The sequence below is a fragment of the Equus przewalskii genome, chromosome 2 (assembly GCF_037783145.1).
Source record: "Equus przewalskii isolate Varuska chromosome 2, EquPr2, whole genome shotgun sequence".
NCBI lineage: Eukaryota > Metazoa > Chordata > Mammalia > Perissodactyla > Equidae > Equus > Equus przewalskii.
Genome location: NC_091832.1, coordinates 119,998,179 through 120,070,267, shown reverse-complemented (window position 1 = coordinate 120,070,267; position 72,089 = coordinate 119,998,179). Strand labels below are relative to the sequence as shown.

The 72,089-nt window shown below is 43.0% G+C and overlaps 1 protein-coding gene across 4 annotated transcripts; it reads right to left on the bottom strand.

Annotated features, from left to right (window-relative positions):
- Window positions 1-29,693: 29,693 nt before the first annotated feature.
- On the bottom strand, window positions 29,694-55,647 carry CXXC4 (CXXC finger protein 4). 4 transcript variants are annotated; one of them, XM_070609396.1, is made up of 4 exons: window positions 55,199-55,632; window positions 55,007-55,082; window positions 51,325-52,588; window positions 29,694-33,628 (listed from the first exon to the last, which is right to left on the bottom strand). In XM_070609396.1, the coding sequence occupies exons 3-4, from the start codon at window positions 52,354-52,356 to the stop codon at window positions 33,584-33,586; spliced, it is 1,077 nt and encodes a 358-aa protein (XP_070465497.1). In that variant the 5' UTR covers window positions 52,357-52,588; window positions 55,007-55,082; window positions 55,199-55,632; the 3' UTR covers window positions 29,694-33,583. The 4 variants fall into 4 exon arrangements, with proteins under 4 accessions (XP_070465497.1, XP_070465498.1, XP_070465499.1 ...); XM_070609399.1 differs by lacking the exon at window positions 29,694-33,628 and adding an exon at window positions 33,741-36,899 and having other exon boundaries at window positions 55,199-55,647; XM_070609397.1 differs by lacking the exon at window positions 55,007-55,082.
- Between the last annotated feature and the right edge of the window lie 16,442 nt (window positions 55,648-72,089).

Below are 72,089 nucleotides of genomic sequence, written 5' to 3'. Positions count from 1 at the left end.
GTCACCCCCCAGAGGTTGAAGAACTGGCATATAAGTCTGTTTTTTTCTTCTCTTCTTCTCCTGCACACTTCACTTAGCAAAGCGCAATCCTGCTGACAACTCTCGGAACCTCCCTCACTGCCATTGGGCCTCCTTGGGCTGCGTGTGAGGCCGTAGCTGCAGCCAGGGGCTTGAGGCTCAGCCTGGGAGCATCAGAAAGGGAAGCAGGCTGGCAACGTCAGGTCTTCAGGACGCTGCCTTTAAAAATACCCCAGGCTGCTCAGGATTTATGATGGGCATATTGATACAATTGTTTGAGGAAAAATAAAAGGACATACTCTTTAGAAAACACTCATTTTTGTACTTTTTTACTGAACTTTTAAAAATTTTAGTAGGAATTGAACTTACTAAGCCATGAGTATTAGCCCTCATCCCAGGTTTCCCAGACAATTTAGAGGATGACTCCCTTTGAGACCATGTCTCCTGCAGCCTCAGTCTGTTGAGAGATGCTAACCCATGAGTATATTTTTATGTGGTCTGTAACTGAATTTCAGAGTTATTAGAAGGAAAAAAATGCTAAAAATCACAAGAAACTAAACCAGTGTCTGACTTCTTTGTTGAGGAGATGGAGTTCCACGTTCTAACCTTATTTAAAGTACCTCCAGAGCCCTCAGCAGCAGGTAAACGTGTATAAGGCGCTGTGCCCCAGAGCCACCGCTTTTTCTCATCTTCAGTCTGGAGAAAACAAGCCAGCCAGCTCAATTCTCACCTGGGTGTGTAAATAGTTATGGTCGAACATGAGAAACCCCAGCAATTTAATCGGTCTAGAAGTGCCCCCCCCCGCCCCCCGCCATGCCCCTCAATTAGAGGTTTGTGAAAACAAACAATCTATGCGTCTTCTGCATCTCCCAGGGAGGTGCGAGCTGTGAAGCAGTGGCCATCAGCTTTCAGCCATAGGAAGGTGGATTAAGATGGAGCCTTATCAAGGAGGACTTCTAGCAAATTTGTTAAAAGGTGAGAGAGGGGGAATGACACAGCGATGTAGGCAGCTGTATTGAACCAACTGCTTCCCACTTGGTGAAGGAGAGTAACTGCCCTTAGGAGACACCACCAAAGGTGAAGTCAGTGGGAGAAGGAATAACTTTTGAAGGTGACTTCTGATCAATATATTGGCTTCTAAGCCTAAGCCAAGCAAAACACTTAGTAACATAAACCACAACAGCAATAACAAAACATATGGTGAAAATGAGCATAGGCATGAGAATGTCTATGACAAAAAGAAAAATGAAGATGTTTTTGTCTAATATTCTTGCCCCCATAGTTGGAAAAAATACCTTGTTGATGAATTTGCACCATTGTTTTTGGTATCTCCTTCTTTATAGCATCACTATAATTGTACCTAACATGGAATATCTGAAGAATTATGCTGTGTGACATACTGATCCTCCTTAAATGACAATTACTTCTATGATAGCTAGAACACAGTGAGAAATAACTATGGGAATTTCTCATGGATCTGTATATCCAGCCAAGAAAACTGATACTTTTTCCTTTGTTAATAGATTCTCCAGCGTCTATTAAAATAATCAGATCTCTATTTTGCAGTCAACATCATTGATGTAACTTCTACCACCCAGCCAAATAGAGACAACACACATTCAACCATGTCTGCTTCTCCTGGGATTAGAGATCATTCAAAACAAAGCATCAAACCATGACATAGGAAGAGTCTGAGCTCACGTCACAAAAGGGCATCTTCATAGTTTGACATTTTGTGCAAAACTAGAAGAAAAAGTCTTGGTTCCACAGGTTCTGTGCTCTTTCTTCCAAAGAGGTAGAAATAAATACCTTACCTAGAAATCTAAAATCCAATGTTCTTTATTTCTGTCTCAATTAATTCTCTTCTTTTCCATTGATTTCCTTTCCCTTTATCTCAGTATTTGGCCCATAAGAATACCATGTTTGACTGAATAGATCACAAATATGAGGAAGAAGAAAGAGAAGGAGAAGGTAATGGGTTTCCCTCCCTCTGGAATTACGAACTTGGTGAGGACACCGAGCCCTCCACCTTCCTCAGCTTCCCTGCGTCCAACTGGAACCCTATCGGGTGTCTTTAAGTCTCAGGCAGCGTGACCGGCTCCACAAGTAAAAAGACTAATGGGGTCGGTGTCCACAGAGAATTTATAGTCTAACAGAGGAAAATGCAATATTTAAAGTTCTATGCGGGAAGTTCAATGTGTCCTCTGGTTCTGTGACGTCTGGTTTTCAGTGCAGCTGATGCACCAACGGCCTAATGCACAGTCTCGCTCTGAGACACAAGTCCATCAGTCAAGGTCCAAAAAGAAAAAAGAAGCCACTCAAGATATTTCCAGGAGAGAGGAATTTAATGTCCGGAACTCATTACAAGGGAGTTAAAAGAGCTGTAGGAGGTAAAAGAAGAAAGTTGCGGCTAATGAACCAACATGAGAAGAAGAGGAGGATTACCCAGAGACCAGGTCGCTGCCACCGCCCCAGGCTGAGCCCAGAGCCTGCACCCACTGCTGCCCCAACACTGTTGGAAGTGCAGCACGTCTGAAGAAAGAGAGCCCGGAGCTACACTCCCGCTAACCCTCTGGAGGTGCGGCTGCCTCTGCTGTTCGAATGGTGATGCTGAGCAGGAGCTGGTCTCCCTGCTGCTGCACCACCAGCCGCCCCACCGGGGAGGCCTCTCCTGCAGCTGGGAATAGGGAGCGGCAGCCTGCTTTTTTCACTTTTCTCTTCCAAACTTCTACTACTGGCTCCGGTTGGCAGAACCTAACGAGGAGCCAGCTCACAAGGGGGTCTAGAAAAGTGGTTTGCAGGCTTTCAGCCTGCTGGGATACAAAGAACAGTGAAGGTGCAAATGGAGCCAAGAGAATAGGCCAATAGCCAGCACAGTATCTTTTCACATAGGATTTGTCGAATGAACAACAGAGGTACGAAAGCCTATAACGTAACAGAGAAAGAACTGGTAGCTCAGCCTAGAGTCATGCTCAACTCCAGCAATTTACGAATGTTTTTGGCAGCAATGCCAATATTTTTTCAAATGAAATTTTAATAAGCAGCACGAATATACATTAAGTGACAAAGGCAGGCATGTAAATTATAAGTTCATATGTATTATAATTCAAGTTACAAGTTACTAAGAAGTTGTTGAGAATAAATAAATCTGTTCTGATAAGTGAAAGCTTTTCATATTAAGGATTCTAGACGAGACTTGCAGTCAGGAACCGTAAAATTCCAATTGAATCTTAGGAGATTTCCTGAAGCACCTATGCAGGAGCCTAGAGTTTCAAAGACCATTTAAAAATTTCTGTCTAATCAAAATAGTACATTTGATAGATATTCCCAAATTATAACAGTTATCAAAAAGTCCATAGCATTAACAGTGTTTCACTACAGCGTCTTAATTTTAATGTAATTCATCATAACAGAGATGCATATGGGTGATATTTGGTTTATAAAATCTTAATGACTGCATTCAGTAAAAGCTTTCAAATGCAAAGTCCTGTAATAGGCGGTCAATAAATTGTGTTCATCTACAGCATTTGGGATACTTCATCACCTTAATAGGACCTGATGAGATGAGAGTCTGGTTTTGCCCACATCACTCCTCTGCTCGAATAAGTCAACTATTTCTCCACAGCCCAGAAGATAAAGCAATAAATGACCAGCTGGAAAGTCAAGGATGTCCGAAGTCTGAAATGTAACTATTATTCCAATTCTATCTTTCAAGATTTATTTACGTGACTCCTCTGCTCCAATTCATTGTTCATTATTCACATTTTTCTTCCCTTTTTACCTTCAATCAAGTCATTACTTCTATTAAATTGTTCTCATTCTACCCAGAACACCCCAAATATCCACACCTAAACATCCTGCAGCAGCCTTCCCTGGAACTCGCCAGCCAGTCTGAGCGTGAGTGTGAGAGTGTGTGTGTGAGTGTGTGTGAGCGAGTGTGTGTGAGTGTGAGGGTGTTTTGAAAAATGTTGAATTGGGTTTGAGAGCACCCTTTACCAAAGTTCAAATTCAAGTCAACGTTAGAAAAACACACACACAAAAGATGAGGAGCTGAGAAGCCATGAAGGCGATTATGGTGCACATTCTACTCACAAGCACCTGTGGCATAGCTTAGTGCTCAGTATCTGAATCAGCAAAAGGAAAAAACATTTTCTTCAGTTCCAGACATTCTGAGATTTGTAACTCGTAGTTTCTGTACGTGGGTAGGCCTCCAGCTCTCTCCCTCATGGTAGACAGACATCAAAAACTAATCAGGGCACTTTTTTTACTGAATTCAAGATGGCTTTCATAACCCTTCTCCACACAGTGCTCCCAGCAGCCTTCTCCACCATCAGAGTGGGGTCGGAGACAGTTGTTTGCTGTCTGCTGACGCTGGACTGGTCTTTAGAGTGTGGCCATTAGTGTTCTCATTTAGCATTTGATGTTAGTTAACATTTTGCCCACCAAGTGCACTACAATTCCTGTGAAGACAGGGACTAAATATTCCTCCCCAGCTTACGCAGGACTCCACAGAAACCAGGCGATAAATAAGTATTTGCTTAAAATGATGACATCCATGAAGAAGCAGAAAGCTGCGGTTTTGGAGTGAGTGTGCTCAGGAGAGGCTGAAAAATTACAGGAAAGCATCTTCCCATTTCTGAATGTTTGCCTTCTACAGAGCATGCTCAGTTGAAATTCCTGACACAAATCTCCTGAGGACAGCAGTCAAATATAAGCCCATTTGAAACGGTCGTAAACTCTCCTGCCGCCTCTGCCCCTTTACCTCTGAGTTTTTCTATAATTTGAGATTTCTTTCCACGTGCTTAAAATACAGCAGAGAAAAACAGTTACAGCCTTCTTTTTGTGCTGTCGTCACACACACACTGTCGGGTGTTGCAAACGATGATGTGATCAGCTCTTCTTTAAATGCCGTATGAAAACAAGCCTTTGGTGACTGAAGCTGTAACTAAATCCTAATGTAATCAGTGAGGAGGGGAGAGTACCATGGACTTTTACCGTCTTTTACTCACGAAGGTCAGTCGGAGGGTTGGGTGTGAGCAGCACAAACCCAACCATGTTATCATCAAACAATACACTGTCATCTAGCTCTGCAGAGAGGACCCCTCATTTTTCCAGGAGCCACAAGACAATAGCAGCTGCACTGTGACTGAAGAACTCTTCCCATGTGGACTGGAAATGCCACAGCTCTCTTAAAAGAAAAATCTGTCTTTTTAATCATCTTTTCAGTCTGCCTCTAAAGAAAACCTGGAGGAAAGGGGTTGACTTACAAAGAGCGGAGCAGCCTGTCTGTCCTGTGTTGCTCCCTTCACAGGAATCCTGAGCTTGATAGCAGTTGAGTTGTGGGGATGGATCCAGCCAGGTCGCTCACGGCACACTCACGCTCAGCGGGGCTGGCTCCCCATCGCATCTCCTTGTAGCGAGGTTATCTCTTCCCCATTTTGGTTCATAGCTTCACACATAATTCCTCACTAACTTCACAAAGGGCCGGGGGGCTGGGAGAGGGCAAGTAACCCAACGCAAGACCCAGGAGCAGGATGCCAAGTGTCAACCTCTTACGGGGTGGAGCTCATGAACCAGGATTTCTGATTCTTCTTTTACTCTTACCCTGTTAATGAGTTCCTGGGCCCGCATATAAATGTGTTGTCGACAGTCGAAATTAAACAAAAAGTGGATTAATTCTCCAGGAATGCTCTTTAGTACATACACCATCAACCAGAATAATTCCAGCAAAACTCATTTGAATTAACTAGCTATTCTGGACCAGCTTTGTACCAGATAAAGTGAGACTAGTAGCAACGAGCAAACATTATCTAAACTGGCTACTTGCCTATGTGAATTTACCAGGTAACCACTCAGTTCTCGGGATGATTTCTGTTGGGTGAACCTAACCTTTTTAGACATATTTGCATTTATAATTACTCTTCATATTATGTTTCCATTGTTTCATATATAGAGATATGGAAAACACTGGAAACATATTGTAAGGAGGAATCCCAAGCAGCCCCCCACAGCTGTTTCTCAGCTCACTTCCTATATTGGATACGACACAACCACAAAATGGGAGCGGTGGACATTAACCAAATTCCTGCAGCATGTGCATTAATTTCCTTGTAGCAAAACCTTTTCTAGATATTCCCTAGCACACTCCTTTTTCTTTTCACTTCGCTGAGATTTTAATTCCAAATAGGCAATCAGATCCGACTAAATGAGTCTCTCCATTTGGATTAATAATGAATGTGTGTCAACCGTTCTCTGTTGTAGGTGCCACGTGGGAACCAGAAACTGAGGAAGGAGATGAATCACAGTCATCCAAGACTCGACTTCTCCTTGAGTTCATCATCTCTATCTCCACTTCTCAAACTCCCTCTGTTTGCTCCGTGTCTCAACAAATATCATTGTCATCATCTATTCACCTGGCTCAAGCTGGAAACTAGAGACTCCTCCTTCTTCCTCATGGTCCCCCACACGCCTGGGAAACCCTATTTCTAATGCCCCTAAACCATTCTGGACTCAACCTCACTACCATGAACCATGTCCAGGCCACCATTGTCTACACTGGAATTACCACTACCCACATCCGGGCCACCACTGTCTAGACTGGAATCTGAATTATTCCCCAGCTTTAAGCTGCCTCTATCCAATCCATTCTCAACAGTTGCACACAAAGTGGTGTACACAAAGTGCAATGTGTATTGCCACGCTTCAACTCAGATTTTTCTCCAGTACTGCATTTTCTTCAAGGTAAAGTCTAAACATGGAAAAAGCGTCAGTCATAAACTAGTCCTAGTATGACTCTCCACCATTGTCGTTTCCAATTCCACTACTCCCGTGTGCAGCAGAGGCTGCCGTATGTTCTTTAGCACTCACTTATTTTCCAGCGCTGTACTTTGTCTTTGATAGCAGTTAGTATCCCCTTCATTTCTATGACCCGGTAGCCTGACCCCAGCTGCCTACTCCTCCTGGGACGTCGCAGGCGTTTACTGGGCTCCAGGTTTGGCACATCTGTTGAGTGTCTAGAATTCTCTGCCCTCCCCATTCCTTTAATTTCTCTCTCCTGATCGTCTGTCGGATTTCAGATTAAACTCCTCTTCTGCGGAAAGCTGCCCTTCCCCAAGACCAAATCTGTACTCCTCTCGTGTGCCTTCACAACACCTTAGTCCTTCCTTATTTAAGGCCTTATCACATGCACTGGATTGTAATTGCCTGTTTATCCATCAACCCCACTAGATCTAGCTAGCTCCCTTCTCAAAAGTGGGCTGTGACTTTTCAGTGTTGTATGTGCAGCAGCTTATGCAGGGACTGCCATATAGTAAGCTTTTCTCTCTGAATCAATAAATGATTATGCTGCTTATTCATTCAATTCACAATTATTTATTGATGCCTTCTATGCCAGGCACTATCCTAGACAAAGTGGACATCATGGTAAACAAAATAATTAGTCTCTGCTCTGGTAAAATGTAGTGTAGGCGGGAAAAAGATCCACATTGTGATAACTGCCAAGAAAGAACATTATATAGCATAATAAAGAGGTTGAGGGATGGGAGGACTCACCTGGATATGGGGTGGACCTTCCATGGCTTTGAATTCTGAAATACACTTGGTTTTAATTCTGTGGGCAAATTGCCCTGATTGTGATGTGTAGATAAGAAAGCAACATCAGTGTAACATGGAAGTCACACTGGTTCACGTGGTTTTTCCTAGTGTGTTCATCTTCTGTTCCTCCCGTTCTCCTGCATCTGGACACAGCAGGAGCCCTGGGCAGCACGCGGAATGATGCTCATTGCCCACGTTCTTGCTCTGGCGCAGTCTGGCCACCTGCTCTGTCCTGGAAATGGCACTGCAGGGGCCCCTGATGGTCCTGAGCGATCTCCTCATCTCCATAACTCAGCAACCTCAACCTTCAGTTAAGCCCTTTCATAAATCCACCTTCACCCATTTTCTCAATGGGAAAATTTCTAGTATTTACTCCAGTAGTTCCTCATGTCTAAGGGGTTTAACATGTCTTTTACACTGTTAGTATTTTATTAGGATTGTCACTGGTTTTTGTCAGTACACTGATCACAAACTTTCAAAGGTTCTTAGTTCCCCAAATCTCGCCTCCGCCATGCTTGCTATTCTCCTGTGCGTGTCGTGGAACACGAGGCTTCCCAGGAAACTCTACACTGTGGTATGGCAGACACCCCTCTGCCTTCGTGTCCCACTGTCCTCTTCATTCTCAGATGGCTTCTGTGGTGTGTCCTCTGGAAGCTAACAGGTGCCCCGCTCTTCGTCCCATATACCAAACTTTGGGCATGTCCTTTGGTTCCACGTGTGTACAGAAAACCTGTCCATATCTACTTGTCTGTGAACTTGGCCTCTCCACCCAACTTGGCGAGAGTTTTTGTACACAGTGTTTCAAACTGTACGTCCTCTCGCTGATGGGAACGAGAGTGGGCAAGACAATGAGCTGATCATCTTGGCTGACACAGCTCTGTGCCTGGTCTCTCTGTCACTCTGGGTAATGCCTCTCCATCAGCAGCCAGCCACGCAGGAATCTCGGAGTGACTGTCAACTCCTCACTGTCCTTTGTTCTCTGGATCCATTTTCTCCAGCTCTCGCTGAAATTGTACTTAACTTCCCAAATACAGCCCTTCTTCACTTTATCCTCTTCTTAATATTCACGTTAGCATCCTCTCATCGTGAGACTAGTGTGTCCAATTACAGTGAAACGTAGGAAAATGAAGGAATCCGGGGACCAGACAGACCTGTATCTAGACTTTGCTGTGTGGGACCTGGACAGATCCTTCATCCTGTCTGAATCTCTATTTTCTCATGTGCAAAATAGGAATAATAATGCTTCTTGTGCTCAGCTGTGAGGACATTTGAATGACTGCATATAAATTAAAATGCATCTATTGAAAACCCTGAATAATCAGATTAAAAACAAACACTTGGACAAATATTTGCCAAAAAATTAAAAGGATTAATATTATATTTAAAAAGATTTTATAATCTGTTAAGAAATAGACTGAAAGCCCAGTGGAAAAAACAGACAAAAATTATGAATTGATGCCTAAAAAAACTAAGTATAAGAGACTGAAATTAGGGGAAGATTTTAATCATACTTGTAACCGAACAAACGCCAATTAAAATATCTATGGGATATTGTTTTATCATAAAATTAGTGAATAATAAAATAATAAAGCCCAATATTGAGATGAAGATGTTTTAAACAGAGACACTAATTATTTAGGGGTTTAATTGGTATGCTGTCTTGAAATCATTTTCACAAAATTTATGAGACTTTGTTTTTAAAATGCTGATTTAGTAAAGTACCTGCCTTTCCAGAGAGCCTATACCATGGCGCCCTCAGAACCTCCTTTCCTAGGAGGAAATATAAAGTGAAATATGGGCAGTCTTTCCAGAAATTATGACACATGGGATCATAGAGCTCAAATGATTTCATCGCTGGTGCCCTTCGGAAAGAAGAGCTCTTTGAATCGACACTTAGCATGCGCTGGTCCCTCTGCACATGGTAGGTTTACTATGTACAGATCAATTAGGATCCAACTGTGGGAGGTTCATGCATTTACATGCGTGAAACAAACTCACTTTGTTTAGCAGGTAATCAAGAGAATACTGTTCAAATATGTACTTTACACTGGGTTACGAGCTGTCTAGCAAGAGGAGGAAATGTTCCTTATGTCTGTCCTTAGACCTTTTAGCTGAAATATTCTCAAACTTTTAACATCTAGAGTATTTGCTATTTTTTTTGCCTTTTTAATGATTTCTCAGTCAGTAATTTTAAAATTTAAGATAATTATTTTTTCTAATCCACTTCATTCCCTAGGGTAGTCTCATTCCAATAATTTTCTGAATCCACCACCAATTCAGGCTATTGAATGTCCTCATTTTTACTCCCCAGGACCCCTCATAACTGGCTTAGATTCCACGCTATGTCATCGCAATCACCGCCTCACGTGAGCTCAGACCCCGGGTACCTCCCTCTCTTCACAGCTCTTTCCTGCTGAGTCTAATTCTGTTTACAGGAGGCTACACACCCCTGGTAAACTTGGAGGGAGGAAAACGCACAGTCATCCCGGCAGGTTTTACTCTTGACCAGTGACCACGAACTTCAAGGGAGGCTCCCCCAGGCGGATAACTGGCTCCATTCCTGCGTTCCTCAACTTTGGCTTATCTGCATCTCCCCTCCTTTCTCTTCCCATCACCCACACCTTCTCACTCCCTGACTCTCAGGTTATGACTTTGTTTCCTATTTCACTGAGAAAATAGAAGCAACTCGAAAGAGCTCCCTTATCCTCTGCATCTACCCGGCTGATGGAGGCATCCTGCCGGATTCACTGTTCTCATCTGCAGAGTGAAGCAGGCCCACATGACGAGTCTACTTTTATTCAACCTGTTCTTTAGAGCTGACTGTAAGGCTTCAGCAAATGACTCTGAAATTTGCATTAAGATATGTATAAGGGCTTTTCTGATTAACTCTTTTCCTTTAGTAAATAATGAATCTATCCAACGGTTCCTGTGAAAGTCAGCCATAAATTATTATATCATGGCGTCACCGGTCTAATAAGAATGTTCCAGTTTATGGGTCACGTTGCATAGTGCATGGCATTAACATCAATCTAAGGATGCCTATCTTTGCACTTCCCTACACAAGGCATTTCCAACTCACAGCCTCAGAGTGCGATTCACGGAACTGCCAGGAAGTGTGAAGCAAGAACCTGTACAAATGCCCTTTTTCTGTTTCCAAATTAGTTTCAAGATCTATGCCCCTGTGTAGTGCTGAACTCTAAGTTCCAAAAGTAAGATACGCCAGTGCTTTGAACCCTGTTCCTTTAACTCAGCCACAATGTGCCACACGTGTGATACAGTCAAACAATAGTGGCAAATGCCACGATGCAGTCAGGGTGAGAGGAGTAAGGAAAAGGCAGGCTCAGGTTAAGAAAATAAAAGCACAAAAAAGTTAAACAAATGGAACTTGAAGCTCAGTTTCCAAACATGTAAAACAAATAAGGTTGGATTCCTCAAAATAAAATGTTTTGAACAATGGCACATTCTAGACCACAGGCAGACATTTCTCCCAGTAAAGCCATTTTTATGGATCCCAAGAGTCCCTTGTCTATATCTTTCCCTACTCTTTATTCCTTGCCCTATGATCATAAATATTGCTCAAATAAAGTAGTAAGGAAGCCGTATGATGTACTGGAAAAGAGTTAAAAGTTTTGAATTCTAGCCTCATTTTTACTAGTTTGTGGTAGTGTGACCTTAGCTTAACTCTCTAAGCCAGAGTTTCTTTATTTGTGAAATTAGGAAAATAAGATGTCTATAACCCCACTTTGTGGTAAAGGTTTAATAAGATATATGAAAAACTATTGAAATGCCTAGCATACTCTGAATACTCAATGACTGTTTATTCTTTTTTAATCACGACTTCAGTTCGGCATGTAGTGTCCTCATCCTTCTCCTCTTGTGCAGTGGAATTCTTTCCTGGGCATCTTAGCCACTTCACAGCAGCAGCTACATTTATCTAGTGGTGATGCTCAACCCTAATCACTGGTCCGTGCTCTCATCTGAACTCCAGTTTCCACACGTGAGTGTCCCACAAAAAACTCAGCCCCAGAGTGAACTCTCTTCCCTTATTATTTTACCCCAGAATGTGTCCTTCCCTTGCACTGCAAGTCACGTGAAGTGGTGCCACCAGCCACCACCCCAGAGCCGGGCGCGCCTAGAGCTCTTCCTCCTCCACCTCCGGTTCCACAGGAGGGCAGGTCTCATCAGTTCCGCCTTTCAGCGTCTCTCATACCATCATCGTTGTAATCAGTCTCTTGCCTCTTGCCCAGTTTCTTTGTTCTTCTCCGTGTCTCCAGGCTTGTTCTCCTTCTAATGAGTGTCACTGTCACCAAAGCGCTCTGTCTAAAGACAAAGCTTATTTTTCCCTCTTTTAGGGTACCAGCTTCTGTGGCTCCCTTGACATACAGATACGGTCCACATTCCTTGGGATGGTGTTGTAGACCCTGTAAGATCCACAGAGTGTTCTGGACTCATGCTCCTCCTCCCACTGTGAGCTCTGGCTGTCGTGAGTCTGCAGTTGTCTACTCACGACAATGTCCCAGGCTTCCTTGCTTTACCAGCTCTGTTCTCTCATCTGAGAGTGGTCTTCCTGCAGCAGCCCTGCCCAGTCATTTCATCAACCCATCGATAACCAGTTCTTCTTTCCAGGCATCACCCAGGCATTACCCCAAGCGGTCCTCTCTGATGCCCTCTTCCCACACAGAACAAACCACTTGCTCTTTTGTGACCTCTCTGTACTTTATATCTGCTTCTATCACATGTCCTATAATTCATAATTCATTTATGCATTTACATGGTTGACTATTTCTACAGTTCAAGTTCCTTAAAGGCACAACTGTATTGGATTCTTCACAGGGTACTCAAAATCTGTATCTGTGAGCTCATAAGACAGATGCTACACTCAGAGCTTGCTATCTGGGGAGTGTTCAGTAATGAGACTTATTTCAACGGGTGTGGACAGGAATTTGGGAGACCAATAAGGGATAAGTCAGAACTAGGAAGCTAACATAGAGGGGAGCCATACTGAAGGACAAGGGGAGGGGGTAATTATAGGACCCAGAAAGGGTGGTTATAGGGAGAGGGCCTCCTATGGCCCATGAGCTGTGACCTTTTCCTGCAGGGAAGCCACCAGCTGGAAGCAAACCCCATGGGGAGAGAACCAGAACAGTAAATACTCCTGCTTCAGTCTCCTCCCTCCCTGCTAGCGTCTCCCATATTCCAAACTCAACCCAGAAGCCAGAGGGAAATGCAGCCCACTGATGCAGTCCATATGGTTAGCTGGGGGGAGGGGAGAGCACACTGGAACAACAAAGGAAACTATACAGAGCAGGGTCTAAAGGGAATGGCAGATGCTAATTCCTTAAAAAGTGTATATTGAGTGAAAATTCCTCGAATGATTATTCAATTGCCTTTGCAACTTGTACAAAATGGACAGAGAAGAGTTAAACACAAATGCTCTGAAATAGCATTTCTGCCAGCTTTATACAGGATTATGTTGTGCAGCCACTTAGCTGCTTCAGCAGAGAAATGCTTTAAAGGGAAAGAACAGGAAGCACTAGAGAGAAAGGTTTTGTCATATTTCTTGGGGGAGAAATGCATTCCTGGTGGTGTTACCCAGAAGGTGGTCCTTTCTGACAAAACGATAATGTTTATGGAGGATAGAGGCAAAAAATTAGGAAGGCCTTCATACAACCAGAAATAAACAAATAGACATAACCAGAGTGATTTCTCAAGGAGAAAGCCAGCAGCACAGGATGAAGAGAAGTGAGTTTTAGTGAGAGGAGGGGAGAAGCAGCAGCGTGACTATGAAGGAAGGAGAAAACGCAGAAATAAAGTAGATAATAAGGTTGCCTGCGAGGGAAGCAGGCAGGAGAGTTGGCAGGAAAATGAGATATCTGCAGAAAGAATCTGTAAATCTCCCACAAAACTCATAACGACTGTGAGAGCCTGGGAATAGCACGCGTGCAGCTTGGAAAGATTGTCCAGGAAATGACAGCCTGCTCCGCCAGCAGGCTCTGCAAGGACAATGCCAGCTCTTAAGGAAGACAAGGAAATGGGGCCAAAGGATGCAAAGTGGCTTCAGACCCAGACCGCCCAGATGTAAACGACCGCACTCCTGACAATCAATCAGAGGCATCTCTCATTAACTGTACATGCGCAAATCAATTCTTTGCCAGACTGATTATCCTTTCTACCTTCTGTGTACATGGAGCTAGTTTTAAATCAAACAGTTGATTAAGGCTCTTATCATGTGGTGTCAAAATATCCTAACCGGTTATTGTCTATGAAAGAAGTGCATGACTTCATCGATGCTAGCAAGGAAAAATTCGATGAGGCAGAGTGACAGAGCGCTTAAGAACGAGGACTTCACACCTGACAAACCTTTATGTCAATTCCTGCTCTACCAATGAGCAGTTAGTTCACGTGGTTTCAGCCCTTGTTCCTTCTTCTGTAGAGCGACGATAATGCTAGTCCCTCCTTCAGAGATTTCTTATGAGGACTGGAAAAGTTGAGACGTTTTAAATTATTCATCGTTAATGCATGTTGACACAATGCCTGGCACATAGTATGTGTCCAAATTCTAAACTATTATTATTTCTAATAGAGCCTACTTTTTGCTTCATTTGAATAAGACTGAAAGGAAACATAAAAATTGTTACGTTTTGAAGATTCCAAAATATTACACAAATTTAAGATACTGTCATTACATATAATTAGTCACAGTATAGAATTGATCTACAAAGTAGTTTGAAAGAGGCAATTTGTAGCACATCAAAATGCCACACCTATGTTGGATTGTTGGATTATAATTATAGTGACAGATTAATGCAGAATATTATTTTATGAATTAACTATATGTCAGTTACTAAAATATAATGTCGTGAAGTGTCCCAATTTTTAAAATATTTTTCTTGAGTTATATGATTTAAAAAAATAAAACAGAAAGGATGGTGCCATATTTGTATCATCTAAATCTCAGTTTCAAGAGTTACTCCACTTTACAAATAAAGCAACTACCAGTGTATAACACTTAGTGGGGGCTTAAAGAATATTGAGATTTTCTGGCTAAATAGGTGAGACTTGTTTTGATAAAAATTATGCTGTAAGTCAGAAGTCAAACACATGGAAATAGAATCTTAGTGATTAACCACTTTTAGCTAAATGAAAGTATTTATAAATATAACTGGTGCACCTAGCTGAAAAATGAACAGGTTTTAAATATTTAATTAATGAGTTTGAGCCAAGAAAAACATTTTAACACACTCCACATTCCCACATCACACTTCCCAACTATTCCTTCCATCAAATGAAAACTACAGGTAAGCCAAAATCCGTTCTTGCCAAAAGTAATATTCATCACTGTGGAATTTCTTTGCCACAATTTAAAAATTACGATTTTTTGAGTTGAAGCATTAGATTTTTTTCTGTTCTTTATTTCTATTTTCTCTAGATTCATTGTAGAAAAATGTTCAAAAAATGCCACCTTTTTCATTAGAAAACAGCAAAGGAGTGGCTTCATTATGGGGCGCTTAACTAGCAGTCCTGGAGACTGCAGTGTGCTCAGAACAAGTGCGCTCAGTGGTAACTTTTCTAGTCCTTGCAACAACACACACTGGTAAAACAGGAAGAAACCTGAGGTCCGATACTTGGGCTGTTCTAACCTAGAAGTGGACGGTATTTCCTCTGTGTCTAGAACTCTGTAAATTAAATTTAGAGCCATTTTTCTGCCCCAGTATCCCTGAGTGTAATTCACACTGCACTCCCCTCCCCCCGACAGTGCGTCACTGAAGCAGTGACCGCACTTCTGAAATTGGATGAGGGAGAGAAGCCAAATGGAGGTGTCCCCCAGACACGGAGCTCCCCAGGAGAGCGGACCCTTCTTCCGACCACCTCCCCTGAGAGTCTCGGACGGGAAACAAGGATCTCAGCAACCTCAAGTAGGAAATACTTCTTGTGAAAGTTGAAAAAGAATTATATTTAATCTTCATAAGCTAAAATTTATTGAGCACTTAGTCTGTTAGATGTACTTCTGGAGACTTTGAATGCCTTGCTCCATTTGAACCTCACCACCACACTGAGAGGGGTGATTCCAGTCTGACAGAGGAGTGCCCGGGCGCAGAAAGAATAGGATGCTTCCCTGAGATCACAGAGCACGCTAGCGCCTGAAGGAGCCAAGATTCACACCTGGCTGTCAGGCTCCGGAGCCCACGCTCCAAAGCATGATCCTATGCTGCACAGAACACGTATTTTGGCTAAAATATAAATAAATCTGCTTTTTGTTTTTACGTAAAGTATACAATTTTGCTGCTTGACATCACCATGTTCTCGCTGATGCTGCCAAGCCTGTCCGTCTACTTCTTCTTTCCCTGCCTGATTGCTGTCCATCCTCTGAGACTCAGCTCGGTCACAGCCTCCTTCAAGACTTCTTGTGGCAAATGGAAACCGTCCACTCTGGGCTCCAAGTAAACCTGTGCACAGCTCCATCTGAGTTCTTTATTCGTTCCTTCTCTAACAAACTTCTCCCAGCTACCACGTGTCAGGCTCTGTGGAAGTTGTATACATACTTTCAACTACTTGTTTTAAGAATCTCTACTTTGATGGCAAGTCTAAGCCAATTTTGCACCTCCCAAGTCTGGTAAAATGGCTGGCACATAGTGTGCTTAATATTTTTTTAACTGAAGTAAAGATTAATATGTTGTATGTATTAATATGTTACATCAATATCAATGATCCATAGCAACAGGATAAGGCCTGTTCGGAAGACCAGTGAAACCTAAGTGGAGATTCAGATGGAATTGTAGGCCTTTGCTGTCACCAGCTTCCTGTAATTTGTTTAATTAATATGTCCAACATTTTGGGCACTTCTGTGTGTCAAGCCTATGATAGGTACTCAGAGAACACAGGTATCAAAGATGAGTAAGGTCTATTCGCAGCTCATGAGGAGCATGTAGTCTAGTGGGGAAAACGGAGTGTGCTCCAGGCCACTCAAGATGCATGTGGTAACATCCACACGGATGAAATCAGAAGAAGGCAGTTTGGACTGGAGTGACTCAAGAGTGCTTCCAAGGAGAGGAGAAATGCAAATTGCAGCTTGAATACAGAATTCTAATTGGTAGCAAAAAGGAATTTCAGGAGCAGAGAAGAGCCTAACAGAAACATCCTAGAGGAACGATATTTTGAGATATTAACTAAGATTTGCCCCTTGTAACGCACTTCCTTTTATTCTTAGTCCCCTTCCCTCGGCCGCCTCTCCCACTGGGGAGAGAGAAGGTATCACAATATACAAAGAAAAGCCTTTTGATTTCCAAAAACTAAAGCTTTTAAATCTCAAAAGGCAAGGCTTTTGCAATGAAAGACGCTAAGCCCTGAACCATTCAAGGCGTAAAGTTTATGCCACAAACAAGGAATAAAGAACCAGACCTCCCCACTCAGACTCCTCGAAGACTCCAAAGACAGGAAGAGGGGAGCTAAGCCGAGAGGAAGCGGGGCTCAGATGCTGCCCCCGCTGAGGGGGGCCTGTTCTCTGCCCCGCCAGGCTGTGCAAGTGTCATCAAACCCTTAGAGCTGAGATACCAACAGGCTGGGACCCACGCCAACCCGAGGGTCAGAGCCGTGGGAGCCAGCCTTGACCAAGCACTTAACAGGGCCAGGCATGTTTCTTCCCCAATTTTGAGACCTAACCATGTTATGAGGGACTGACATTCTAGCACCACCTCCTTATAGACAACACAATTAGGTGATGGTGGAGTTGGTGTTTGAACCCCGATACTCTGGTTCTAGAAGGTGCTGCTCATCATTGTGCCGTCTGAGGAGGACACGGAATTACCCAGCACCAGCCAGCATTAGGGGTCAACATGAAAACAACGAGTTCCCTTATAGAAAAGAAAGAAAGTTATGCTTTGAAATGGCTGAAGTGTGGACGTAATCATCATAATAACGACAGCTTTTACGCGAAGGATCTCCTTCCAGACCCTCTGCTGCTGCGAACCTAAAAGGAAACAGTGGGAGACAGTGTTAACTGTCCAAGCACCACCGTTAGTCGGTGACCCAGCAGGATTTGAACTCAGGCAGTCAGACCCCAAGTCCACGCTCCCAATCCCCTGTCAGCCATTGGCTCCACAAGCGGCAACCTGGTGGCCACGCGACCGCGCGTCCAGGACCGAGCCGCGAGGCCCCCCACCCTGGGCTTTGGCTGCAGGACTCCCGCTGGGCCACCAAATCCTCTGGGCCTTGCCGCAGCCTGAGGCCCTTCTCCCCGCGCCCTCGTGCCCCTCCGGCCGCCCGGCCCCGCCTTGTGCAGCTCCCCCCGCGTCAGCCTCGGGCGCCTCCAGCCCCCTGGGCGCGTCTGGTTTTCCGTGGACCTGACTAACGCGAGTGGTCCCGAGAGCGGTCTGAGAATACAAGTGGTAAATGGGGGCTTGGCTATGGCCCCCTAACCGCCCGCTCTGGTGGAAGGTGGGTGGCAGACAGTCCCTGGGACAGGGCCCACCTGCTGAAGATTCACTGGGCGATGACCTGCCTTGCAGGTACGGTGGTTCAGGCATTTGAAAGACAGTGCTGTGGGCTGGTTACTGCTGAGTTCTACCGGTACTGACACCATGCCGAGGGGGAGACACTGAGGGCCTTTAACGAGCAGTTGGCACGTAGGAGAACCAGCGGGACTGTCGGTGCCTACAAAAGACCTCATCTCTTGGAATGGAAGAGCAGAACAGCTAAGGAGCAGACCAAAGATCTGATAGAGTCAGGCTTCCAGAGACCACAGAATGCTTAGAAAATGCAGATCTGTTATGCCAAACTCGTGGCCCTGGTTGGGAGAACCTGAGATCTTGAAACGTGGGATGGGGACCTGCAGATGGATGCCACTGAGGATGTGGACCCTGCAGAATACCATGACCCCTCAGAGCTTGCAGAGTGGTCTACAGCTTCCTCCCACGTTAGAAGGTGCTGCAGGGGCCACTACTCTGCAAGGAAACAGGTGTCCCCTTAAGGACCTGTGGCCACCTCCTCTCCTGGCTCCAGGACCACAACGAAGGTTACATCCCAGAATTACCCAGCTGGGGGTTGCTAGGTTTGGTGATGGGGGGCGGGGGCACGACGACTACTACGACGACCCGGCTATATTCAAAGGCTTGTAAGATTAGCTAGCACGCACCAAGGGCCCGGAACCGTCCTGGGACTGCATTTAGACAGTGCCTGATGGAGGGGCCAGATGGGAGCCTGGACAAGAGAGAACTCATTGACTAGGGGGCGGGGTGGGGGGTCTTTCTCCAGACATAACTTTCTGCAGATTTAGCATCCTGACAAAGGCCCTCAGGAAGGGGTGAAGGCGCTTCACTCAAGGGTGAGCTCAGCAGATGTTTCCCCGGCTGGGCTGCAATCCAGCGGCACCCTCCCCAAGCTCCACCCCACACTGTCCTTACGCAAGTGTCACTGTCCCCCATGTTCTGAAGGCTCTCCCCACTTTCCCCTGCGCCTTCCCATCACACTTCTTGCATCTCTAATCCTGTCTCACTGTCTGCTTCTGGGTGGACCCATACCTATACCAACACGAGAGTAAACACAGCCGTGGCTTTTATCCGCGCAGGAACAGGAAATGAGGCTGGGAAGTCAGGTCAGCAGCGGGTCAGGCACCTCACGCCAGGCTGAGGAATCACCTCTTAACGCTCAGTGAGTGGCTGGCTGAGAAAACTGGTGAAGGGAGGGTATTTAACATAAACAAAGGTTGCTGTGAGCCTGATGATTTGGGAGTCAGGGAGAGAAAAAAACGGTTAGGAATCAAATCAAAGAGATCTGAAAATCATTTAAAATTTTTTGAAGTTGAGGAAATACAGACACCTTTGTAAGGATGGCTGAGACAGTTATATTAAAATGATTGGCTAGGCAGGGGCACGTGACAGGAGGTGGGTAAGTCCTTTTTAATTTTGCCTTAGAGCAGTCCCTGGACCTGAAGGCCCGTCAGGGGCTCTGTCGCTCACCCTCAGCTGCCTCTGGTGAGATGAGCTGGGACGAGCGTCCACTTAAGGTCAGAAAGTGTTTCCTGATTATTTAGGAAAGGTCAGTACACTCTCAAACAGCCACACCTGTTGATGTCTGATAAACAATCATTAAGTAATAATTAAGAAAGAACTATTTGTCCCAGGATGAAAGAGCTTCTGGGCTGAAGGTGGGCGGAGGGAGAGCTCAACGGAGCAGCCTTCTTTTAAAGTAGCTAAAATTCATTTAATTTAGGTTTGTTTCCAGTACTTTCTACTTCTTGAAATATTTTATTGAATACAAAATAGAAAATAATTTATAAAGATATCAATCATTCCTTTGAAAAAGCAAAACGAACTAAAATTAATGTCATGCTGATACTGACAACATCTAATATAGATGAGGCTTATTAAAATGTATGTTTGTTTGGAGTCTGCTTTAACCATGTACTTTTTTCAGTGGAAGCTTTGGGGAAATATAACATTTTATGTGATTACATAAGTTTGTGAGCTATCTGTGACATCGGCTCTAGGGAGCTACCTTTTCAGGAGTGAACAGAGCGGGCTCCGCTTGGCCGACTTCCTCTTCGTGAAGAGACTTGCAAGCAAGCAGCTGAACCTCGACGTTGCGAACGTCACAGAAGAGCAGCGGCAGCCGTGTCTGAGCTCTCCAGGAGCGGAGGATGTGGGAACCCTTTCTGTCAACTGGTCAGATAGGCTTTGAAACACGTGAGTTATCGACATTGTCAATGTGTAAACAGGAATGTCCACCTTTTAGGGAGAATGCCACCTCTTTTTAAAAACAGCGTTTATCTGTGTGTGTGTCTTCTACTGATGACTCAGGAATGCCAAATAATTTGAAAATTCATAAATATGGATATAGACTCATTATTAAATCTAACCGTTTATTTTAAATAAGATGTTCCAATTACATTGAAAGCATCCATTGTCATAAATAAAAGAAAGCATAATTAAATTTCCTATGAGCATATTTAAATGTCACACTTCTCAGATTTCACAGCAGTGTCGCTGGATCAAACTTTTCCTGTTGATATCTGTAATAAAGCACTATTTTAACCCAAAAAATTGTCTCTTACTATTCAGATATAAAGAGTACCTTAATTCAGGATTTTATAAATTATTCTTTCTCAGCTTTACCTATTTTAGATGTTTTATTTTTGTACATACACATTTAATCTCTGAGACATTTAATTTTACATAAATATAAAAGCCTAAATTATCTAAAAGTTTACAATTCTTTTCTTCTATTCCAAATTGGAGAGCAAGAAGAAAAACCATTTGTAAATATAAAAGAACCGACCGTGAACTGTACATTCATAAAGATAACAGTTATTTGAAGACTGTTTTCCATGGTGAATGTTCCATGTTTCCATGTCAATGAATAGGAAGAACTGGTTGGCCTAGATAACTGAAAAGCCCAGTGACAGGCACAGCTGAACCTTAGGAGATCTCCTGAGCTGTCTTTCCCCCATCTCAGTCTGGGATTATTTCTGCGTGGGTTCACTTTCAGGCAGATTCCCACTCTCAGGTTTGAGCAACATGGTCAAAGGCAGATCCAGTGACACCATATTCCATTTTGGCAGCCTTAGCAGAAAGAATGTTTCTCCTCCTCCAGTGGTTTCCAAGAGAGAGAAAAAAAACCCGGTTTGGATTGGTGTGGATCTTGAACTCATCCCTCAGTCACCAGGCAGTACGGGTATCAGTCGAGATGGGCTCATGTGCTCCCTCCCCTGCAAAGCTGGGGGTGTGAGGCCAGTCCACCGGAACCACGGGGACTGAGAAGAGAGGCGGCACTCTATCATGCTGGCGACAAATGCAGTATGGATTCCAACGCTTGGGAACACCACCTCATTTCTCTAACAAAACCACAGCCCCACTGAATGTGTACCTACTCCTTCCTTCTCCAGCTACCAGCCTGGAGGGCAGGTGGCGACGAGTGTTCCTACCTTCACATGGGATGGCGGTCACTGCATTCGCCTGCCCTGCGTCTATCCCCTTGTGCTCTGACTCCACTTTGCCTCCACACTGATCCTACTCTCCTCTCGTAAAGTTGAGAATGACCTGCTAGCTCTCTATCTTCCTAAGTGGAAACTAGAAGTCCTAATGTGGGGTTTAGACTTTTTCTTTCTCACAAAGAACAAATGTATTAAGCTATCACTACCACCCGTGGTTCAGCTTCTGCAATTGTGCCATCTTTGTCTTCACAGTGATGTTGTTATAATCATCTAAGTATTTTATTATGTATAGTTTTATTATTTGGTAAAATAATAGCAGAAAGCAGGACATATGACTTTGCTGTTCTGAGGAATAACAAATGAGAATTTTCTCATGAGCATAAAGTAATTGAGTCCAAGATAAAAAAACATTAAGTGTGCTGAAACTAGTAGACCCTGGCTTCAGTAATACTCATTGGGCCAAATCCAGAGAAATGTAGGTTCAATGATAAGGCAGCAAATAGAAGTGAGAAATCTATGTGAGGGGCTGGCCTGGTGGTGTAGGTTAAGTTCACACATTCTGCTTCTGCAGCACAGGGTTCGTGGGTTCTGATCCTGGGTGCAGACCTACACACCATTCATCAGCCATGCTGTGATGGCATCCCACATGCACAACAGAGGAAGATTAGCATAGAAGTTAGCTCAGGGCCAATCTTCCTCCAGCAGAAAACAAAAAAAGAAAGAAAAGAAGTCTGTGTGAAATGCATGTTAAAGTTGGTGGCTAGACTCTAGTTTGTATTTTGAGATTTTGTGACCTTGTCTCAGTTCCCGGAAACAAATCCTCTCATATATAAGCCTACAGCTAATCTTCTACACAATCAACATTTGTACACATTTCTGTAAAGCAATAGGGTGATTTTAAGGGATAGAATTTTGCTGGAAAGTTAATTGTCTTCATCCCAGAAGTAGTGTTGTGCTCATGTAGACCCAACCAGAGACATAACGGCATTGTGTGTGCCCGTGGTGCTGTGTGTGTGTTTATGCATACCCATGACCAAGTAATGAAAATGGATCTATCACACAATTATACAGAAATTAATTATCCTGTTAGGATTCCAGTGAACATCTTAGCTTCTCTGCCTCCTCCCTCCTGCTGCTTCCCTGACCATTAACTCTTCAATAAAACATGACGTGGTGTACGTTCATCATTTCCCTCCTTCTTTCCTCCCTCCCGCCCTCCCCCCTCCTCTCCCACCCTCCTTTCATCAGACCTTACTTCATTCCCTTCTTCCTTCCTTTCTTTCCTTCCTTCTTTCTTCTTTCTTTCTTCTCTTTCTCTTTCTTCCACCCTTGCTTGCTTTTTTTCTTTCCTCTCATTCATTTTTTTCTGCCCAATACCACTTTCCCTTTTGTCTTCTGATAGTCACACCCTGAAGAATGACTAGTCCTTCATTTTCAGTAAATGTGGTTGGGAGAAGCTTATCCCCACCCAGATCTTAAGGGTAGGCTAAGATTAGACAAAGCTTTGCATATTATATTTTCATAAGATTCACCAAAACTTTGCTCTTTATGGTGACTGGATAAATCTTGGGCACATAGTCCAATTTAGGCCATTTGGATCCACCAAGAATTAATTCTGGGATTTTTGCTGGACTGGTCAGGAAAGAAAATTTTTCCCTATACAGGAATTCCTAGTGATAGAAAATAAACGTTTAGAGGTACTCGAGGCCGTCGCATAAACAAAGCCTCAGAGTAAAGCCAACTGAGAGCACTGCAGGGCAGGACGAGATCCAACAGTTGGTCTTCCCTTTGGTCTTTCCTCAGGACTTTTCACTGATCTGAGATCATAAATCGTTCTTGTATTGTGTAAGCCATTGTGAGTAGTTACACCGTCTACTTCTTTCAGGAGTAGTAAATGACTAACCATGAAATAAAAGATTCTGAACAGTGCCATTCTCATAGAAACCAGAACTTCACTGACTCTTCTGGAAAACAAGAAGGCTCATTATATTGAATCTAATCATCTGATTTGGTGATTCCCACCTAGCAACTCAAGAAGAGACTGAGGAAGTTGGGATAAGGTTATGAAGACATGGATACATTAGTTTCTTATATTATCTGTTGTTTATTTTTTTTGTCCTTTCCCTGTACAGCACTGCTGTGTAAGTTGTAATTTGACTACAAGCATGAAGTCAGGGGTGACACACTTTATGTCTTTTTAAATGCTTTAGGATTTCCAGTGAAACTCCTTCTTCAAACTATAACCCATTTTTTAAAAACCTATTTACTCACTAGTCTCTGAATAAAACAGTAAGTAGTCTGCTAAGTTAAGCTCACCTAGAACTCATTTTCTACTTACTTCTCTTTTTAAGGGAAGTGGATGAGACAGTCCCCACAATGCAAGTATCAGAACAATCAAAGGGACAGTTAGGGACCCTGATGGCCTCAATAGTTCACTGTCTTAAAGTTCACAAAGTAAGACATGCTAACTTCATACCAGGAATAAAATGCAAATTTATCTTCCAATTACAATTGATATTTCAGAGTTTACTATTGGTGGCAGCTGTAGGGACAATTAAAGAACTCTAATTAAAGCTCCTCAAAGCAGATAAAGCCTGTACCAGATTCCTCCATCTAATTCAGTTTCTGTCTTTTAAAGACAGGGAAGGATCAACAGTCATTTTCAATCTAAATCAGGAACAGGTTTATTTACCTATTGCATGCTGCTTCCACTAATAGCATAAGGAATGCATACATAGATTACGTAACGGAGGATGTAAATGCACAGCATTGGCAGCCTCTGCGATGATTACCGACAAGAATTAATCAGCATTCCTCATGCCATACACAATGCAGTTAGAATAGAAACAGCAAATCTGTTCAAGTAATGCAAACAAGCTGCATACGAGGCTAAACAAGGAAGAGTATACACCAGCCATGACTCAGACAGCAGCTTCCAGTGGGTGCCAGCTTCCCTTACATGAACCTCTTAGGAACTCAGTCCCTGACACGCTACAGACTGGAAAGTACTATGACCTCTCGGGTTCACAATTTTGTCATGGTGTGAGAACACATTTAATAATTCAGCGCGTAAATTAACCCTTAAGTGATGCAATAGAGACAGTGCTGAGACTAATTACGTGATGTTTTTCCTAGTGATGGAATCTGTTGATAAACCTCGATTCTATAGCCATCCATGGTGACAATGTTGCCCAAGATGCGAAAGGAAGTGTAGATTGTAGTTTGATTGCTAAATTATTTTTGACTCAATTTTTTGCTTCTTGACATTTCATAAGTTTTCCAACATTTTCTACCAAACTGTGAAATCAAGCATTTCGGTTTTTGTTTAGTTACTGCCTGTTTTCTTGTGGTGGACGTATTAGGGTGTACTGGGGATTTTAATAGACTGAAATCTTTACCATTCAGTTCCTTCAGGTTTGGAGTTACTCACATTTAGTCCTCAGAACTCTGGTGGTGAGAGTCAATGGGGAACTTGTGGCATGTAGAGATGTCTGTCAAATGGTAGGCTTGAAATTGAAATTCTGGTACAAATTGCTTTCTCTTGCACACAAAATATAAACACTGCTCTCTTAACCATCCTCCCTGTAATGCATTTAGGTCATTAATGAAAATGCACATGACTAATGCTGTAAAGAATCAAGGGTAAAGAACAAAAAAGTAAGTGTTGATAAATCTGCACTCTAATATTTTTATAGCCACATGCCAACTCCTTCCCTTGTGAGGGAAGTTCAGGCAAATCCGAAAATCTTATTATTCTTTGTAACTGGGATTCAACCAATCTTAATCTCAATTCTCCATTTGTAGTTTTAAAATCTATCCACTTTCTGCTCAAAGATTTTAGACCTGGAGATATTAAATAAGAGATAATGATTTCATCTCCTTTAATGGACTTGCTAACAAAGAATAAAAAAACAGAAATATCAACTATGTTATATCAAGTGCAGCAGAAATATGCTTAATATTTTAAGGCACCAATTCTGGTCAGCATTAAACTCTGAATGTGATGGGATGTCAGTCCCCTGTGGGTGAAGGGTGAGGATTGGGGTCGCTAAAGGTCAAAAGAGTATGGGTCCCTGGGAAGAGGGGGAAATGGAAGAAGTCACTGGCAGGACTTTTCCTTGAGTCTCCATTTCTTCTCTACCTTGGTCAGGTGGGAGACGGTGAGAATTCAGCAATTATAGGTGAGTCCCAGATGTCTGTCCTTGCCCTTCCTCTCCCTGATCTATCCACACTCGCTCCTTTGATAAGCTCTTCCAGGCTCATTATTTTTAAACACCGTCTATATCCCCAGCCTATAAATCTACTTGAACTCAAGCCCATATACCCGATTGTATGCCGGACATCTTTACTCGATCATCTGAGAAGTAACTTAAACTTAGTAAGTCCAAAACCAAAATTCAGTCTTCCCCAAGTCAGTAAATGGCAATTCACTTTTCCTGTTATTGACGTCAAAAACCCTGGAGTTATTATAATTCTTCTCTTTCTTACATTCCTAAAGCCCTACCTATCAATCAATTCTATTTCCTTTATTACAAACTACATGCTGGATTCAACTTCTTTACAACATCCATGGTTCCCACTCTGGTTCCACCACCTCCTTTAGCTCAGATTACAGCACTGCCCTCCCCAAACCGGCCCCCCCGCCTCGGTTCTAGACCACCTATAGTGCATTCTCAACACTGTAGCCAAAGCAGTCTTTTTACAATATAAGTTGGATCATGTCCCCCTCCATCAAACTCCCAAGATTTCCTTTCTCACTCTGAGTAAGAGGCAAGTCCTTAACGTGACACTACGCCATCTCTTGTATCTTGCTTCTCTAACCATCTGTCCTACTACCCTCTCTCCCACTCACTGTGCTCCAGGCTTTGTGCTGGTCCTTGGCAACTCCTGGCCCACTCTTCTCACGAGGTCTTTGCACTTGCTATTCCCTCTGCTGGGTGGCTCTTTCCTAGGTGTCCGTAGGGCTTACCTACTTACTTGTCTCCTTCAGGTCTTACCTCAAATAGTACTTTGTCAGTTAGGCTTTCCCAAACTACTCGTTGAAAATTTCAACTTTCTCATCCTCTCCCCCCACTGACATTTCTAATCTCATTTCCCCTCCCTAATTGCACTCATAGTATATACGACCACGTGACATTTATATTCATTTACTTCTTTGTTTACGACCTCCTTCTTCCCACTAGAATGTAAACTCTATGAGGGCAAGGATTTTTGCCTTATTTGCTTATGAACATTCCAGTTGCCTAGATGAGTGAAGAGCACACAGCAAATGTGTAGTAAATATTTACTGAATGAATTAATTCATCAGTAATTTCTATTAAAAGGCAGAACTTACTGTGAGAGCCTGTTGCAGGTGAATTTGACATAGTCAGACAAGTTAGGGGGAACTTCATTTTAAAAAGTGAAACTTTAGCTAAGTTCTGAAGAATGAAGAGGCATTAGCCAGGAGAAGAGAGAAGGAAAGAAGGTTCTAGGTATTAAGAACAACATGAACAAGATGTCCTGAGGTGGGAGGGAAAACTCATCCTACAAGTGTAAGGATTCTAAGAAAATCTAAGTGGCTGGAGCAGAAAGAGAGAAAGGGACGATGTGGTATGGGACAAGAAGGCAGAACCAGACTGCAAGATCCTTGCAGGACACATTTAAGGTTTTATTCTAGGAGCAACAGGAAATCATTGACGATAAGCATGGAATCACATGAACTGTGTGTGTGTGCGCGCGCATGCATGTGTTTTAAAAGGTCTACTCAGGTTGCAGCACAGAAAATGTAATGCAGACAGGCACGAGTGAAGGGGGGAGAGAATTCTGCGGCGGCTACTAAAGGCACGCCTGTGAGAAATGACAGAACCCGGACGAGGGAGGCGGCATCGCTCAGGCCTTCTGAACCTTCCTCTTTTTCTTTTCTGCTGTTCCAGCCTCTTTGGTTCACTACTTGACCCTCAGGTTTTACATCCCAGGAGTGTGCAAGCTTTGCCCTCCTCTCTCTGCTGGGAAGAACTTGACATTAAAGAGCTTCACTCTATCATCTCTTGCCACTCCTCCACGTGATGCCTGCTCCACACACAACAGACATTTTCCACTGTTTTTATTTGTGTATTTATTTCAGCCATTTGACTGAGTTCCATGGTGATGGCAAATGTGTCAGGAACCACATTTTACTCATCTTGATATCCCCAGTAGCTGGCACATTGAAGTACACAATATTACTTATTGAATAAATGAGAAATTAAATTAATTGTTGGTTTGCTAACACAAAAAATATTCACAATGTTCTTCTCAGTGCTGTTCTGTAGACACCAGGAATTTTGGGGGATAAAGGTCTTTTCTCTGTGGTCAAAGTTTAAAAGCTAGGGATTAAGCCATCTATCAGTGGTTGACGTGCACTTGAAGCTCAAATATACACGCGTATACATGGAAAACACAATTGTATAAAAATAAACCTAAAATGTTCAAGTTATAGGAAGGTAAATAATGCATTTGGGGAGCAAACTGCCTACATAATTCTCAACACATTCCCTTAAATGACTGAAAGTAGGATGCAGCAAATTCAAGTGTTAGCTCATTAAAGAGGACCTAAAGAGCACAGAAGACCCATGTGGCTTCCCCGAGTGCTCTGATTCCCAGAGAGCAGGCTAAGCGTGATGAGATGCTGAGTTACCAATTTCAAGGGCAACTGTACAACAGTGACAGTCTTTTCCACAAAAGATGTTTAATAACCTACACTGATCCTTAGCTATTGTGGGGCATGATTTAAACTCTGTTGACTAAAAAACCACACACGTATGCACAGACTGATCTATCTCCACCCACACACATATTAATAAAGTATAGATATGTATAAATAAATAAAATCATAAGGCAACTCATGGAAAAGTGAGAAACATTCTTGGAGGATACAATGAATGAGAATTTTCAGCTACATGTGTTTTATGAAGGTAGCAAAGGTTAAATAGTACCATTTAAATGTTGTTCTTATCCAACATCCCCTCCAACTGTGTGGTTTTCCTGAAGTCACATAATTTTGAATAGAAGATCACTTTTCAGAAAAGTCATAAGCAGAAGATAATTCAAACCAGGCAACCAGACTCTCCTACCGCCTAACTATTAAAGAAGTCATGTAACTCAGTCCTGTATTAAAAATGCCTTACATGTAGTTTATACATGATAAGAGCAGCTTTTATGAAAACCCAGCTTTAAATTTTTGCCACATTGTTGCTTACACCAAATATAGTAAAGAAGCATCACAACTCACCTGGGAAACCGCTGCGCATCCAGGACCTCTCCTGACCAAGTCAGCTAATTCTTCTTTCTCTCCCTGTGTCACCCAAATCTGGTGCCGCGGCCAGGATATTTTATATTTGTGATATTATACTAACACAATGCATCCTGAAATTTGTAAAATTTACAAAAATCTTCTAATGTGGTATTGTTTCCTGTGGGTATGAACTCTTTCAATTGTTTGACGTTCCATGTTTGCAACCACATTAAAGATTTCCAAGATACAAAACCGTGTTCTATATTTCTTATAGTTTATGAGGCATCAAAAAAAATTAGACCTTTGTTCTGAGAAGCAGTGAAATAAGCGTTAAGCACCTTCACCACCAAATAATACAGCATAGGTGGACAGCAATATTCCCTAAAAAAAATAACACAACGAAAATTTAATCTCCGAGTATTGCTGGGAGTGGCTGAAGGTAGAATTCGGTGCCATACACTTCTTCATGCCCATCAATGTATTCATGTATTATCACCAGGACTTTTCACTCATGGCACAGGAATTCATGGGGTGCGTTCTCCTGGCAGACTTACGACGGAGAAGGAAGGAGAAAAGTTTGGGCACACTCATTTCTTCCTCTATGTAGGTGATGTTCTAAAGCTTTCAGAAAAAATAGACCCTTTAGAAATGTGAAAAGAATCATGTTCTTCTTTTTTCCTTTCTTTAAATATATGAGAAAGACAAAATATATGAGAAAAAAACAAATTGAACAAAACTGGCTTATTTTATGAAAGATTTATATACAGTATTCATTCTGCTGACAAGGGCAAATGTAGAATTATAAACTTTTTTTATCATAAACAAAATTAGACTTTCAGGATCATATGCTTATTACTTAAAAATCCCACAAATAAAAATTTCTTCATGGAAAAATAGAGATATTTTGAATACTAAAGTCCTTTATTCAACAACACAGAAATTTCACAAAAACAATTTTACTGGGCAAATTGAATGTGTTTTTTTAAAGTTTTTTTACAGTTTTGTACATGCCCCATAAGTAATTTTCTTTAATAAATACACTTTTCCAAAACTGCTTTTATATAATTGCACAAGCATACATACACCTTACACAAATATCTATTAGAAAATTCAATAGATCACTGCACAGCTCAGAATAAGAGACACCATGAAAGGAGTCCATTTGTGGCCCGTGTTCCTGAAGTATCTCTGACTGCTTGCAGTTGTGAAAATGGAACCCCTCCTAACATAGTAGCGTCTTTTATTCACTAGGAATACAGATCTCAGTGTGAAACTGCCAAATTTAATAAAAACAAAATCTGAAACATTTAGCTGTTACATGAGAACCGACGGTCTGACTCCACTGTGAATCTCGCCGTGATCAAAGGCCCACCGCGGCTTTCTGCTGAACATGTTTGACCCTGAATGGTGCTTTCAGTGAACTGCTTTCCTGTTTTCATTGTTTGATTACAGACATCACCAGCTTAAAGCCTTTATAAGCCTCAGTACTAATTGTACGGCCTACATGCCAGGGTTCTAAACGAAAGGAAGAGAAAACTTTCCTTTAGTGATCCCCTGACATTAATTCATGGGACGCCCCCGTCTCCTGCTCCCTATAAACGTGTCTAGAAGAAGGAAGCACCCAGGAGGTGTCTCTACATACTCTGACCCTGGAGGAACGCTATCCCTGTTTTCTCTCCCAAGGATGGCTACGTTTCCAGTTTGTAAACACGCCTCCCGCTGTACAGACAGGCAGAACCCCTCAGAAAGCCACTTTGGTGCAAAGGCCCGCAACAGACAGGCTGCGTGATGACGCTCTTGTGACGTTAGGGTGCAGAGCGACAGCTGACGAGGAAATTGATTCACTCATGATCTCTCCCTGCCCTCCCCAACATTTCCCCTGCTCTCCCCAAATGCTGACTGACTGTAGTGTCTCATCATCTCCCCTAGAGAAGGAAGGCTCCTGCACGTTTGGACGTCTCCTACCAAGTTCTGCGTTTGGCTTATCTGATACGTAATTTTTAAGTTGTGTAGATAGTCCACACGATCTATATTGTGATTGCTGTATTGTGAATTTTCTTGGTACTGAATATGAACCATACAGTGAGGAACTATTAAAAGTTACGTTTCATTGGTATTTTAGAATCATGAAAAATGTAAACCTTTCAATCACTCCCTCAGGGTTACAATGATATGCTCTCCAAGTTCTCAGCACACGGCTTACGAGGAGGAGAACCAGAGGGGGCCGGAGGAAGACCACCTCCCTCCCTGTCTCCTTCTGTGTGCCTTACGTCACGTAAATAGAGCTTTACCTAAAACAAAGGAAACGGATGGTGTAAAAGAACAGTATCGAGAATAGACGTACGAGAATTTGTGAAAGCTGCACTCTTCCATTTCAAGAATCAACAGATTTTCTTTCATTTAAAAAACTGAACTGACATGTAAAACACCACATTTTACAATATACAGATTCATTAGTTCTTTAGGAAAACAAACAAATAAAAACACCTCAAGACCTGCAATCCTGGCACGTGTGCTGTGAAGTCTTTATTATACACCATTGTATACTGATGTTGCCTCCATGGAAGCCTGCTTCACTCTACAACAGCAATCATCATTTCCAAAAAGGAAGGAAATCTTACCGTTCAAGGGTGAAAATCAGTTTTCACTCACTTGTAATTAGCAAACTGGTTGAAAAATAAAGTAAAATAAAATAAAAATGGAACAAGAAAGAACCCATGAAGCTCTCATTGGTCCCACAGCAGAAACAGAAATTCTAACTAGAAACTCTTGAAGGAATATACAGCAAGTAGAAAGTTATCTCAGAATTAGCACACAGCGCGTCTTAGTCTGTGCTTGTTTAATTCTCGCCTGTGAACATGGAGAGGTGTCGTACACAAGGAGGTTTCCTCAGGGAGGCTGTCTGACCCTAACGGCACCTCGCTTTCACACTCCGGGCTGCGCATCCCAGTGCGGTCCACTGGCTTCCTAAGGAGCTCCCCGCCCTCACCCCAGGAATCCAGTGACGAAGCGCTCCTCCGCGGTTTTCAAAATGCCCTCTGTCGTATTATTTCCCATTCAAAGCTACAGCTAGCCTTTTAGAGGTATTCATCTGCTAGTCTCCCTAAAACTTACAGTCCTTTTCATTACTCTTTCTCTCCTCAGGTTATTTTTCTTCACATGATCCATTTTGCGAACACTTTTCAGCAGGCTAAAGGATGTCATGGGCTAAAACAGCTGCTAGCGGATTAAGAAAAAAGGTTACAGTGACATGGCAACTTCGCTGTCCATGTATTTTTTTTAAACTCTGTTTTATTCCTGAAGCTGAAAATAACCTTTATAATCTGGCAAAAAAAAAAACATGAAACAAACTTCTCAGGTATCATGTCGTCACAAAGAACATTTGTCCTGTGGGGACAGGCTCAGGAACCCTAACTGCCAGAGGGAACCGCACCCCACGTGAGAAGGTGGCACGGGTCGGTGAAGTTCCAGCTCCTGTCGGGGCTGTCTGCATTCATGGAATTCCAGACTCAGCCCTGCCTCCTGAGGAAGGATGGGAACGGGAGCGAAGGAACATTCCACTGGGGGCCACTGGCCCAACTGGGAGGCTCCGAGAAAGGAAGATAAAAAGAGACTAAAAAGCCTCACTTTTGTGAATGTATCTATTTCTTTTTAACTTAAAAATATCCCTAGCCAAGCCTCAGTGCAGGAGGCCTTGATGTGTTTAAACTTTAAAACAAAACTACCCATTTAATATCATACATAGAATTAAAACATTTGGATGCATTTTATTAAGTGTTTATTTTTCCTACCCAAAAAGAGGCAAAAAATAAACAAACAAACAAAAAATACATATAGCCTATGTTGGGCTGGGAAAAAAGTCAGTCATGGATTTCTCCCCCTAAGATCTGATACTTTATTCTGTATCCTAGAAAACACTTAAAAGAAAATTGTACAACCGATTCTGCAAGTTCCAACTACCCCAAGGACCCCGCCTTGCAGTGCAACCCCGGACAAGTCCCCTACACTAAGGTTCGGGAGGCCCACCCTCTGCACAGCTCGTCTGCAAGCAACGCAAGTGCACGACCGCTACGCTAACACAGTGCTCGAAGAAGAGTGACCAGGACTCGCGTGACAGCTCCCTCAGGACACACACCGGAGGTAACCGCGGGATGCGTCGTCATCCTTTAGTCGGTAAAACTTGGCATCGAGTCTCTACGGAAAGATGCATCGGAAACACGCCTCTGCTGTGGCTGCTGCTACAAACAACTGGCAAAAATACTTAAAGCTAAAATTTATTGCTCCAGATTTAAGTCGCAGAACCATCCTGTTGTGTACAAACCGCTAATCTCCATAGATGCTCAGACGTGATTGTCTCCTCGTGTCTAAACACTCAAAATACAGGCTGCTATCTGTACAGTTTACAGTACCGAGACACACAGATTCCAGAACGAAGCATAGATATGTACTTTGCAAAGATACATGGTTTTACAGCAGGGGTTTACCCAAACTTATTTTTTACAGCCACTTTTAAAATAGACAATGACTTCACTAGAATAGCTAAATTACATCCAAGAAAGAATCAGTGTATTGAAAGGGAACAGACTGGCCAATTCCCCAAGCTCCCAAATTATTTTTATATGTCTTTTTTCTTTTCTTTTCCTTTTTTTTTTTTTTGAAGAAACCCCTATACATAAAATGAAAATAATATGTGGATATTTTCTTCAGTGGTGGACTAAGCAGTTTCTTAAAACAAGACATTAGTTTGCCCTTCACTTCCAAATGCCTTGAAAATAAGATATACTACTGCTTTAAAAGAACCATCGGAAAGCTTCGGCGCTGGGAACAGGTGTTCTCTATAAAAAAAGAGCAAGAAAACAAGGTAAGCTTTCTTTCTATGCCAAGATAAAATTAGACTTTTCTCCTTTACACTTCAGCAATATATTTAGTCAGTAATACACAACATAATGATTGGTATATTTCAACATTTAATAAAAAAAGAAATGTTCAATTTTAGAATGTTACAAAAATTAGGATATTGAATTTAATGCTAATTAACTGAATATAATGATTCAAACACATTGGTCTGAAAAACACAGGAAACACAGCCTAGAACAGGGCTAGCAGCAGAATAAAGGAGAGGTTCCAGCTGTTGACTCCTGGCAGGAAGGCCAGCCAGCAAGTTCCTTAAAGTCTCCATCTGCCACACACGCCCCATGAGAGGCTGACGGTTATAAAGCAAGGAAGCACTTGCTTTATTCTGGAGAATTTCTTTCATGGCAGGACTACAACAAACATTCCATCAGTATTACCTCTATCACTTAACAGTACTAATCTAAACATTCCTACGTACAATCTAATCAGAACTATTATGACAAAATATAGCACTATTTTAAAGTAACTGTGTTTTCAACAAATTAATGTCATATATGTGAAAAAATTTACATTAACCAATGATAGTCAATGGAGCATAACCATCCTTTTGTACCATAAAAATACTACAGTTTTCCAAAGGAGTAATAAGCTAGCACCAAAAGTATGCGCAATCCTCTTAACAGAAAGCTTACAGCTACCGTGGGTTTCTTTAAAGAGTAGTTAAGCTACTGAATTTTCCTCTATATGTTAGCATTACAGCAATTCATCACACCACACTCTTCTGTATAAAACAGTATCACATGAGTACATATCGGTACACGAGGTGCACAAGAAGCCAGGGAGGAGGAAATTCCCTAGAGGGGCGCCTGAGAGACAGCTGCCTTACCCCTCAGACCAGCCCAGCAGCTGAGTGGACTGTGAGGCGGCTGCTAAAAATAGATAAGCACATAAATTGGTATGTTGAATGTCACCAAAATATTGAGTAGGTATAGAAGAACACGTACACACACACACACACCTTGTAAACACAAAGACAACGTTAACAGCACTTGAATTTTATATTTCAGGAAATACATGAAAAATTCAACTGCAAACACTCTTTAATAATTGAGGTTAGCTTTTATTTACTTTCTTACACATAACTTATTTGCTTGACACAGTTCTACTGTAGTAATGTCATCTAAAAATAAAAGTGTATTAATTAAGATGTCAATTGAAATTTAAATGAATAAAACAACCATTTCTGAAAGCAAAGCTGCTTTCAGAATCTGTACTAAGAATAATTTTTAAAAAATTTTCCTCACAGTCAACATAACAAATTTCAAAATGACTGTGCTAAGAACTAACGATATCTAATCTAAGTTTGTGGATACTTATATACAAAACTACTTAACTTGTGAAGCATTTTCTGAAAGCACAAAAAGGTGTATTATTCCCCTTAAACAGTACTTATAAATATTTCACTCCTTACTCCTCCGATTCACCCCATTTTCTTCTCCAGCTCACTGCGGATCCCTATCATCTGATTTGGTTGGTGAGAAAAATACCTTTACCACTTTCTAAAATTAACCTTTTAATGATAAATTTAATAATTCTATATGTTAATTACATTTATTTAATAATTTTAAAGGAATGATATGAATCATTAAGAAACACAACATAGTCATTCTAATATTCATGTTTTACACACACACACACACACACACACACACACATGCAATAATTGAAAACTTAGTTTATACCAGATGCTAACTTGCTGCCTGATGCCAACTAAGAATAAATTTCATGTAAGTAGGCATACTTATATAAATGTAGTCATTTTTAACAAGTTAGATCCAAGCATATCCATGCAATTACAGATTCACAAATGAAAAATAAACATGTGCATATATATTCATAGATAGTCACATTTACGTGTAGAGTACATGACATGGAGATGCCAACCTCTTCTCAGATGCCAACTGGAAACACGGCTGTAAGTATACACTTAGATAATTTTGTATCTTGATAAACACAAGATAAACAGAAAAAATATATGGGGTCTTTTTTTTAAATGAGATGAACTCCTTATGTCTTAGATATATTTTTAAATCTCTTTTCCAACTCTTTGCTCTTCCTGTGCCCTTTCCACTGCTCAATGTTATTTTCAACATTCTAAAAAAGCAAGCTTTATAAAATGTCACTTGAGATCAAAGTTCATTGTTATAAGGAAATAGATTATCACTTCTCAATGCTTTTAGCACAAAAAATTAATTAGATAATGCAAATACGATAAAAGCAGAGAGCTGGTCTCCTATCCTAACACGGTCTGTCACAAAACAGCACTGTGACGTGTACATCGCACCATGCAGACACTGAGACCAGTACCGATGCTCACATACAAGGGTGCGGACAAGCCACTGCTGCAGGGGGAGAAAAGACAAGCAGGGAAGTATTTTTCAAAACTGATTTCTCTCTTTTATTAAGATCTTCGAGGTCATAAAGCCTAAAAATGATTAGTTGGCAAATCATCTAAAATATGTAAAAAAAACTTAGCAAAACCACTAGTGCATTAACTAGAACAAATTATCAAAACATTCACCAGAAATGTGAAGTGAGCGTCCTCTAACAGTTTTATTTCTGGGTTAAAAAAGTAACAAAACTCCTCAGTTCCACAGGTCACACAAACTCAAGATGCTTAGCGAGTCTCCAGCTCAGTTTTCATCCGGCTCCCTGGAAATCTACTTCAGGCCTGGACTAAGTTCTTGTCAAGATGGGTGAAGCAACCCTGTTTTCACAGGTACAGTATTGGGCTACATTACAGGTTTTTGATTAAGTCTATTAATTTGGGAACACGTCTTCTGTAATTTTGTCAGTGAATGAGGTCGTCTTGGTAAGAAGTCCTCTATTTAAACGGCGCTGGAGCTCAGCACACCGGCGCTTGGAGTCAGCACCGGACCAGCTGCCTTTGGGTTACGTAAATTCAAGAGTCGCGTTGGGGAATCACACTCCTGGTGAGATTATACTGACTCTGGATCTCACTGATGCTCACGGGAAATCGTTATCCTCAGTGACAGGAGAGCCAGACTCCCCAGGAAGGGAAGGGTGGAGGAAAAGGACAGATTGAGTCTACCAGCATTGCTTAACGCGGCCTTGGCTGCTCCTGGAGTGTGGACACAACACGGCGGCCTGCTCCCCAGGCCCGCGAGGAGAAGGCGGCGGGCTCACTCTGCTTCTGGCCGCTGGAAAGCGTCGCGTCCAAAGAATTCATGCCTACGTGAGCCAGACACAAGACTGTCAAGCTTACAGGAGGGCCTTCGGTTTCTCTCCTAGCTTTAAAAAGCGAGGCTATTTCCTTGAATAAAAGAATGACATAATCCAAGCCCAGGCAAATTTTACATTTACTCTTTAAAGAAAGGAATACAAAAATTACCAATATGTCTCTGGCAGAAATGTATTTCAGTTTGATTTTCATTAAATCAGCAATGAAGGAATAATTAAACAACCTACAATAAATAAGAATCCCAAAAGCTGCCACCTTCTGAAGTGGAGCACAATTTCCCTTTTTGGAGCCTGCTAAGCAGACGCGTGGGCTGTGGTATCGCCAGGCTGAGCTGGTGACCACGGCTCCCAGTCAAGGTAAGTCAAGTCTAACTGAAGTCACTTCCTACACGCTGGGAACAGGACCCCTACAACCCACATCTGTGAAGGTGAGTGGGACTGGCTACTCACACCTAGATACAAGAGATGAAATGCAGCACGACTCAGGACACGAGACGAAACGAATCACTTTCGATAAAGTGAGACGTGAGTTTGCAAGAGCCAATGAAAGACAACTCTGTGCTGAAATGCACTTCAGAATGCGTAGTCGTAAACTGAGACGATGACTATGACATCAGCAAATTCTGTAACCAAAGTTAAATACATCTTTCCAATATTTATTCATGTAGTTTCTAATCCCAAAATCTCAGTGATTCTCTCAGGCCCTCAGAATTCCACTGTGAAAGTGGACGGCGCTATGACAACCATTCCCAAGCTGAAGTCAGCATCTTGGGGTACCATTATTCTTACACTAATGCAAAAAATAACTTCCTATTTTCCCATTTATTGTTAATTAAAGAAATACGTCATCCAATCATTTTATGATTCCCATATAGTGATGTGAAATTGCTTTTTCCAACCAAAAGCAAAGCGATTTTGAACTGCACTAAGCCGACACAGCCTGTCGTGGCCTCCTGAAATCCTGCTCCCCTGTGAGGAGCCACCGCACGTGTCCTGACCCTGGGCACCTCAGGCCTTGAAATCGGACCCCTCCTCAAGTCCAGTCCAGCTCTGCACAGCAGAACCCGAAAAGCTCAATGAACCACTGAAATTCTGCATTAGGAAGTACGTGAATAAACATGACAAAGGATCACAGTAGGTCTCATTGCCTTTAGATATTCGACTATATTTTGTTTCAGTTTCACATGAAACTTTCAATCTTCAGGGTGTTTTGGATGAAGAAAAGGAAAAACATTCCCACTTGGAGAAATGGAAAATTGTATCATATATATAATACCGTGAATGTGAATACACACACACGCACATTAATACCAACCTTTGAATAATTAATAATTACGGTCTAAAATGATATCCAACAAATGTTAGAGACTTCTCAAAATGTTTATAGCAGAAATACTTTTCTATATCCTATTTATAAATGATATATTTTAAAAATCATAGTCAAGTAACTATAATAGAATTATTAGTAAGCACAGGTTAGCACAGGCTAGTAAGTCTGAGAGCAATTAACTTATGATGAATGATCATCTCACAGTCCAATAATATACTGTAATTATAATGAAAACAACTTTATATTTTAATAACACCTCAATTTAAAAATATGTGGATTAATACATGTAAGTATACACTGCTTCTGCTTTTTACTTTCTTGCTTTCTCCTTCTGTCCTGCTGTAATACGGACGTATCATATATGTGACGAAGGTCAAATCACTTTTTCTCTTAATTCAGATTCATTTAGCATATACCTGTGGAAGTCTTTGCTTTAACTCACATCTTATTTTGGCCATTATTCAGATGTGAACTGAAAGCAACTATGAATATTACCACGAACTGGAATATTAGACCCCTCTTTAGAGGAAAGAAAGCACCAAATAAGTAACTGGATAATGTTTAGGAACCAAGCTTTTGGAGGCCTAAAACATGATGATAAGGAGCATTCCCCCTTTTTGGGTTACAAACGGACATTTGTGGCCAGGATCTCTCTGATTAATGGTGGAGAACGGGAGATGGCTTTTTCTTGCGTATTGACTTTCTGTGGGTTGTTGCTCCTGCTGTTCCTTCGGCCTCGAGAACACGAGGGCTCCCCCTCTCCCTACCCCACCCCATGGGCACACCACCCTCCCCACGGCCACTGTGACGGCCTGACTGTAGAAGGCAAGCGGGGCTCGCTTCTGTAAATGGAAAGATGAGGTTACAAATTATGTCCCAAAGCCGCTAAGTCAATTCAACATGGTGGTCGAGCCAGAGAGGAAAAAAGCCGTCCAAAGGGGAATCCACGTCTGGGGCTGGCTGCATCACGCAGGGAGGGAAGTAACAGATTAACACGAGGATTCACGCTGGTCCAGCATGACCAAAGGGCGCCCACCCTTGGCTCTGCTCTCTACTGTCACCACTGGATGTAGGCGGGTCCCCTGACTAAGGCTGCAGGAGACGGTATTGCAAACAATTTTGGGAAAAACACTTCAAACCACTTCATTTCAACAAATGAGTAAATTTATTATGTATAAATGGGTAGTTTAGTGATTAAAAGGTTCTTGGACATACAAAAATAAACTATAATAGGATGGTGCCCAGGTAAGCAGAAAGAGGAAAAGTTTTCAAGATCCATAAATTAAAAAGGTGTTTTTGAAAAATTACTTTATATATATATAATATATTATTTTTAACCTTACGTATAAGAGGAATTGTGAAAGGAAATTAAAAGTAAAATTGAGATCAAAAAGGCAAAAGTTAGGTTAATAAAATCAATACTATATTGTCAAGAATGATTAAAGTATTTAGAGTTCATTTTATATATGTCCATATGTTTATATGTCTTTTATGGATATACATGTATAAATGGTCATGTGATAGATGAATCTGAATGAATATATGTACATATATGGCAGAGACAAAGGTTAAATAACACGTCAGTCCACTAGCTCCTGTCGGGAGAATGGTGCCTCCAGGTGAAATGGCTGCAACCAGCTACTGGAAACAATCGCTTTCTTTCCATGACCAGTTGCTGAGCGATTTTGAAAATTTTGGTTAATTCTAAAGCAGGCAGTGAACTGTCTCATTGTTTTATTGGCGAGAAGAAGAACCATTCATGTAGAAGGTGAGGAAATGCGAGGTCATTTAAAAAACATGAAGAGGTGATTTTTAGAACTATGGAAGCTATGATTTGGACAGCTTCCACCTCATACTCAAATAAAATACAGCAGTTACCCCACCTCTAGAAGCAGTTCAAACTATGGTGCTTCTCTTTGATTATTATAGATATGAGAACCTGAGAAATATTCATTTTTTCTATACCATATAAAAAGTGAAAATAAGTTTAATGAATTTCTTCTCTTAAGCTAAGTTCTATAACATGGTGGATGCAGTCGCTGAACTTCACTTGGTCCAGAATCTTCCATCACAAAAGTCCAACCACTGAGACAGATCCAGCCTTGAGACCAAAGCATGTTTTATGTCCACGAAGTACTTAGAGGAATTCAGAGAAAATCCCAAACATTTCAGTTAATTGGATGCTATCCTCAAAATAATGTACTTGGTTAAAATTAAATTTCTAAGAATAATATGTACCTTTTGGAGTATTTCTAATTTTTTTAATAACTGCAATTGCCATCACAAGGAATGCTCAGATTCACAATCATTCTGACCTTTTCGTCACTCTCCTTAATTTTGTTTTTAAATAATAAAAGTAAAAGGTACACAGTCAACAGTGGTTAGAATTTAATTTTATCAAGATGTTACACGTTACTTAGCTCTTTAGAGTGAGATCACGGTTGGCTTCCCTCATTAAGAGGACAGACACTCTCAACGTCATCCAGGACCAACATCAGCACATCTGATGCTGGAGCAAGACCTGAGGCTCTAGACTCAAGCTCTCCTCAGGGAATGTCACGTACTTCTTCTTTTTCCCCGAGTATCACGGGCTCCATCTTTGTGTAAACGTAGCCACTTTCACATAGTTAACTAACGGCAGAGTAAATTAAAAAGCCTAAGGTTTTTTTGGCATAGAATTTAGAAGCTGTAGGGATTAATATTCTTTTCATCATTTTTCTGGAGTCTTTTCTACATGTGCAATTCTGTATTTTCCAGGAAGACTTCCTTACAAGCACTTAAAAATGACACACATTTGTGAACAGCTAGCTGCTTATGGATGTTGGATGACTTCTGTCTCGATAAACACCATCATTAAGGTTGACCATTAGTTTTCCCATCCTGGCCTTTCTGTTTCTAATTGCAGACTGGAAAGAGTTTTTCTGTCTTTTTCTTTTTTCTGTGAGTAAGATTGGCCCTGAGCTAACATCTGTGCCCTTGTTCCTCTGTTACGTATGTGGGATGCCTCCACAGCATGGCTTGACAAGTGGTGCACAGGTCCACACCTGGTAACTGAACCTGTGAGCGTGCTGAACCCAACCACTGCACCACTGGGCCAGCACAAAGGAATTATTTTAAAAATAAATTAAAAGAAAAAAAAAACTAGTTAGTTTCCCTGAAAGCATTTTTTTTCCACTACAGTAAATGAAAAGAAACAATGATGAATGCTTCCAGCAGGTCTAAGGCCAGACTCGTGGCATCTTTCCAAAAATTTTGAGACATTAACCATTTCCACTAATTTCTTATTTAAACCAGATTCAAGAATACGACCTTGAGCAGGACAATCCTTTCTGCCAACATCTCCTTCCTGACTTTCCTTTAATATGTAACACTAGTCTGCCCTCCCTGCCTCCTCCCTGGTCCCCATCCCTCGTCCACTTCCCCCTCCCTCCCCTCCTCCTCTCTTCCTTCCTCCCTTGCTTCCTTCCTTGCTTCCTTTATTTCTTTCTCTCAATAAAACTCTTTCTCTTATTCAGGTCAAACAACGGTTTCCAGCACTTTGTAAAATATGCTTGAAAGAACAAGTCATACCATAGATTCTCCGTACGTTTAAATGTTCAAGGCAAGTACTTTTTCTCCTCATCCCTCAACCATTCTGGAGCACTAAGAGAAAACACAGCTGCACCACGTCACAACACGAGGCAGCCAGGCAGGGATCAGACAGCAGCCTGCATTTCGTACCTAGATCTGGGGAAGAACTCGGCAGAAGCTCTTCAAGGCATCCCAAACCTTTTGAATCGGCATGAGACTGCCTCCAGGGCTTTCTAAAACTTCAGTTATATCATTTTAAATGTGTCCATTTCTTGGGCTATGAATTAAGATGTAAGCAGTGTCTTGGACGAAGGGCTAAGATGTAGAGTTAGGGAATTACATGAGTATTGAAAAAAGGCAGGTTAGAAATAAAGAAAAGGTTGAGCCCCTTAAAGCTGTGGGTCTGTGTATCCACAGTGCTTAATAACAGCTCCTACCTCCAGCTTTACTAAATTGAGCTGAATTTATCAGAGGTTGACTATGTGCTTAGGAATATACCATGTGTTCATGAATATGAAGCATGGTTGTAGACCTGCCTAGGAGAAAGAAGGGCACTATTCGTAGGAAAACATTTAAATTGTACACTATCTCGTTAACATTGTTCATTTACAAATGTAGTTTCTTTCCTCACTACAGACGTGTTCAGTGTTGTTGTCACTGAGCTAGTGTTTTTCAAACTTTTTTGACTGCAGCCAGCAGTCAGAGATAACACCCTACATAGCAGGCGAGTCCACGCACGCATGCACATCTATGTCCACACACGAACCTGAAACAGTTCCACACGTACATTACTGCACGGGATGCACGCCTGTGCCTGCTGTTCCTCTCTACTCTAGCCTACTCTCCGAATGTCCTGGGGGTGAGCCCGCAGCCGGCTTCACAGACCCTAGTGTGCTCTCACCTGCAGTTTGAAAAGAAAGCTCCACATCAGACAGTTAACGTATTCACATCAAGAGGATCACAAGAGGAAAACCCAAAACCATTCCACTCCATGATGAGCTTAATCTCCACGCAGCAGCTTTACAGAGAAGATCCAATGTATCTTCTTGGGGACAGAAAAGGCCAGTCTTCTCTATTTTGCTTTTCATGGATGAAAACCAGAGCACATACTATTTAACATTTACTAGAAGATTCCACATCTTCTCACCTCTCATCCATCTACACACCACTAAGAATTTCATCTCTTTTCTTTATTCTTGATTCCACTAAAACCATCACCAATCTCATCTAACCTATAAAGAAGATCATTTCCCAGAGAGAAGCCTTTCCCCACACAGTTATTTTTCTGCCACTGACTCACCATCACTCATAATCATCATTTCCACACAATTAAATTTATATAGCCTATTATTCTTTTAAAGATTTATTTTATCTCCTTTCACTCTGTGAGGCTTTGGGGAAAATACATCTCCTCCAGAATTTGCTAGATTTGCTGAAATACACAGAAATGCCCATGACTCTCCCTGATCTATAAACATACATCGCGGTCTCTTCTCGTCCTACTTGTTCTCTCTCCTTTTGATACTATCTATCACCTAGGTTGTTGTTTTTAAGCCCTTGAACGAGAAAAGGCACTTTCAGCACAGTTTTCCCTATAGGTTGACATTTTTCTTGACTTTCTCAGGAATGTCCTCTGAAATGTGAACTTAGCTGCCAATGAGACCCAATGGGATCCCATTTTTCACCCATCTTGGAAGTATCCTCCTTTAGCTACACTTTGGAATAATTCTACCAAATGTTTCAAAGGTGTAAGCAAAAACAGTAGCATCAGCTATAACGCAATCTGTGTTTCCTTGTCTCTGATTCAGCTCTAACTCCACTGAAGGTGGGCCTCAGCTCTGATTCCTAAACCAGTGGTATCGAGTCAAGTCATGAAAACACTATCTTCCCTCTTCTTACAGTTTCCACTCTCTAGCAAACTTCTCCAACTGCTGAAGCAAAGTGCACACCCACTCCTGTCTCGACAAGGCTCCTTCCAGACACCGCATGTGTCCTGGCTTGAACAGTCCTTTCTCCTTTGTTTTCAACGCTTTCTTGGTGAGTATTCCAGATCTTTTAGGGATTATCACTATTTTCTCCCAAAGTCCACCAGTCTTTTCTATTACTGTGCACTAACTTTCTTCATTTCATAAATACTCTCTTCTTATTAAAAAGAAAGCTCTGCTTAGTCACTTCATTTTTTATCTCAAAACGTAACTGTTTTGTTTCCCACACACACATCTTCCAAAACAAAAGTAACTCAACAATTTTATAATATTTGTTAAATATGTCTTCCAACTAGAATTCATAAGCATGTAACCATTTCTCTCTTACAACGATTTTCTTAAACAAACTAATTCACATTTATAATAACTCTCTGTGTCTGTCCAAATCAAGAAAATAGCAGCCAAACAGAGGTGCTGAGTAAGTGAAACACACGAACACTCAATTAAAAGATACTGAAAGTAGTGGTGGCGGCGTGCCTTTGGTGAGGGAGGAGAAGGCACCGCCTCATCCACGCGGCTCAGCACAGTGACCGACTCCACCAGGAACAAGAACAAGGAAAACGTGTTTATCAGGTTCATCTCTCTCCAAGTGATTCGAGCCAGATCTTTGGTAAAGTGAATGATTAAAACATATATTCAGAAAACACAAGCCACAAAATAGTCTCCTTGAGCTTTAATTCCTGAAAACTGTAAGTTACCTGTTGGTGTACTGAATTATCTGTAAATATAATTATCTTCTCTACCTTTTTTTTTAAAGATTTTATTTTTTTTTCTTTTTCTCCCCAAAGTCCCCCGGTACATAGATGTATATTCTTCGTTGTGGGTCCTTCTAGTTGTGGCACGTGCGACGCTGCCTCAGCGTGGCTTGATGAGCAGTGCCATGTCCGCGCCCACGATTCCAACCAACGAAACACTGGGCTGCCTGCAGTGGAGTGCGCGAACTTAACCACTGGGCCACCGGGACAGCCCCTCTTCTCCACTTCTTGTTGATGATTTTAAAATAGCCACAAGAAATTGCACAGCATCTTTACATGTGCAGAGAACACTAACCTGCATACAACATTTGAAGTTGTAAGGTAGGTTGATACTGTCATCCCCATTTCATAGACGAGGAAATGAAGTTCAGAGAAGTCATGCTGATGGACCTAACGTTATTCAACTGGCCAGCCACTTGACACAAGCGGACTTCCCACAACCTGTCATCGAAATGTGGCCGCTTGGCCCAAATATAATTTTTATTTTAAAATAAACAAAAAGCCAAGAAACTAGTAGTATGTTTTCTGAATATAATTTATATTTGGTTTAAATCAGCCCCCAAAATACATCTTTAGTATTAGTTCTTTTAAAAAGTAATTGTTCCCTGTGCCATTTTCTTTGGAATAAGAAATGTAACATGCAGTAGATGGGTTAAATACTAAGAAATAGAAAAACAGAAAAAAATTATTAGGCTCCCTCCCATACCTGGCTATGCATTCTTATGCTCTTACAATAAATTAAGAGAAAGCCCTGAAGTTTCACAGAGGGAAAATACTTCTCGTAATGTTTTAGAGCAGAAGTTAACGCGCCTGCTGGGGTCCCTTTGGACCCCGCAGAGCTGAGCCTCACATTATTAAACGGCTGTCGCATCTGAGGTGCGGCACAACATAACTCAATAAGCAACAGGAAGCACGGGACACTGGATGGAGGGAGGTGTTGTGATTACCCTGCAGAGTCAGTCAGTCTCAAGACAGGTGTCTGCACGCAAGGGAACCAGACAGCCTGGAGGACAGGCCGGCCTGAGCCCCTCCCCCACGGCCTGAGGCTTCAGAGGAGAGAGGGATGCGGGAAGAAAAAGCACGTCAGGATGGAGCAGACGCACAGCAGCACAACAGCTTCAAAATTCACACTGATTACAAAAAATACTTTCTTGAAAACAAGTTTTTGTAAAAAATGATGTTTTCTAGAGTGTTCTACTTCCCCTGCCAAGATCCTCTCATTCTAATCAGTGACTGAAAATTACACTTACAAAAATGAAAGATTTTACCATTATTTGGAGTTCTTTATTGCTTTCTAAAAATTAATCTAAAAATAAAAGGAAAATTAAAAGAGAAGTAGTCCTTTCTCCAATTCGTATATTTACATGGTCCTTTCAATAAATCTTGAATTTAACCCATTAATTTAATTAGATATTTTTATATGATGAACACCAGTTTATTTTGAATATTTTGTATAATGTGATTAAAAATAAATGTAATAAACAGAAGCACATCACTTGTGAAATTTATTGGATAGCAGGACATTTTGTTATGCTTTTTCAAAGCAAAATTAAAAGGTGAGCTGTTTTCTGGTAAAAGGGAACTACATATTTAGACAATCTGACAATTGAGGTTGAACAGTAAGTTCTAAGAGCAGCAGCTACTTCAGACTCCAGCCTATTCCTGGGGATTCTCAGAGAGTTTTATTTGTATCCAGACAGAATATTCCAGGAGTGTCTCCAGGGCCACCCCACATAGATCCTCAGTCTCCACCCCGGTAAACTGGACCAAAATGGGGGAAATGCCCATCCTGTTTGTACCCCTTTCAATTTTCAGTCTTACAGACTGTTTTATTAAACTGTTCTGTATTTATCGTTGTCTAAGTCCGACTATGCAAAACTCCTACCTATTCACCCAGGAAAACTTGGTTCAGACTAACCAAAATGTGCAGCAATAGATCCGTAATCACCTCATTAAAGTTTAAAACCAAGCAGCTCTTACTTCCCCTCTCACAGACACACACTTTCCCTTCTTCTTTAAAATCGCCAAGTATTTTTATCCAATTACAGTCTAAAGTTTGTTGTTGTTTGTTGTTGATTCATTTGGATTCTTTCTTTGTATTTTGTTTGATGATGGTTGAATTTGAAACAAACATTCTTAGACGATAATTTACAAATGGATTTGAAACACTTTTATTTTACTCTTTCTAATTGCCATTCAAAGCATTGCTTAGAATTTACATGATATTTGGATGGGTGGGAGTATTACTGTAATTTAGGAATTATTAAAAAGGTATGGTCCTTCTAAAAACAGCTTTGACTACCTTGTATTAAATCTAGTGATGGGAAGAAAATTTTGCTGGATTTGCGCTGCCATTTAATGTCTTGGCCACAAATCTATTTGGTGACTTTAGCCAAAGCTGAACTTTTCTGAGGTTTTTTCTTATCATTTATGAAATTCAGGATCTTTTCCCTACATTATTTCTATCTTACATTCTGGTGTTAACATACTATCATTTTGTTTGAATTTAGTGAAAAGTTTCCTCTTTCTCTTTGATAATTATATATTTGCATTTTCAGATTAAAACAAAAATTTTTATTTTTACACTGGCATGTTTTTGATTCTTGAAACTAAAAATTGAAAACTCGTTTTTAAATTACAATATGAAACAACAAACTGGTAGATGTTTTAACTGAAGATAGGAAACATTTGTATTTTACGTATAAATTTTTTTAAAGTCACCAAACTTGAAAAGTAATTTTCAATTATTGACTGTTTTTATTAGGTAACCATACAGACTGAGTTTGAGTGACACCCTATATCATGTATGGTCTACAAATGAATTTCTTCAGGAAGATGGTGCCATCTTCCCTCACAAACTGCAGACAACGCTTTGTCCAGAATTTTACAATTGCCATCTGGGTGGCCGGGCTCTTAGAACTTAACGGCATATATATGAAGTGTGTCCCTTTCCCCTAAAACTTCTTCTAAGTCAAGTTATCAAGTTTGGGGCACTATCTGGATGTTTTCCACCAAACCTGTTAGAAGCTCAACGCAACAAGTGTAAACTTATTGTTGGCCTGCACATTCAACAGATAAATTTTAAAGAGAGAGAAGAAAAGAAAGAGAATGGAATTGTCCTTTTCCTGACTTTCCAGTTTCTCAGTCCCTTCCCTATAATGTGCCCCTTTCAGGTCCCTCTCAGACTTGTGGGAAGCCTTTAGGGGCAGCCTGCAACTTGCAGCAGAGCCCACAGTGGGGGCAGGGAAGCCTCCTGAGGCACTGCCTACTAATGTAATTCCATAAATCAGCTAATGGGAGAGAAACCAGATCTGTGTGGTCTCTAACGCTGTCCCACAGAGATCAATCATGTCACCTGAACAATGTTGAGGAACTAAGAGGCTGGGGTTGCCCATGAGACAGTTTTATCCCTTGAGCCATATCGGGTTGGGATATTTTAAAAAGTTAGATCTTAGTATCAGAAATGTAACTGCTGTGAATATAAAAACTGAAAGATTACCTTTGTATGAGACAAAGTGCTATTATGTAACTTCTTATCATAAAATATAACCATGTTTCTTAAATATCTGGAAACTTAATAGTGATCATTTAGGATACAAGTTTCTGAGATAAGTTATGTCACACAAGCAGCATACAGCATTTGTAATAACTGCTTTGAATAATTAGTGATGATTTTTTAATATAGTAATTGACTAAATGAACAGTGTTACATGCAAACAGACAATGCACAATATCACAGAAAAGCTAAATTTGTTTTGTGTGTATTGTTATCATCTGGAATATCATCCAGGTGGTGATTTCATAAACATATTTCTAAGGCATTAAGATGCTCTTAACATGAGACCAAGCAGGAAAATGTGGAAAGAAGTAAAGCTGTTGTAAAAGGAATGCCAGAAGGGAGCCTTAGAAAGCATGGGCAATCCATGGGAGTCTGTCTTAATTCTCACCCTGAAAATCTGATTATGCCTCCAGACTTTGGAATGAGAATAAGTCAAAGGGAAGAAGGGCACATGAGGTTTGAAGTAATAAATAAGAATATAAGTAATGATTATGATCCTGATATTAATTAGTGTCCATAATTTACAGCCAATGAATCTTAACTACAGAGCTTAGATCTGAAATCCACAGGTAATATCCACGATGAATCCCCCATCACTATCCTCAGCTTGGGAGTCTATCTGATCTCTAATACATCTCCACAGATGACGATAAGTTGCAGGAGCCAAATTAGCAAGGGAAGCAGGTCAGCAGGGGACTTTGCACTGACCCGCAACCACCGTCCCAGCTGTGGTTCAGTCATGTAAACCCTGCCACTCTGACAGGCGACCAGCTGGTTTCCTCCAACCACAGCCAGCTATCACACGTGTGCTTAAGGCAATCACGCTGCCATGCCTTTTTCAATGGCCTAGATAGAATCTTAGCCAATTAAAGAAAAAAACCTTTTTCTTTCTTTCTGCCAAATAGCAATCCACTAATAATCTTAGCCTTGACCCAGGACCCAGTCTCTGGGAGGAAGTGATGTGGCTGGGAGAACATCTTCAGAGGGCCCCACAGGGAGAAATTTGTTGCCCTCCCATCCACACACCACCTTCTGAAGATCAACAGAACTTTGGTACACATGGAGTTTAAAAAGAAGAAAAACCAGTACTATGGGGTCATATGTGATCAAAATGCCTAAGGATTTTAAATATCACAACAAGTTTGTAGGAAAACTATCAAAAGACAAAAAAAGGAAGAAATTTATGAAATTTGTTTAGACGAATAACTCAGCATAGAAACGTGTGCAGAAAACCCATTGGTGCTCACATTAAGCTCCTTCAGAATGGTTACATACTAAATAAGTCAGAAGGAACTATTCAGTGGTCCTGTCCACTAAGTGGGATACAGGCCGTGCCCCGGGCCTAGCCACGGACAAGGCCCACCAGCAACATCAAATCTACAATTCTAGATATTATCCTTCAAGAGGAAAAATAAAACCCATAGTCCTTATCAATTGGGCATTACCAGGAAATTTCAGTATGAACTGAATTTTAATTTCCCATGGGCCTTAGAGATCTAAAGAAATTACAAAAAATTAATCCAGAAAAGAGAAGTCAAAAGCTAAAAACTAACTTTTGCTAACTAGGAAAACACACGGGCCTGTATTTTTATAACAGTTACCATCTTTGCTTAAGTAGAGTTGCCAAAGGAAATGTAATAAACCACCCTGGAGTAAAGTCAAACTTCCGACAAAGAGATGGGCTTTCTTATAAGGAGGAATATATGCAATATTTTGAGGGAACTGATTGCAATCAATAATGAGGTCAATATAACAACTGATTTCTTTGGAATCCCCAAGTGCTATTTGCTCTGATGTATGTTAATAAAATAAGAAAGAATCTGTATCTTACTTGTGTTCACACTTGCAACAAAGATCTTTCAGTCTCCTCTTTCACCCATTTAAAGACCAGTCCTTCACGGAGGAAACTCCTGTGAGCACTGCTCACAATGTTTTGAAAGAATTTGAAGAAAGCGCCCCTCCGATGGTCACTTCTGAGAGCCACTCCCACTGGACCACCCAGCCCACAGAATACTGCCAACCGCTAACTCACCACCTGCGTTCCCATGTATCTATGAACATCTAGCCATCCACTCTGTGAAATTTATCAAGGGGCTGAATAGGATTCCTTGTCCGTATTTCCTTGCTAAATATACCACCAAAACCATTTACCTGTGATTTCCCATTTTCATTCTTTTTGTTTTGATCAGGTTCCATATGAAACTCCCATCAAACACATCAATCTTTGCATTTAATGTAAGTAAGAGCCTAATTTAACAACTTTAGTGATAATCTGTACATTGTCTGTTTTAAGGACATATGGGAAAAAGAAACTGTCACTGACCACATAGAGTATCAACCAAGACTGTGCTTGGCGTATAGAACCATTTTGTGACCACAAAATAGTTACCTTGTCAAATGCAGAGCCCAAAGGAACTATTTTTTGGTAACCAAGTTTTAGGAATCATCCGTTTCTGAAACTATGTAAAAACAGTTCTTAAATAAACTTACCATCACCTGCCCCAAATGAACTAATTGTATCCTTTTACTCTAAGTCACATCTCCTTAAAAACTGCAGGTGGTGTTCGGTTTTCCATACTATTTCTGCTTTCTCAAAAAATGCCAGATACGCAGAAAATAAAATGAGAAAGAGAAACATTTTATCACCAGGAGAAGAACTACTCTAGAAAGGGGTAGAAAATCCCCCCCTGAATCCGTGTTTTTCAGCCTCAATGCTTACGCTGTGTGTGTGCGCGCCCGTGTGCGCGCGCGCGCGTGAATGGGAACATGGGCATGTGTGCACTAACTGTGTCTCCACTGTTACAACTGGGCCACTGATAAGTCTCTCCCAACCAGTAAAGGTAGAGAGAATGTCACGTGTGCAATGCTTTGGGCAGAGATGCTTTCAAAAATAATAAGGGGGCGGGGGCAGTCAAGCCACCAAGGGAAATTGTTGCCCATACTGAACGTGAAACTTGCGATTTTTCAAACCACTTACATTAGATTTCCCCCCGAGGCAAAAAGCGCGGGAGGCGGGCGGCTCCCCGCGCAGCGCACCGGGGAGGGCGGCGGGGCCCGCCCCCCGCGCCTCCGCCTACAACTGCGCCTCGCCCCCCGCAGGAGGCTGCAGGATGGGGTACTGCGTCTTGAAGGCCGACAAGAAGCCCTGGAGGGGGGGGGAGAGCGGGGTGAGGAGGGAGGGGGGCAGACTGGGAAACAAGAAATCATCTCCTCTGACCTCTAGCGAAGCGCCAGGTTTTTTCTTGAGCTCTTCGCATTTCCTGAATTTGCAGATCTGGTGTCCCGTTTTGCGGTTCCTGCAGCTGCTGCAGACGCCGCAGTTGATGAGCCGCTTGCAGGGCACGCACACCCCGCAGCGCTTCCTCTTCTTCTTGGCGGGGTTGGCCCCGCCGGCGCCCCCCGACGACGACGACGACGACGACGAGTGGCTCTGCGGGCAGTCCGCCAGGTTGGCGATCTGGAACGCGCTGTCCGTGACGGCGGCCGAGGCGGCCGCGGGGGAGGGGAGCGCCGTCATGACGATGACCCCCGGGGGCAGCGAGAGGCCGCCCAGGGCCGGCAGCGCGGAGAAGGTGCCCACGCGCTCGGGCAGGTTCATGATCTCGGCCTCGGCCGCGCCGCACTTGAGCTTGTTCATGCACTCGCCCGCCAGGGGCCTGCAGTGCTCGGGCGCCAGGCCGGAGAGGAAGTTCGTGTTCGCCATCTGCAGCGCCGGCTCGGGCGCGCAGCCCGCCTTGCCCAGCCGCGGGGAGTCGTTCCGGTGGTGCACGGGGGTCCGGCCGCCGCCGCCCCCCGCGCCGCCGCCGCCGCCGCCGCCGCCGCCCCCGCCCGCCGGGAGCCCCGCGGAGGAGGCGGCGGGGGCGGCGGCGGCGGCGGCGGCGGAGGAGGACTTCCTGCCCGCGCCCGCGCCCCCGCCCCCGCCGCCCCCGCTGCCCCAGAGCATGGCGGTGGCGGCGGCGGCGGTGGCCGCGTTGTCGCAGCTCCAGGGGGACATGCCGATGCGCGCGGCGGCCGCGGCGGCGGCGGCGCTGCCCGGGAAGATGGGGGTGGTGATGCGCGCGATCTTGGCGGCCTGCGGGAAGGCGCCCCCGCCCGTCTTGTAGAAGGAGCTGGCGAAGGAGCGGTAGCGCTCCATCTCCGAGTTGTAATCCACAAGGCTGTTGAGGGCCCCCTCGGGCAGGTGGCTGTCCTTGGGCAGGCCCGGCGCCTCCGGGCTCGGCCCGGGCTCCACGCAGACGTTGGTGTTCATGGCGCAGGGCGGGAAGAAGGGGTGCAGGGTGGAGGTGGGGACCGCCCGGGCCGACACCTGGGTGGGGGGCGGGGCGGGGAGGGGGCGATGGTGTGGGGGGCGAGGCGGGAGGGGGGCGGGTCCGGAGGGGACCGCCAGGCGAGGACGGGTTTATTCCTCTCTGGGGCGCATTTCCACAGACGGAGAATTCCCAGGCTGCGTCTTCTTTTGCATTATCCTCCAACTGTTACAACTAAAATAAAGAAAGTCATTCCAACGAGCTGCACGAGGAAGAAGATTAAAAATAAACAGCCCCCTGACTATCCCCCCCCCCCCCGCCCGCAGACCCGCAGACACCCAGAGCTCCCACATTCTTTCTCGGCTCGTTTGCATAACAATCAAGACGTGACCCCCCCTCCCCTCCCCCACGCTCCAGCCCTGCTCCCTCCCTCCTGCGGCTCCCCGCAGCTCCTCCCCCTATTCTTACAGCCCTCCTGAGAAAATATATTAATAGCCGGGATACCCGGGGAAAGAGGAAAGACGGGGTGCCCGAGGCCGAGCGAAAAGGGCAATTGGAGCGCTAAAGACATGCAAATCAGGGGTGCGAGGGCGGTACCACGGATCACAGAGGGCAGTTAAACACGATGAAATGTGTGAACAAGTGCTACCCGGGCATGCAAATGCTGCAAAGTGGAAGCAGCAATAGCCCTACGAGGAAAATGAACAGGAAATTAGCGAACGAAGTCCTGGGAAAGTCCACAATGCACCCGAGGATCAACTGCGGGCACACACAATGCCGCCGAGAGCTCAGGGCGGCCCGCAGACAATCCCGACCAAGGAGCAGGGAGAAAGGACGACCAGCTGCCACAGTGTCCTTCTGTGTCTGATCCCAGCACAGCTGGCTCTGTGAGGGTCTTAATTCAATGGACCAAGGACAGGTCCCAATTGTACAAGACATTTGGTGCTGGGGCTTGGTGGGGGCAAGAGGATGGTGTTCTACTTGTTTAAAAGAAAGAAAGAAAGAAAAGAAAGAGGGACCAGATACAATTTTTTAAAAATAATACATTGTTACAGGTTTTGAACCAAGTGCCTGCGGCCTCTGTGAGAATATTCCCCATCATTCCTCACGGAGATCCTGTCTCCTCCTCAGACAAGAGGAAAGCATGGGGTTGCTTTTAAAAGGATCTCTCAGAGTCACTGGGTTTTACATTGAATAAAAGAGGGGGGGGGGTCCCTTAAGGTGCTGTTCACCTAAAGAAATAATCATTAAAACGATTTTTTTCTTTTGCTCTTTTTAGGACGAAAGTCTAACGTGAACTGGGCATTTGCATTCATCCCTTTGCTTACAGGCCATTATTATGCTTTAGGAAGGGGTATTTTAGTTGTTTATTCCAGAGGGAGAGGTACATCACAGCCTTTTATAAGAAGTAAAGCAAAGACATAGTGTATATTAACCTAAAAAACCAGTTTCTTTGTTTCCAGATTTTTTTGGGCCAGAATATCTTTTTGTGACATGTTTTGAAGCCCATGTTTTGGTCTAGGATGTGATGTTCAGGGGATTCTAAATGGGGGCCCAGTAGTCTCAGGCTGAAATATTCTGTTCAAAATGGATATCAATTATAGTAATTATGCTTATAATTAGATTAATGAACCATTTATGCCCAAACTCCAAGTGCACAAACTTCAAGACCTGCTGAGGAGTGCCCTAAGAAGAGGGGTGTATGTAAACAAATGCCTGTTCAGCAAAGTAATCAAGATAAGGAACCTCACCCCAGGCTGGATTAGAAGCTGGCGGGCACCTTTCAATCACAGCAAGTCCCTAATCACTCAGGGACCTCCTCTGTGGTTCCCGCAGGAGGGAAAACGGCTCCCTCAGAGGTCTGGTGGCGATACAAAGGGTGCCCCCAAAACGCTCCCGGCTAAATATTCCTGAGGCAGGGGAGGGGGAGGGGGAAGACACAGCAAGAATATGCATACAGCTTCAGTCTCTGCGAATCACATTGTAACGGCAAGACCATCATAACTGTTACTCAGTAAAAACTAGTTATGCCAACCATGCATCAGACATCATCACATCTAGTGGAGGGAAGAATTCCAACATTGTAATCTTTTGACCTTGTTCCAAATAAGAATTTATATCCCTTTTCAGAGTATTAGAGTGGTGTTTCCAGACAGAAGCCTCCCTTGCTTTTCTTATTGCCATCACCTCCCCTTCCTCCCTCAAGGTTTAATGCCACCAGAAACTGTAGAAAATGATTGTGCCCAGTATCCAGGTCATTATTGTTTAATCAATGCATCTCTGGAGCATGAACAACGTACCTAGGCCACAGCTATTGTTTGGATTTTCTTTAAAAAACAAAATAAAACACACACAAATAACTGTAGTCCTGTTCCAAAGCTAAATTAGACGTCCATTCTTCATGATCCTGGTTTGCCTTCAGACAATGTGACTGTACATGCCTCATATTGTACGTCTGGTCTACCAGAGACACAGAGATCAAAGGTCACATTTAACATTCAGGAGGAGGGGCGGGTGCAGATTAATTAATAAATTAATACAGCGACGCCTTTTATTGCTGGAGTCCAGCATTAATAATCTACTTTTACAATCCCAACGGACAGCAAACATTTAAGAGAAAAAGCCAGAGAAAGAGAAAGAACAATCACTTACCAGCCTCTTTTTATTTGGGGAGCCTTAGAATTTGCAGACGCTGCCAGTCTGCCTTTAATTAGTTGCACATCACCCCCTAACACAAAGAAACACAAATCCAGATGTGTCTTGGCAGCTCCCCATTACAACTTTAATACTTGTAAACAAACTGTGGGGGGGGATAAATAAATATGCGGATCAAAAAAAAAATACCTGTAAATGGCTTTTTTTTCTTGTTGCAGAGAGAGGAGGAGGAGATGGTGCTAGTGGTGGGGGCGGAGGAGGAGGAGGTGGGGAGAGGAGAGCCGCTGTGAGTGTGTGTGCGAGCGGCTGCTCTCGGTGGTCTCTGCTCTCCCAGCGCGCTGCTCGCCGTCCGCCCGCAGTCGCCGTGTGCGCGGAGGGAGGGAGGGCGCCGAGTCTCCCCTCGCTCCCTCCCGCTCCCTGTTTGTGTGTGTGTCTGTGTGTGTCTGTGTGTGTGTGTGTGTGCGCGCGAGGGTGCGCGCGGGGTGCGCGCGCGGTGCGGGGGAGGGGCGCGGGGCCCGGGCGGGGTGGCGCCGAGGTGAGGACGCAGGACGCGGACACCTGCCGACGATTGGCTGCGGGTCCCCGGGACCGCGGGAGGCGCCCCCACATCCTCCGGCGCGGAGGCCCGCCGCCCGCCCCTGCCCGCGCCCCCCGCCCCCCGCCCGCGCGCCGGCCGGGATCAGGTCCTTCTGCGCGCGGAGATAATTGTTTGCGAGGGATGGAAAGAGGGCGTTTCCGGCGCTCTCCCCGCGTGCGCGGGGGTGTGAATAAACTCGGCTGGGTTCTGGCTGGGTTGAGACGAGCAGCACAAGAGACGGAGGAAAGGTCGTGTGTGCTTGAAGAAAGCTCTGAGTTCGCGCCCGACCGCGTGGCTCTTCAGTGATTTTCCTGGTGTGCCCGGAAAGACTTAGACGAATCGTTCCCAGGGAGGTCGTCAAAGTAAGGGAGGGCGGCTCGCTGCTCTGGTTGTCCAGATCTTTTCAGAATTGTTGTGCCAGAACGTAAAAAAATTGGCGATGTGATGCCTGACGGGTCCCAGAATCCGTCTCCAGCTCCATCGCCCTCTCTCCTCGGGCCTTTTCACCCAGCCCATGGGGTCGTTTAAAGCAGATGTTTAACTTACTGCCCTATTTTTAATTCCAAACTTTGCTTGACAAAAATTACTTTTATATTTACATTAATCTATTTTACACTAGTATAACTTCTTGACACTTGGGAAAAATAGTTTGATAATTGAAAGATAAATCTTTTTACTGCTGGTCAAATAGAGACAAAACTCACTGATGAATGCGGCTGTGGATTAACTGCTTCACTGCCGCCTTAAGGAAAATGAGATGCCCGGACCCCTGCTGTCCTACTGTTGAGAAGAAGTATGCTCCAGTGGAAATGGCCATGAAACAAGATATAAAATATAAATCTTTTCTGATCATTTTCTCTAAGAGAAATTTCTTTCTCAGAGAAAAAATATATAGTAGCTAATGATAAGCTGCAGAAGTAGAGAATTAAAAATTTTCATATGGTTTAAAAAGAAGTGGAAGTTTCGTATTAATATTAAAACTCTATATTCCATAATAACCCAATAGCATAGTTTCAGAGAAGGAAGAAAAGCATGATAATGAGTTTTCTTTTATAATAACAAAATGCTGAGAAGACTTTTTAACCGTTTTGTATTTGAATGTTCGAAAGATTGACCTTGACCACATCAAGGTTCTGCCCCCTGTGGAGGATATGTTATTGACAAGATGTCAAGGACTGTGGGCAGCGTGCATGAAGGTGCTGTTCCAAGAATGGAACTATTGAAACCGGGCAGATCCTTTGTGACTCATTGATAGACATTCATGTTTTGTCATTTTTTAAAAACATAGTATAAGTTTGGTTATAAAATCAATAAAACCAGTTATTTGACATTATAAACAAAAATCACTGGACAGTTAATAATTCCTTCAGTTAATAGGGTATCTTCATACTTTTATTGGTGCCTTGTAAGAACAGGGAAGGGAATTTTCCATTTGGTTTTTTCTGAGCTGAGCATCATAGGAAATTTATCAAAACATAGGCACTTGTAATGAGTGAAAAGATACTGGAAAGAAGATAGATTCTTAAACATCTTTTCAAAATATTTAAAATATCAGTCCGATGATAGAGTTTTGAATTTTGTAAATAAACAATTTTTTAAATCAAATAAAGACATCATGTTTTCTTGTGCCTAATTTGCTTTCCTTTTCAGAATACTTCAAGCTTACTTTCAAAATGAAACCTTAGGCAAATCAGAGAAAATAAGCTATAAATTCCAAAGAATTTTACTTTCCAGCTTATAAAGGAAAAGCTATGCAGCTTTTAGTCTTAATAATTAATAGTAAGAGCTACCGTTAATGGTTCATCTGTGTCTGACACTGTACTAAGTAATTTGCAGGTACTTTATTTTGTCCTTGTGATAATCCTGTGATAATCTGTGTTGTCAGTGCCATCAGGTGGATTCTGACTCCTAGCCACACTGTGTACAGTGGAGTGGAAGGCTGCTCCAGCTTTTCGCCCTGTCCTCTCACCTTCTGATGGTGTATCAGACAAGGCTTTGCTGCTATTCACAGAGTTTTCATGGCCATTTTTTCCGGAAGTGGGTGGCCAGGCCCTTCTTCCTAGTATCTCTAGTCTGGAAGCTCCGCTGAGACCTGTCCACCATGGGTGACCCTACTGGTAGCTGAAATCCTGGTGGCACAGCTTTCAGCATCACAGCAACATGCAACTGCCACAGTGTGACCACTAACAGATGTGGTCAATTCTCTTACCGGGAATCAAACCAGGGCCACAGTGGTGAGAGTGCCAAATCTTAACCACTAGACCACCAGGGCTAACCCTGTAAGGTAGTTGTTGTTATTTTCCTTTTTACAAATGAAGAAATTGAGGCCCATAGAAATTAAATAACCTAGATTGGGTGGTAAATTTAGTATGTAACAGGGCTGAAATTCATACCCAATTCTATCTCCAAAGCCTTATGCTTATAACTTCTACCCTAGTCTATCAATAATTAATCAATAGAACCCACTAGAACCATAGCTTTAATTATGGTCATAGGCCCCTCACTAATATGAAGTAATTGAACAAATAGAACAAATCGTAAACAGTGAACCTCAGGGCTCTGATGATGACACAGTTGCTTTTCTGCTGGAGAATCCATTACATCTTCAGCCACATGTGGTCAAGGGAAATATCCCTTTTCTGGTCTACCTCATATCCTTTATTTTTTTGTGCTAGTTTTAGCACTTGCGTATCTGCCCTGTCTCGCACTAGCCCATGTCCTCTCCTGTCTCCTCCAGGATGATGTGTCAGGGGTTTTATCACAATTGCTGAGAACACTTAGTCCTCTGTGAACTTTCCTTCAGTCCACAGTTCTGTAAAGTACTACACCTTAAGGTTCACTCCCTCTGCTGAACCCCTGCTACATCTTCCGTTTCCCTGGGTGCGTTTGGGGCCTTTCCTCAGCTCTGTGGGTTCTGTGACCTGAAGTAGGCATGCAGGGGCTTCACTGATATTTTCACGGGAAAATAAAAAATTTCATCTTGAGCATCACCTGAAAAAATGTCTTCTCCTCTGCAGAAGCTTTGAGTTGTGCTATGACATATCTTTAAAGCCCTGCTGCTTTCCATCACGATCATGCTCAACATCACCATCATCATCCCAGAATCTCTGGGAAGGTAGTTCACCTGTTGTAACAAACGGACTCCAAAATGCATCAGCGCAAAAGCAGTGGAAGCATAGCTTTTGCTCACATAACAATCCAGGGTGGGGTTTGATCTGAGGACAGCTCTCTATGAGTGATTCATGGATCCAGTTTCCTTCCCTCTTGGGACTTTGCTCTTCCCAAAGGTCTGCTCATCGATGACATCAAGCTGGCAGAAGGGCGTGGAGGAGGCATGATCCCATCTTAAAGACCTTGGTCTTGGAGTGACCCACGGCACTGCCCCTCACGTGCAACAAGTAGCTGCAAAGATTGCTGGGCAGTCGCTTCCCAGACGCAGTTGTTCCCCAGAGAAACAATCCTGGTGGACAGCTGGCAGTCTCCCCCACAGAGGAGCACTGGGAGGGGAGTAACCTGCTGGAGAAGTTGGGTGGGTCACACATCCCCGAATCCACCTTGAGATTCCTCTCTCACTGGAAGCATTTTTGCTGGTTACTACCCTCAGGGATAACCCCTAAAAGCAGTCTGAATGGCTTTGGGGAAAGTTTGGCAGCTGTGAACAAATTAAACTTTCTTAAATACTCATAGGACAGCCAAGCCATGGCTAAAATATTCAAACAAGAATTTACTAAAGAATAAAGACCTCAGAAGTAACACAAGCAGAAGAAATACCATAAGTCTAAAATAAACTCACATAGAAATAAATCTTAGGTATTAGCAAGTTGTCTGCTCGCGTTTTCAAAACCTAGCGGTAACCTTTAACCCCTCCACCAATAAGGTGTCCGCTACTAGTCACAAAAAATACCCGCCATCCACATTGGGAAAGGAGTGTGGAGCTCTCTCACCTGACATCCTAGTATCTGCCTTCCCCATTCCTGCCTGCAGTGTCTGACACTATCTTTCCACAGTAATTCACACTGTAAATAATAAGAAAATGACCACATCCTTCAGAGAAGGTATATGCCAATAACACAAAGAGGGGATCATTTGTTTGACTCTTCTTTGACTGTAGCGACCTGGGATTTTTGTTGATCTGTTTTCTTTACCAGAATTTGAGATCCTGGACATCAGAGAGTGTGGTCTTATTCAGCTTTGTGTCCCACCTCATACCCTGCCTGGCGCGGGGGAGGTTCCTAAGGTCCTGCGCTGTGCACATCGAAGGAAAGTAGCAAACATAAAATGTGGGCATGAGTGCCCCAGCGTCTGTAGCATGAAAATACAAAATCCATGAAAGGGCATTCGAAGCCTTCCTCCAACTGGCCCCATTGTTTGAATCTCGTCTCCTATTACACCTTGAGGAACTCAACGCCAGCAGATCCACCTCTCCTTCACCTCACCACGACCAGACAAAAAAATCTTTAATTAATGAGGAACCGTAAGCTAAGATGGAGGTACTGTTATTTACAAAAAAGATACTCTTCCCTTTAATGAATTATTACATTACAATGAAATAACATTTTTAAATCTAAGTGAACAAGTTTCCTTAAAAATTTTTCAGAGATTTTCTTGGTGAATTAACAAGTGGAATTTGATGAAATTAGTTTTTAAAATCAATATTCTGCACCCTGGTATTTTCTTTCACTTCTAACTAAATATCGATGCATCATTATGACAGTGCTGACCCTCATATTTGGAGCTGGGGCTCTTCACTGGCCAACAGCAGGTCATGTGCTTTGAGCTGTTTTCCAGCAACAATAAATTTGTCTTAAGCTATCTGCACTCCCCTGCCTTGTCTTTCTAATGACTAACAGGATGCATTTATGGAATGGCTGGCCACTGTTAAGGATAAAATCTGTAACTTGAGGATAATGAAAATAATGGGTTCACAGGGTTAAACCCATTACCTTGGCCTCATTAGCACCATATTCAAATCAACTATGACAATCAAGTACACTCAATCACCTGTTTTCACATAGTTTGGACACTAGATAAATATGTGCCCAATACTATCCAGGATATTAATTTTTAGAATTGTTCTTTGCAAGACCTAATTTGGTCTAGGCCCATTCTTATTTCATGGCACTCCTTGTCATTATATAAATTCTCATTTCTATAAAATTCCATCCTTGATACTCCATGGCAGTGTAATAAGACTCGTCCCCAAACACAGAAACCCATACAAATGAAACAGCCACGGGCTAGAAAGGAAGGTCCCCAAAGAACAGAACGCTTATTCCATTGCTCCCTGACTTAGCCTGACTCCTCGCACTTGACCATGAATATTTGGTGTGCTTTGTTCACTGGATTATTAGAAAACTGAAGCAATAACACTCCAGGTTTTTTTGAAGTATTTCCTCATGGAGGAAATAATGGGTCAATTTTGGTACAAAACACCACATCATGGTGAGTGGCTTCTGGGCACTAACAGATCTAAACACAAATTTGCAGTTTGAGCCCCAGTTGCTCTTTGGGGTCTCTTTCCCTGCCTGGCACTATCAGAGCACCCTTTCTCCCAGAAAAACTGCCTCAAACGTGGAGCTACCTGTACACCTTTTTGAAAGTGTGTGTCTCTTAAGACAGACAAGCAATGATGAAGTAAGAAGTTGGGGTTACGAGCTGACCAGATCACGTTCCGTGTGGCTGTGTCGGTTGGCAGGGCCACAGATCTCGTGTTTCCTGGACAGCCGCGCAGGACGTGCAGCATTGCCCTTCTGCTGTCAGCCGTTCTCTTCCACACACAAGTCTTATCGGGCGGGATTTGCAGGACACCGGAAAATAGCAGAGCCCCTTTCTGTCCCTCTCCTTGTTCTCGGTCTGAACCCAACCCATGACTCAGGTAACTAACATTCTCCTTGGGTCAAAGGCAAGAGGTTCAATTTGGTTTAAAGTAAGCTTATATACAGAAACTGTGAATAATCTCTGAATCTCCAAATTACCAGACAGGACTTGCTCAATTATTCTAAACAAACAGAAAATCTCCAAGAGTGTTAATAATAAGGTTATTTTGAAAACTCGCTTTTTTAAAGACACAAAATTAGGCTTATAAAAGTCATACTTCGTAAGCTCTGTAAAACTTTGAAATTAAATTTATTTTAAACTATTATCTATTAAATGATGTTCATTGAAATCATCATTTTTGAATTTGCCATTTTTAAATTCAATAAAGAAATTCTTCATAAAATGTTTGTGCTTTTAATCTTTTTCTTTTGAACTTGAGATTTTTGAGATCCATTGTACCCTGGGCATCCTCATTTGCAAAAGCACAGGTTTCTGATATTAGTCTCAATATTATATTTCAAATCAAAACCATTTTTATGCATGGTTTTTAAATGTATATTTCCATTGTTTAGTTATCTTCTATTAACCCTTTTCAAAATAAAGGATTAGTATCTTTCTTTGTTGAGAGAAAGAATCCAGGATAATGTGAGTGAGTTGTTAACGTTCAATCCGGAAAGATGGTTTCTTTTTTCCCAGGCTGACCTTTGTTCGGCTGTAGTTATAACAACAAGCAGAGGTCCTTCTGTCTGTCTGCTGTGCTCTTTCCCAAGGATGACAGTCCTTTCTCGGCTGTTGTGTAGTACGGAGATGCTGTATGTGCAGAGGTTTCTTGATTTACTGATGCATCTGGCTAAACCAGCCATTTAAATGGAAATATTTTAAATAAATGCAATTAATTGAAATGGAATTTGCATATTATATATGTTTACGGAATATGGATCGTTCATTTAGATATTTTTCCATATTGTCTTTAAGCTTCCCTAATCAACCTGCAGTTTAACTTCTCGGTGATCAGGTTTATTTATCCTATCATTATATCTTAATCTAAACACTGAGAGAGCAAGAGCTGAGGTTGCTTGGAGAGCCTCACAGGGGAGGGACATGCTGTAGGAACACGCAGTTTGCCAAACCGGGCCACACACTCTCACTCTGACCTTGGGCATTCTGAGTCTCATTTTACTGATCTGGAATATCAGTTTAATTATAGTAATTACCTATCTCACAGGGTTTGTGAGGTTTAATTAATGTTAGCAAAGTGTTGGAACTATTTAGCAGAACAGTACTGTAAAAGGCAAGCTCCCTGGAAACCGCAGCTCCCTCCTCCCTGCACAGCCCTAACTTCACAGGCTCCTCTCCTTTCTTCTTCAGAGGAGCATCACGTGGATTGCCTTTTCCCTCCCCTCTCTGTCTATCTCTGTGGTCTCTCCTACTTGAGACTTACCTTGGATGAAAATATGGCCTCTGCCCGGCTTCCCTCGTCGCACCATCACCCCAGGAGCTCAGACACTCCTGACCCAGCAGGGTTGGTATGAACAGGATGAAAGTGGTGTCCGAGTCAGCAGCTGTGGCCATGCACTTCTTGTAAGTCAGAGTGACAGACTGCCCGTCCACAGTTTGAAAGTGAGACTCAAACACCTTTAGTTTGGGTCCATGGTATTAAATAAACTGGATTAGACTTCCAGCTTCTTTCAGAAATGGGGAGATTGTAAACACTGTTCTACATTCCCTCCTGGAAATGGGAGCTGGAGCTAGGATTAGAGAGGGGGTCTCCAGGTTGCCAGCCTTTGTAACCCTCCCCATTATCGGACTCGTGTCCACCTAAGCACTGGAATTTGCAGCTCAGGGCCTGTGAGTCCATTTGTTGCTACTATTCACTGCACACAATGCCTGGCCAAACGGACAAGTAGTGGCTGGAATCCAGCCCATTGCTCTGCTCGCCAAACCCTGTTCTAGTGGGTCTAATTTGCACAAAGGCGTTCTAGGGGCCAGAAATGGCCTGGTTGGTATCCCAGCTATAAGTCAAATAGAGAAGTGAATGTCACAACCGCCTTGATTAGCATTAAAAATTAGCATCCCATCTTTGAAATTATATCCTATAAGGCTATATCTAGATTAAACTTAAAATCATATTCAATTTTATCTTTACCTCTTTTTTTGTGGACCCATTTTCATGTAAAACGCATTCCAATTTGAACTACTTTTCAGGTAGGATGTAAATAATATGAAAATTTTGATTGTGGTAACTGACCGCAGCTGAAACAGGAGCTATATTTAATTGAAAATTAACAGAATGACTAAAAGAGTGATGTGGACAGTCGTAATAATGCTATATTTCTTTCTTTGGGGACAACTGCACTTTGAAGAAGGAGCCGCTGTTCACACCCCCATCTCTCTAACTGCTAACACTGAGCACAGCAGCACTGCTTGAAAGAGCAGAGGTTTTTACCTTTTTGAAAGAGCCTATAACTTGGCTCTTTTAGAATGCATGATGATTTGATGGCATTTCCTTGTTGAGAGTTTCTATTTTTAAAGCTATTCTATTCCTGTAACGTTGGCTACTTTCTATTAGTGCAAAAGAAACAATTCTGTTACCCAACGGCAACACTAATTGATTTACACCTCTTTCTTTACCAAATTTCAAGACTCCAAAATTTGAACAACGTCCTGTGAAATCTAACCTCTAGATGCTTTACTGACCACAAATCTACTTGCAAAAGAAATCTGCACATGTAGATCCTTTCCTTGTATAAAACATATCTTCATTCTTCAACCATACGGAGAAGGGAGGGAGGTAGATTCCTACTGACTACATGTAGGAGAAAATGACTCAAACTGGCTTAAATGATGAGGTCCCAGGTAGCAGGCTCCGGAGAGAACATCCTGTGGCTTTGGTGGAGCTCCTCCCGGCCCTTCACTCAGTCATGATGAGGTCCCAGGTAGCAGGCTCCGGAGAGAACATCCTGTGGCTTTGGTGGAGCTCCTCCCGGCCCTTCACTCAGCCATGATGAGGTCCGAGGTAGCAGGCTCCGGAGAGAACATCCTGTGGCTTTGGTGGAGCTCCTCCCGGCCCTTCACTCAGTCATGCCCGTCGTCTTGGCTCCTCCCTCAGGCAGTTCCTCACAGTTACGTTCCAGTGGTTCCAGTCATATCCAGGCATAAAAGGCATTCAAGGAAAGAAAAGGACTGTCTTTTTGGGGGGCCTATCTCTTGACAGTGATAAAATCTCCTAGAAGCACCAAGGCTGACTTCCACTAAGATCTCATTAGCACGCCTAAACCACCAGCCTCAGAGAGACTGAGGTTGATTTAGTCTTATAAGTGTCTACCGTCCCTGGAGCTGGAAAGGGGACTGTTCTGGAGCATGTGGCAGCGTGGAGGATGGCAACTCTCTGAACACAGTCCTGGTTCAGTGAAGAAAGAGGGAGAAGGAGGGGCACTGGATGCATATTGGTGGGACAATTATCAGTGTCGGTGCCTCCACCACCCCACTTCTGCTGTCTCCGCAAAGCTAACCAGTCCGAAATGTCATGAATCATGCCAGATTATACACGATAAGAGGAGGTCAGTTTGCAGATGCCAGCTCTATCGTGAATGAATTGGTGGGTTATTTTCTCAGTCATGATGTCTATAGGAAGAGCTTGTCTTTAGCAACATGACTTTGTGGTTGCCTCCGCCTATTCTTTCTGACTCCTCTCAAGTTCATCATCTCAGAACTTTGTGCTGTGCTACACAAACTGGGATGCATCTGAGCTTGAGATATGGGGAATCAGGCTAAAAGCTCTGCATATAAGGAGGAAGCAAAGAGAACGAGGAAGTCAAAAGAAATTAAATTAAGAGAAATGCTAAAATTTTTATGGTATGGCACATCTATTTCCATAATTAAGTCCGTTATGAATAATTTCCTTCTATACCTTCTGCTGGCCCTTAAAACTATTACTTTAACATATTCACAAGGTATCAGAAGCAAAGTAAATAGCCAGTCTTTAAAATTTCAAGTTGATCCCCAAACTGACTCAAATTTGCAAAAATCTGGCATAATTTAAAAGTAAATAAATAGAAGCAACACTTAGCAGAAGGTCCCTAGCGTCAACAAAGCTGTGCACGTTTTGTTTATTTATGGGATCCGTGCAAAGTGTCATATTCATTTAAAGTTTTCAGCACAAGAGTGATTGATTTTAAAAATTGAATAAAATTAAGGAGCAGAAGCATTCCTTAAACCTAAAAGTTTGGTAAAAGGAAGAATGACTATGTTTTGTAATATTATACTTGGGAAAACATTTTTCTCTTTTATGTCTGTTTAGATTTTTTTTTGAAAGGTTGACTGTGAGGAAAATAGGCACCATTTCTCAAAAGCATATTTAAATTGGGATGTGACAAACCGCACCCTTCTTATAACCCTGAATGCTGCTATGGTTAAGTGCTGAAATATCAAAGTGAAATCTCCTATATGTCTTTTTTATTCAATGAATTTTTACAGGACTCCCAAAAGACAAAACAATTTAAAATCCCTATCCTTGTGGAACTCACGTTCTACCATCATCTTCTTCAGCTGACGGCCATCCGCTCTTCCCTCCTGGTCTGGAGTCTTTCCCATCACATTTCAATTGGATAAACGTTTCTTAAACACCAGCTATGTCCCCAGCACAGCACAGGGAATGAGAAGCTGCCTTGGAGAAACGAATACCAGGAGAGGTGTAAAGACAGGGAGGAAACCACACAGATGCAAGGACAATCATCTCACTTCCCTTTTTAAAAAGCAGAATTTAAATGAATAGGTGAACTGGACCGAAAAACAGAGTCTGAAAGCCTCCTTATTGGAAGTCTAAATAGAATGCAATGACAGCAAACAGGAAGGACTGGACCATTTGGAGGGCGGGTACGCTCCTCAGAAAGACCTCAGAAAGGAAGTCTTCTTCAATGGAATGACTAACAAGTGGGTAAGAGGAGAAAGAATATTTGGTGTGAAGGAAATAGCATGAGCAAAAGCTGAGGGGACACAGGTGTTGATCAGAGCCCACAAATGAGTGTGGTGCATGTGGCTACAGTAAAGGGACCCCAAGAAGAGAAAAAGTGATGGGAAATGAAACCCAGGAAGAACAGAGTACATAACCTGGAATGTTATGCTGAGGAAAAAAAGGCCTGCTTAGCAGGAAAAAGAGGCCATTCAATGTTTTGAGTACAATATATTCCATCTATATCCTAAAGACTCCAATATGTACATCTCCAATCTGGATTTTTATATCTAACTGTTTGAAAATTATACTTAATTATACTTAAATTGTCTAAGATTGAATACAGCTTCTCCTGACATCACCAAAACTGACCCTCAGTTAATGGCAACTCCATCATTCCCGTTGCTCAGATCAGAAATTTTGGTGCCATTGTTGACTCTTCTTTATCCCTCACAGTCCACATCTAATTCATTAGCAAATCCTATTTGCCTCACTGTCACATGCATCAAGAATCAGACCACTTCTTTCCACCTCAGCTGCTAACGCTTGGGTTGGTTCCACCAGCATCTCTCAGCTAGAGACTCTCAGGACTGGTCTGCTCCTTTCTCCTTCTCAAGTATGGTCTATTGTCAACACTGCAGCCACAGTGATGCTGCCAAAACAGAAGTCAGACTTTTCATGGCACAGTGTGAAAACCCTGGTGGCTCTCTATTTCCTTCAGAGTAAAAGCCAGCACCCCTATAGTGGCTAAAAGGGGCTGCATGATCTGGCTCCCTTTCACCGTCCTGCCTCATTTCCTCCGTGATCAGTGCTCCAGTCTCCTTGCTGTTCCTGGAATGGTTCAGATTGATCCTCCTGAGACCAGGCAGAGCTGTTCCCTCTGCCTACTTGCTCTCCCCATGTCCACCTGGACACTCACTCGCTCCCTTCATGCTCTTCTCCAGTGACCCCTTCTCAGTGAGGACTTAGCTGTCCACTCTTTAAAATGCCACCTACACCCCGGCACTCCCTAATTTTATATGTCAACCTGATGGGGCCACAGGACACCCAGGTATTTGGCTAAATGTCATTTCTGGATGTGTCTGTGAGGGTGTTTCTGGATGAGATTTAGCACTTTAATCTGTAGACTGAGTAAAGCAGGTGGCCCTCCCCAATGTGGGTGGGCCTCATCCAATCTGTTGAGGTTGCAAAGAGAACAACCTGGCAGAGGAAGGAGAATTGGTGCCCTATGCCTGGTTGTTTGCAAGCTGGGACATTGACCTTCAGGCATGGACTGGAACTTACACGGCTGATTTCCTAGCTCCCAGGCCTTCAGACTCAGGCCAGAGCCCCATGTCCAGCTCCATATGCCCAGTGTAAGCTAATTCCTTACTCCACATGTATGTCTCCTATTGGTCTGTTTCTCTGGAGACGTCTCACTAGTACACTATTTTCCTTGATAGTATTCCCCACCCCTCAACAGTATTAAACAACGTATTTTTTAAAATCGTCTGCTCACAGAAGGTGAGCTATATGGGAACAGGGACATGGTTTTGTTCAAAGCTGTGCATAGTGCAGGGCATAGAGTAGTAACAATAAAAACACAAATAAATCAGAGCAATATAAAATATTTAAGTGAGAGAATAGTTAATATATGAAGTTACCAATGGAAATTTAAGAATTGAATGAGAAGCCCAAATGATAGAACCAGCCTTGGAAATGAGTAAAGACAATGTTCTTTTGAAAAAAGGAGTGAAGAGTGAGGATGAAGCAAAGAGGAGAACTGACGGAGTACAAAGACAGATCCTGAGGTAGTGAGGTGGGGATGAAAATAGAGATCTCAGTTCTGACGGCCTCTGTCCTCTCCATGAGGCAGGAGGTGAGCAATGTCTGGGAAAAGGGAGGGCGTGAGGGCAAATGTGGGCATCAAATCAGCAGTCAATATCTGAAACGTTAACTTTGGAATTCAGGGAGTGGGTCCAGGGTTTTCCACATATCTGGAACATATGAAAGGCTCGATGGTGAGTTGACTTGAATTCAGTTATGTAGCTAGAGAAGGTAAATTGGTTGAAACCAATACTGATAGTTCAACCTATAAGGAAGAAATCTGCATTTTTGCAGTGGACTTTTGGCTGCTCAGGAGCAGAACAGTGGCTGTGTGCTTGGACTGAGTTAGGGTGGGTGGTTAGCACGGCGAGTGTGGCCAGACTTGACAAAGATGATGAAACTAAGAGGCCTGCAAAGAATGTCTTTGAAACTGCTTTTGTTTTTTTAAAAAATATTTTGAAATAAGCCATGATAAGCCTGGTAGCTTGAAAGAATAGGGTCTGGTAGGATGCAGGGAATTGACGATAAAAGGGCAAGTTTAATTACACAAATTACCACTAGGATCAGCGCTGTCCACATCTGGCACGCCTATTGACTTTTCTCCTCTTTGTTGTGAAATCAATCAAATATACTAAAAAGTATAGGGAGTAATATAATTAATACCATAGATTTAACAACATTTATAATATTCTTTCTGTATTGGAAGTTATTAATTATTGATTCAATTGTTTAATATATATAAGCCTATTCAGATTGTTAGTTTCTTCCTGTGTGAGTTTTAGCAACTTGTGTTTTTCAAGAAATTGGCCTGTTTCCTCTAGGACCCCCAATTTGTGGCACAGGCTTGCTCATGGTCTCCTTTGATTACTCTGTCAACATCCACGGGGCCTGTGGTGGCGTTCCCTCTTCATGTCTGATATTAGTAATTTGTGTCCTCTCTCTTTCTTTCTTAGTTAGCCTGGCTAGAGGTTTCTGGACTTTATTGATCTTTTCAAAGAACTAGCTTTTGATTTCATTGATTTTCTCTACTGATTTCCTGTTTTCAATTTCATTGATTTTTGTACTAATTCATATTATTTATTTTCTTCTGCTTACTTTAGGTTTAATTTGCTCTTCTTTTCCCAGGTTTCTAAGGTGGAAACTTAGATTATTGACTTTATATTTTTCTTCTAATAGATGCATCCAATGCTATAAATTTCCCTGCTTTCACTGCATCCCACAAATTTTGACAAGTCATACTTTCATTTTCATTTAGTTCAAAATATTTTTAAATTTCTCTAGAGATTTCTTCTTTGACTGATATTTATTTAGGAGTATGTTGCTTAATCTCCATATATCTGGTATTTTCCAGTTATCTTTCTGTTATCGATTAGGCACTCGGGTCTTCTTCACGTAATTGCTTTTTTTTTTTCCTGTGAAATGTATCCGCTTTTCTGTTAAAGCGGGCTGCACTGCCTGGATTTTACCTCCCTGGCCTAGTGAATGCCGCTCCTTGCTCCAGGGCTGGTGCTGGCTCATGATCCTGAGCTGAATTCCTCTCCGACAGTGGCCCTCAATGGACAGCGCAGCTTCCCTCAGGGTGGTGACCCTCCCAGGGGCGCCCACACACAGGGACAAGTCAGTTCAAGAGGCCCCACGGTCAGTCCGCCTGCCTCAAGTCGGTCCAACTGTGAAGGGTCGGCCCAACTCCAGAACTCGCTGCGGGAGCAGTTGAGTCCTCTGTTGAAAGTACATGACAGTTCAATTCCTTCATCTCTTGTCCCTCACAACTGCTGTTCCTGAGACCCCTACCCTGTGCTCCTCTGCACACAGAAAGCAGTCTTAGGAGCTTTGACCTACGCCAGCGGTACTGGAATTGACCCTGGGAAGCCGAGTCTAAAATAAGATGTTTGGAGCCAGATCACCTGCCAGACAAAAATGGCAGTAAAAACATCCTCAGTGGGGGTAGATTGCAGGTCCCGGCATCTGCTTGTGGTGAAACTACTAAAACATTAAATGGTGCGGAACTGGGAGCAGATAAACGTTAAAAGGAACTCACTGGCAGGTATGATTTCTCAGGAGTGGGAGAGTTTCAGAGATAATAGTAGTTTTCAGAACTTTGGAATTTTAGAGCTATTTCCGAGGGCCATTGATAAGTTGGAGGCAAGGAAGTCCGAGGGTGATGAATCAGCAATGTAAGTGGCAGTAGGAAATGCAGAGGGTCTCCTCTGGCCGGTGGAGAGCGAGAGCTGAAGATTCCGAGTTTAATTAAAGAGGAGGAGAGCTCTTTGGAAAGTGGAACCCTCAATGCCAAGGGGTCTGCTCTGCCAAGGTCAGCTCCCAGAGTGGGGAGGAGTAGAGCTCTGAAACCTGGGATCTGGAGATCTGGGTTGAAGAACCTCCAAGCTTTAAATCTCCAGATCCTCCTGAGCCCTTTGAGGATGTCAAAGTGACCTATTCCTCCTGTTAACTAATGGACTAGCCTCCTTTGCTTGAGGTGTCTTCCTTACAAGAACAAATGTGCTCTTCTCAGGGTGTGCCCCCCACCCCCAGACACTAAGCCAATAACTAGGACGAAGTCACGACCCAGCCCGCCCCGTCTGGGGAAGCGCTCATCTCCTATAGTTGCAAAGGGATTGCAAGCTGGAGGCAAAGCCGGCCAACACAAACTGCCCGGATCCAGGAGCCTCCTCGTGGGCTGCCTTCTGAGGCTGTGAATAAAAGAGAGTTATCTGTTGTGAGAGCACACCCAGGGTGCAGGACTTACAGCTCCCACAGAGTCCTTGGGAGGGGAGCAGAGGAGGTGCTGAGAGGGCTCCTAGAAGCACAGAGCGGGGAGGAGCTGCACACGTGAGGCAGAAGGGCTGGAAGTGCAGTGACTCACAGCTGTGGGGCGTCCACAAGTCACAGAAATGGGGCACCTGAGAGCATACACTGAGCAGATCAGAAAACCTTCCAGACCACCACAGTAAAGGAGAGAAAATTCCACCTTCAGAGGAATAAGGGCTGTGCGCATTGCCGCAGAGTTCAGCGGGGCGGTCCTCCAGAGCCAGGGACGACAGCAGGAGAAGCTGTTAATGACCCGGCTCCCTGACAGCCTTGGGACTCCCAGGTCCTCTAATTAACAGGCGAGGTGGCAGTGCCGACCTGCGGAAGCCAGCTGGAGCAATTACTACAGTGGCCTCAGCGTGGCGGCCGGGCGAGGACCTGCAGGGAGCTGCACCGGAGGTCCTGGGGTGAGGTGTCTGGGCACAGCAAAGGTGCTGCTCAATCCTGCAGACATGACAGAGCGTGGTGACCTCACCCAGTCCCCCAACACAGAAGTTTCAAGCTCTTACCCACATTCCAGACCTGAGCCGGTTTTCGGACCTAGAAACTGTTGATGGAAGGAGAGACTTTACCTCAGAAGAAAGAAGAACACGATGCCACTGCACGGGGACACGTCACAGTCCCCCAGTTCCTCCCAGGGGAGCCTGCCACCACGTGGGAGATTGTTCCCTGGAGTGAGGGAGGGAGCCCAGACCTTCCCAGATCTCTGAGGGCCCACGTTGACACGGAGAGTGGGAGGCCCGAGGCACCGTCATGGCTTCCTCTTCCGGAGGGAGTCGGGAGGACTTAGAAGTGAAGTCTTAGGCGTGCCTCGCCTCGCGGTGGGTTCACTGGGACGACGGGGTTTGCAGACTCTGGCGGTCTGTGAAGGCACAATTGGAATAGACAGAATTACCCCACGCTGGCTGCTTGGCACGCTGGTTAAGAGCCATCGCAGTGGGAAAGGCAGAGGCCGAGCCTCTGAAACTTGCCCCTCTCAGTGGTCTTGGACATGTTAGCGTTGAAACCAGGGAGAGTGAGCAGAGATTATTGCCACTATTAAAGACACTGTCGGCTCAGGAGTAGTGACCCTCATTAGATCTCCACTTAATGACCAGCTGGGCCCCTACAAAGCCCGGGTG

Excerpts from the sequence above, each read along its gene's own strand:
- CXXC4 (XM_070609396.1), bottom strand. The coding sequence starts at position 52,356 with ATGAACACCAACGTCTGCGTGGAGCCCGGGCCGAGCCCGGAGGCGCCG. Across the intron at positions 33,629-51,324 it reads AACCTGGCGCTTCGCTAGAG|AGAACACCTGTTCCCAGCGC; the intron begins GTCAGAGGAGAT and ends CTTTTTTTATAG.